The sequence below is a fragment of the Moschus berezovskii genome, chromosome 14 (genome assembly GCF_049115385.1).
Source record: "Moschus berezovskii isolate FMDL1 chromosome 14, NW_MosBer_1.0, whole genome shotgun sequence".
NCBI lineage: Eukaryota > Metazoa > Chordata > Mammalia > Artiodactyla > Moschidae > Moschus > Moschus berezovskii.
Window position 1 is genome coordinate 85,068,195 of NC_142473.1, and position 72,089 is coordinate 85,140,283.

Consider the following 72,089-nt stretch of genomic DNA (forward strand, 5'->3'; position numbering starts at 1 on the left):
TCTCCACGACCCCATGAACCACAGCACGCCAGGCCTCCCTGTCCATCACCAACTCCTGGAGTTCAGTCAAACTCATGTCCACAGAGTCGGTGATGCCATCCAGCCATCTCATTCTCTGTCGTCCCCTTCTCCTCCCGCCCCCAACCTTTCCCAGCATCAGAGTCTTTTCCAGTGAGTCAACTCGCCGCAAGAGGTGGCCAAAGTATTGCAGTTTCAGCTTTAGCATCAGTCCTTCCAATGAACACTCAGGACTGATCTCCCTTAGAAAGGACTGGTTGGATCTCCTTGTAGTCCAAGGGACTCTCAAGAATCTTCTCCAACACCACATTTCAGAAGTATCAATTCTTCGGGGATCAGCTTTCTTCACAATATATCAAAGAATCTTAAAGAATAAGTTCATTTGCATAATCTCTCCACTTTTACTGCCACTCCTTGTGTGCAATATATCATCACCTCTCCCTTGGAGTACTGCAAGAACTTCTTAACTGGCTTCTCTGCTTTTATTCTTCTTGAACTCGGGCATGAACTTGGATGAACATACATGTACACATGTACAATGAACATGAGTTTGAGCAAGCTTCAGATGTCGAAGGACAGGGAATCCTGACGTGCTGCAGTCCATGGGGTCACAAGAGTTGGACATGACTGAGAGACTGAACAACATCAAAGAAACAAAAGCAAAACTAAACACGTAGGAGACTTCCCTGGTGGTCTAGCAGTTAAGGGTTCGCCTGCCGCTGCAGGGGACGCAAATGCAACCTCTTGTCCAGGAAGACCCCACGTGCCATGGAATAACTAAGCCACAACTGCACCACAAGTGCTGAGCCCACACTCGAGGCCCAAAAGACAGCTGCTCAGCAGTGAGCCTAGAGTCCATACTGCACAGCAAGAGAAGCCCCTTCAACAGAGAGCACCCCTTGTTCATGGCAGCTAGATAAAGCCTGTGTTTCTCAGCAGTGAGCCTAGAGTCCATACTACACAGCAAGAGAAGCCCCTTCAACAGAGAGCACCCCTTGTTCATGGCAGCTAGAGAAAGCCCGTGCTCTGCAGCGAGCTTAGAGTCCATACTGCACAGCAAGAGAAGCCGCTTCAATAGAGAGCACTGCTTGTTCACTGCAGCTAGGGAAAACCCGTGCTCAGCAATGAGCCTAGAGTCCATACTGCACAGCAAGAGAAGCCCCTTCAACAGAGAGCACCCCTTGTTCACGGTAACTAGAGAAAGCCCGTGCTCAGCAGTGAACCTAGAGTCCATACTGCACAGCAAGAGAAGCCCCTTCAACAGAGAGCACCCTTTGTTCACTGCAACTAGAGAAAGCCCTTGCTCAGCAGTGAAGACCAAGCTCAGCGAAAAATAAATAAATAAACAAAAATAAACCCATGGGACCTACTTTAAAGCTTTCCACAGCAAAGGAAACCACTAACAGAACAAAAGAGACAACCTACTGAATGGAAGAAAATATTTGCAAATGATATGAGTAAAAAGGGATCCAAACAACATAAACGGCTCGTACAACTAAACCTCCAAAAAACAAACAACCCAGTTAAAATATGAGCAGAAGAAATGAATAGACATTTTTCCAAAGAAGATGTGCAGATGGCCAACAGATACATGAAAATATGCTCAACATTGTTAGTCATCAGGGAAACGCAAATGAAAATCACAATGAAGATTAAAGAAAAGGAAAGAAGAAAAGACAAAACCCCAAGCTATAAATAGAAACGAGAACAGAGTAACAGAAACACACAAAAGAAGTGAAAACAGAACCACAAACACAAGAGAACCACCAAACTGAAGACCAAAAGTAAATCAAACAATTTTAAAAAGCTAAAAATAAATAAATAAATAAAACAAAAGCAGAGTGCCAACTGAAGAATAAAGCAAAGAAAACAAAACAGACAAAAATTATCAGAAGTCATTAAAAGATAATTAAAATAATTAAAGATGAAATCTTCACACTTTTGAAAACAGGGATGGCCCTTGAGAATGTGGGCTTCCCTGGTGGCTCAAATGGCAAAGCATCTGCCATCAATGCGGCAGACCCAGGTTGGGTCCCTGGATTGGGAAGATCCCCTGGAGAAGGAGACGGCAACCCACTCCAGTATTCTTGCCTGGAAAATCCCATGGACAGAGGACCCTGGTAGGCTACAGTCCATGGGGTTGCAAAGAGTCGGACATGACTGAGCAACTTCACTTTCTTGAGAATATTATACTAAGTGAAAAAAATCAAGCAGAGAAAGACAGATACCATATGATTTCACTCCTTTGTGGATACAAAAATAAAATAAGTTACAAGCAAACATACAGAACAGTCCAGTGACTACCTGAGTAGAAGGTGTTGGGAGGATGGTAAAATGGGTAAAGAAGGTCAACGCCAACACAGTGTACTAACACATATACACAGAACTTAGAAAGATGGTAACGATAACCCTGTATACGAGACAGCAAAAGAGACACAGATGTATAGAACAGTCTTTTGGACTCTGTGGGAGAGGGCAAGGGTGGGATGATTTGGGAGAATGGCATTGAAACACGTATATTATCATATGTGAAATGAATAGCCAGTCCAGGTTAAATGCATGATACAGGATACTCGGGGCTGGTGCACTGGGATGAACCAGAGGGATGGGATGGGGAGGGAGGTGGGAGGGGTGTTCAGGATGGGGAACACATGTACACCCGGGGCAGATTCATGTTAATCTATGGCAAAACCAATACAATAATGTAAAGTAATTTGCCCCAACCAGTAATGCTGAAGAAGCTGAAGTTAATCGGTTCTATGAAGACCTACAAGACCTTTTAGAACTAACACCCAAAAAAGATGTCCTTTTCATTATAGGGGACTGGAATGCAAAAGTAGGAAGTCAAGAAACACCTGGAGTAACTGGCAAATTTGGCCTTGGAGCACGGAATGAAGCAGGGCAAAGGCTAATAGAGTTTTGTCAAGAGAATTCACTGGTCATAGCAAACACCCTCTTCCAACAACACAAGAGAAGACTCTACACATGGACATCACCAGATGGTCAACACCGAAATCAGATTGATTATATTCTTTGTAGCCAAAGATGGAGAAGCTGTATACAGTTAGCAAAAACAAGACCAGGAGCTGACTGTGGCTCAGATCATGAACTCCTTATGGCGAAGTTCAGACTGAAATTGAAGAAAGTAGGGAAAACCACTAGACCATTCAGATATGACCTCAATCAAATCCCTTATGATTATACAGTGGAAGTGAGAAATAGATTTAAGGGACTAGATCTGATAGATAGAGTGCCTGATGAACTCTGGATGGAGGTTCGTGACATTGTACAGGAGACAGGGAACAAGACCATCCCCATGGAAAAGAAATGCAAAAGAGCGAAATGGCTGTCTGAGGAGGCCTTACAAATAGCTGTGAAAAGAAGAGAAGCGAAAAGCAAAGGAGAAAAGGAAAGATATAAGCATCTGAATGCAGAGTTCCAAAGAATAGCAAGGAGAGATAAGAAAGACTTCCTCAGTGATCAATGCAAAGAAATAGAGGAAAACAACAGAATAGGAAAAACAAGAGACCTCTTCAAGAAAATTAGAGATTCCAAGGGAACATTTCATGCAAAGATGGGCTCGATAAAGGACAGAAATGGTATGGATCTAACAGAAGCAGAAGATATTAAGAAGAGGTGGCAAGAATACACAGAAGAACTGTACAAAAAAGATCTTCCCGACCAAGATAGTCACGATAACGTGATCACTGACCTAGAGCCAGACATCTTGGAATGTGAAGTCAAGTGGGCCTTAGAAAGCATCACTATTAACAAAGCTAGTGGAGGTGATGGAATTCCAGTTGAGCTATTACAAGTCTTGAAAGATGATGCTGTGAAAGTGCTGCACTCAATATGCCAGCAGATTTGGAAAACTCAGCAGTGGCCACAGGACTGGAAGAGGTCAGTCTTCATTCCAATCCCAAAGAAAGGCAATGCCAAAGAATGCTCAAACTACCGGACAATTGCCCTCATCTCACACGCTAGCAAAGTCATGCTCAAAATTCTCCAAGCCAGGCTTCAGCAATATGTAAACCGTGAACTCCCAGATGTTCAAGCTGGATTTAGAAAAGGCAGAGGCACCAGAGATCAAATTGCCAACATCCGCTGGATCATGGAGAAAGCAAGAGAGTTTCAGAAAACATCTATTTCTGCTTCATTGACTATGCCAAAGCCTTTGACTGTGTGGATCACAATAAACTGTGGAACATTCTGAAAGAGATGGGCATACCAGACCACCTGACCTGCCTCTTGAGAAACCTGTATGCAGGTCAGGAAGCAACAGTTAGAACTGGACATGGAACAACAGACTGGTTCCAAATAGGAAAAGGTGTACGTCAAGGTTGTATATTGTCACCTTGCTTATTTAACTTATATGCAGAGTACATCATGAGGAACGCTGGGCTGGAAGAAGCACAAGCTGGAGTCAAGATTGCTGGGAGAAATATCAATAACCTCAGATATGCAGATGACACTACCCTTATGGCAGAAAGTGAAGAGGAACTCAAAAGCCTCTTGATGAAAGTGAAAGAGGAGAGTGAAAAGGTTGGTTTGAAGCTCAACATTCAGAAAACAAAGATCATGGCATCTGGTCCCATCACTTCATGGGAGATAGATGGAAAAACAGTGGAAACAGTGTCAGACTTTGTTTTTTTGGGCTCCAAAATCACTGCAGATGCTGATTGCAGCCATGAAATTAAAAGACGCTTGCTCCTTGGAAGGAAAGTTATGACCAACCTTGATAGTATATTAAAAAGCAGAGACATTACTTTGCCGACCAAGGTCCGTCTAGTCAAGGCAATGGTTTTTCCCGTGGTCATGTATGGTTGTGAGAGTTGGACTGTGAAGAAGGCTGATCGCCGAAGAATCGATGCTTTTGAACTGTGGTGTTGGAGAAGACTCTTGAGAGTCCCTTATACTGCAAGGAGATCCAACCAGTCCATTCTAAAGGAGATCAATCCTGGATGTTCATTGGAGGGACTGATGCTAAAGCTGAAACTGCAATACTTTGGTCACCTCATGCGACGAGTTGACTCACTGGAAAAGACTCTGATGCTGGGAAAGGTTGGGGGCGGGAGGAGAAGGGGACGACGGAGAATGAGATGGCTGGATGGCATCACCGACTCTGTGGACATGAGTTTGAGTGTACTCCGGGAGTTGGTGATGGACAGGGAGGCCTGGCGTGCTGTGATTCATGGGGTCGCGGAGAGTCGGACACGACTGAGCGACTGAACTGAATTAGCCTCCAATTAAAATAAATAATTTTTTTAAAAAGATGAGAGAGAAAAGAAAAAAAAAAGGTCAACTATATGGTGACTGATGGAAAATAAAAGTTTTGGTGGTGAGCATGCTGTAGTGCTTCAGAAGTTGAAATATAATTTTCCACACCTGAAATTTATATAACCAAGGTAACATCAATAGGGTGTTACAAACATTTTAAAGTCAAAATGCTTTTTTCAGAAATTTAAAAGCCTTAGGGAGAAATAACAGCTGTCAAAAGAACAGTTTGCTGTATGACTCAAGGAACTCAAACACGGGTTCTATGACAATCTAGAAGGGTGGGATGGGGAGGGATATGCAAAGGATATGGTCGTAACTGTTTGATTCTTGTTGATGTATGACAGAAAGCCACACAATTCTGTAAAAAAACTATCCTTCAGTTAAAAAAATAAATTCAGTTCAGTTCAGTCGCTCAGTCGTGTCCAACTCTTTGCAACCCCATGAACTGCAGCACACCAGGTCTCCCTGTCCATCACCAACTCCCACAGCCCACACAAACCCATGTCCATTGAGTCAGTGATACCATCCAACCATCTCATCCTCTGTCATCCCTTTCTCCTCCTGCCCTCAATCTTTCCCAGCATCAGAGTCTTTTCAAATGAGACAGCTCTTCGCATCCAGTGGCCAAAGTATTGGAGTTTCAGCTTCAAAATCAGTCCTTGAAAAAGGACTGATCTCCTTTAGAATGGGCTGGTTGGATCTCCTTGCAGTCCAAGGGACTCTCAAGAGTCTTCTCCAACACCACAGTTCAAAAGCATAAATTCTTTGGCAATCAGCTTTCTTCACAGTCCAACTCTCATATCCATACATGACCACTGGAAAAATCATAGCCTTGACTAGACGGACCTTTATTGGCAAAGTAATACCTCTGCTTTTTAATACACTGTTCAAGTTGGTCATAACTTTCCTTCCAAGGAGTAAGTGTCTTTTAATTTCATGGCTGCAATCAGCATCTGCAGTGATTTTGGAGCCCAGAAAAATAAAGTCTGACACTCTTTCCACTGTTTCCCCATCTATTTGCCATGAAGTGATGGGACCAGAGGCCATGTTCTTAGTTTTCTGAATGTTGAGCTTTAAGCCAACTTTTTCACTCTCCTCTTTCACTTTCATCAAGAGGCTCTTTTGTTCTTCTTCACTTTCTGCCATAAGGGTGGTGTCATCTGCATATCTGAGGTTATTGATATTTCTCATGGCAATCTTAATTACAGCTTGTGCTTACTCCAGCCCAGTGTTTCTCATGATGTACTCTGCATATAAGTTAAATAAGCAAGGAGACAATATACACTCTTGACGTACTCCTTTTCCTATTTGGAACCAGTCTGTTGTTCCATGTCCAGTTATAACTGTTGCTTCATGACCTTCATACAGGTTTCTCAATTAATTAAAAAAAAAAGTAATCTGAGATAACCAGAATAAAAGGAAAATTTCCAATCTTAAGAACGACAAAGAAAGAACATTTCCCAATTCCAGGAGGCGTTCATATCCTCCTAGAGGTTTTGAAAGCCTCTGCTCGTGTGTTGAATTAAAACAATTCTTCAACAGGGGAGAGCTAATGAGCCTGACCCATCATGATACCAGTGCAGGCAGTCAGCAGAGAATGAGCCCAGCCCCTCCGCCCAGGGGTCAGGCCACACCATCCTCTGGGCTGTGATTGGCTCCAGATATTGACTAAGGGACATTTAATGATGAGTAAGAATGCTGCTAAACAATCAGCCAGCAGAGAGAGAGCAGAGAGAAAGGTAGACTAACGTTCTGGGGTGCGGGGAAAGGTAGTACAGTCTTCATCAGGACAAAAAAGGACTCAGGACAGAGAAGTGAGAGGCTAGGAAGGAGCTCACTATCAGGTTTGCCAAGAGTCAACTAGGCTAAAAAGTTTTCTGTGTAGGCATCTTACTTCATGGAATAAAAGGTCATTCTGTAGTTCAATCAGGTGAGAATTAGAAATTCCAGGTGCCAAGCCAGAAATTCTAAAAGCACAAAGACAATGACGTTTGAAGAAAAGCCTGAGGGCAATGGGAGCCTTGTAGACGAGAACCAGCTGTACCTAGGTGAGAAGCATCAGGCAAAGGAGAAACCAATAGCAAATGGGAAAGCCAAGCTCTCTGCAAGGCAGGAGGCAAATGCGAACTGCGACTTGCCCAGAAAAGGCCTCAACATGTACACCTGGCAGGAGGTCCAGAGACACAATCAGGAGACTGACCAGTGGCTGGTGATCAATCGCAAGGTCTACGATGTTACTGGCTGGGCGGACAGGCATCCCGGTGGGCGCCAGGTCCTCAACTACTACGCTGGGGAAGACGCCACGGTAAGGAACTCAAAGTCTGCCCTCTCTCTCTCTCTTCCAGCTTCTGGGTGGCTGGGACCTTGGCTGTCTTTCCAAAAGCATTTCAGGTACATGTTCAAGCTCCATGATCACTTATCTCCTCACAAACCAATTTTTCAAGATTCCTATCCAGCAAAAAGTTGAAAGCTAATTAAGCCTCAAGGTCTAGCTATTACTTACGCTAGATTTGGGGTGGGCTCAGATACTGACAGTAAATACTATGTCAGATATTTCAGGTTTTGGGTTTTGTTCTTGGCATTTCATTTTTTGCTTTATTTGTTTTGTTTTGAAGTGAAGTCATTGTGAGTAAAATCTGGAAGAAACGTCTTCACCCAAGTAGAAATTTCTCAGACTCCTACAGCTGGAGTGTGTGAAATAGACAGCAGTTCATCTGGCGAGCATCAACATGTTGAACAATGTTGAAAGCGTACAGTGACACAGGCTTTTAGATTCTGTAGAGTTCTTTTTTGTCGTGTAGTTCATTCAGTGTGATACAGGTAATACAACCCACTTTTACGGAAGAAGTAACTGAAATCAGAGTGGTCAAGTGACTGACCCAAGTTCACCCAGCCAGCAGATCTCAGATTCAAGACACTTATCTTTCTGAACTTTCAGTCTTAACCACTTTCCTTCACTGTTTTTCCTCATAATTCTCCTCCACCAAAATGACTGAAAAAAATAGACTTTCAATGGATGCCTAAAATACCACGCATCATGTGTGTTAAGTCACTTCAGCCACATTCAACTCTTTGTGACCCTATGAACCACATTCCACCAGGCACCTCGTTCCTTGGGATTATCCAGGCATGAATACTGGAGTGGATTGCCATGCTCTTTTCCAGGGCATCTTCCTGACCCACGTATTGAACCTGTATCTCTTACCTCTCCAGCAATGGCAGGAGTGTTCTTTACCATTATCACCACTTGGGAAGCCCAAAGACACCATAGACACATTCAAATGCATGACCTCACATAAACCTTACCATAAGGAAAGTGAATGGCATTCCCATATTAAAGATGAAAAAAACTGATGCTAAAACATGAAAATAATGTATCTCACAGTCCACAAATAACAGTGACAAATTTTTAAATCAGATACGTTTTATACCATAAAGCCCTTTATCAATTCAGATCAGTTCAGTCGCTCAGTCGTGTCCAACTCTTTGCAACCCCATGAATCACAGCACGCCAGGCCTCCCTGTCCATAACCAACTCCCGGAGTTCACTCAAACTCATGTCCATCAAATGCCATCCAGCCATCTCATTCTCTGTTGTCCCCTTCTCCTCCTGCCCCCAATCCCTCTTAGCATCAGAGTCTTTTCCAGTGAGTCAACTTGTCGCATGAGGTGGCCAAAGTATTGGAGTTTCAGCTTTAGCATCGGTCCTTCCAATGAACACGCAGGATTGAGCCCTTTATAGCTGATCTTAAAAATAAAACGTCCATTTAATATTGAAGAGGGAGTTTTCTCAATCCTTAAATGCTTTTAGGAATCCCTTCTAAAATATTCTATAAGAAAGTTTGTTTTAGCCCAACTAGGAACTTTTTCTCCCTATTATATACATGAAGAAATGGAGAATAAAAGGTGTTAAACTAATCAAGATCAAAAAATTAGCATATTATAGAGTAGAAATTTAAACAGATATTTTTTATGTTACCCTTATTGTTTTCAGGTTAGTATATAATTTTTCCGATGGTTTCAAAGCATAGGATTAAAAATATTGATTCATGAAGCTCTGCTCTGTGAGTATTACCTGACTGATAAAAACAGAATACACAAGCATATGGCAAGTGTGCAAAGTAAGAGAGATTTTGTTTTTTGACAATAGCAATATCTTCTTTCCCCAATTCTCATTTCCCCCAATTTCTCTGTCTAAGCAGGGTCTTCTACCATCTTCTCATCTTGATTCCGCAGTCAGAGGAATGCCTTTCTGAGCAGACCCTTCCACATCCCCATCACTCCGGTCTGATCTGATATTTTCAAAACAAAGCTCAACCTTTTCCTGGGAAAGTGTGCATGAGCTTGTAGCCCATGACGGGAGTCTCACACATGTCAGGAAGACCCTAGGAAGCCAGAGAGCTGAGGATAGAAGGGGCCAAATGACAGGCATTTGTTTAAGAATCAGAAGAAAGATTAACAAAAATAAAGGGAAAAAATACTTCTTGATGTATGATAGAAAACCACAAAATTCTGTAAAGCAATTCTACTTCAATTAAAAAATAAAGTAGCAAAAAAGAGGGGAAAAATACCACAGATCTCATCTCCACAACACAAGGAAAATATGGTCGATGATTTTCTAACACAAGTCACAAAATCAGCTCAGAGGATGTGTTAGCAAAAATATGTACCTTCGACCACCTTGAATATAATTGGTAGACGTAACTTGCAACAAGCAGCTCAGCTGATGAATTTGTAATTTGCTGGTGAGTTTTTATCTCCCAGAACTTAGAGAAAGACCATGATTCTGCATCCAATTCTAGTCAACAAGGAAGAATTGATTAATAAAATAGAAACAATCAGAACCTTATGGGAAAATACCCATGACACCTTAGGATTTGTGTCTTGAGGATGAACACCTTGAACATGGTCAGTCGAGTACCCTAGACTTTTAGAAGGCAGATCCAGAATGTTCAGAGAAAAGTCTCCAGGGGATGATGGCTAGAGAAGAATGGAAAGGTGCCAGGAGCATTCTGACAACCACGGTATTCCATGGCCACTCAGAGTACATGGAGCCTGAGGTGCAGTATACTGGTTATATAAGCCTGGGAAAGTCCCTGAAATGCTCTGGAACTCAACTTCATCATCTGCATAATGGGAACGACCTTACCCATCTAATTAGTAAATGAGACTAAAGCTTGTAAAGTGTTTAGCATAATGCCAGACACACTTTTCATTAAATCATAGCTATTATTATTCACATTACAACATCCATAGCCTCAGAGATGTGAGTCACATTTCCTGTTTAACACCTGCTTAGAAGTCCTGATTGTTTGCTGCCAATTCTTTGGGAGCAGAGGAGTACATGGTGGAGAAACGGCATGTTCTCTAGGGAAGGAGGGAAGAAAATGAAGTCAGAGAACCTGAAGTCAAATGCTCTCTCTCTACAGCCTAAAAAGTGTTTGCAGGCTGTGCCCTGAAAGGCAAATGTGCACCAACATATGATTGCTGTGCACAAGCTCTGGACCATAGCTGCACCTGCCCAGAGGGGGCATCTTTCCTTATTTACATAGAAACTCTTCCCCAAGCCTCCATCCTCCTCATGAAAAGTACATAATGATACCAAGGTAGCTTGTTCCATAGGGTCACTCATTCATGTGGTGAATCATTCTAAAACATTTTTAGGTGTCCAGGCTAATGATTAAGAGTACAAATCTGGGAATGAAAGAGATGTGGTTTGCATCTGGGCTCCTATCTTAGTGTGGTTGTCAAAGTCAAAAGACATAAAATAAAGGTTTTGTTTTTATACCTGGCACAGATTAAATACTAAAAAAATGACATTTATTATTACTTAGTTATTCTGAGATAGGTTGCCATTTTTTCCAAGGAATTTTACAGAGTTAGATAGTTCAGTCGCTCAGTCGTGTTCAACTCTTTGCTACCTCATGGACTGCAGCACAACAGGCTTCCCTGTTCATCACCAGCTCACAGAGTTTACTTAAACTCATATCCATTGAGTCAGTGATGCCATCTAACCATCTCATCCTCTCTCCTCCTCTTCTCCTCCCGCCTACAATCCTTCCCAGCATCAGGGTCTTATCAAGTGAGTCAGCTCTTTGCATCAAGTGGCAAGAGTATTGAAGTTTCAAATTCAACATCAGTCCTTCCAATAAATATTCAGGACTGATTTCCTTTAGGATGGACTGGTTGGATCTCCTTGCAGTCCAAGGGACTCTCAAGAGTCTTTTCCAACACCACAGTTCAAAAGCATCAATTCTTTGGCAAGTAGCTTTCTTTATAGTCCAACTCTCACATCCATACATGACTACTGGAAAAACCATAGCCTTGACTAGATGAACCTTCGTTGGCAAAGTAATGTCTCTGCTTTTTAATATGCTGTCTAGGTTGGTCATAACTTTTCTCCCAAGGGGTAAGTGTCTTTTAATTTCATGGCTGCAGTCAACATCTGCAGTGATTTTGGAGCCCACAAAAATAAAGTCTGCCACTGTTTTCAATGTTTCTCCATCTATTTGCCATGAAATGATGGGACCAGATGCCATGATCTTAGTTTTCTGAATGTTGAGCTTTAAGCCACCTTTTTCACTCTCTTCTTTCACTTTCCTCAAGAGGCTCTTTAGTTCTTCTCCACTTTCTGCCATAAGGGTGGTGTCATCTGCATATCTGAGGTTATTGATATTTCTCCCAGCAATCTTGATTCCAGCTTGTGCTTCCTCCAGCCCAGAGTTTCTCATGATGTACTCTGCATATAAGTTAAATAAGCAGGGTGACAATATACAGCCTTGATGTACTCCTTTTCCTATTTGGAACCAGGCTGTTGTTCCATGTCCAGTTCTAACTGTTGCTTCCTGACCTGCATACAGGTTTCTCAAGAGGCAGGACAGGTAGTCTGCTATTCCTAACTCTTTCAAAATTTTCCACAGTTTATTGTGATCCACATAGTCAAAGGCTTTGGCATAGTCAATAAAGAAGAAATAGATTTTTTTCTGGGACGCCCTTAATAATCCAGCAGATGTTGGCAATTTGGTCTCTGGTTGCTATGCCTTTTCTGAATCCAGCTTGAACATCTGAAAGTTTACAGTTCATGCAATACTGAAGCCTAGCTTGCAGAATTTTGAGCATTACTTTACTAGCATGTGAGATGAGTGCAGTTGTGCAGTAGTTTGAACATTCTTTGGCATTGCCTTTCTTTGGGATCAGAATGAAAACTGACCTTTTCCAGTCCTGTGGACACTGCTGAGTTTTCCAAGTTTGCTGGCAAAATGAGTGCAACACTTCCATAGCATCATCTTTTAGAATTTGAAATAGCTCAACTGAAATTCCATCACTTCCATTAGTTTTGTTCATAGTGATGCTTCCTAAGGCCCACTTGACTTCACATTCCAGGATGTCTGGCTCTAGGTGAGTAACAAGACCATCATTATTATCTGGGTCATGAAGATCTTTTTTGTACAGTTCTTCTATGTATCCTTGCCACCTCTTCTTAATATCTTTTGCTACTGTTTGTTCCATAGTATTTGTGTCCTTTATTGAGCCCAACCTTACATGAAATGTTCCCTTGGTCTCTAACTTTCTCAAAGAGATCTCTAGTCTTTCCCATTCTATTGTTTTCCTCTATTTCTTTGCATTGATCCCTGAGGAAGGCTATCTCATCTCTCCTAGCTTTTCTTTGGAACTCTACATTCAAATCGGTATATCTCTCCTTTTCTCCTTTGCTTTTCACTTCTGTTCTTTTCAAACCTATTTTTAAGGCCTCCTCAGACATCCATTTTGCTTTTTTGCATTTCTTTTTCTTGGGGATGGTCTTGCTCCCTTTCTCCTGTACAATGTCATGAACCTCCGTCCATAGTTCATCAGGCACTCTGTCTGTCAGATCTAGTCCCTTGAATCTATTTCTCATTTCCACTGTATGATCATAAGGGATTTGATTTAGGTCATACCAGAAAGGTCTAGGGGTTTTCCCCCACTTTCTTCAATTTAAGTCTGAATTTGGCAATAAGGAGTTCATGATCTGAGCCACAGTCAGCTCCAGATCTTTTTTTTTTTTTTTTTGCTGACTCTATACAGCTTCTCAAACTTTGGCTGCAAAGAATATAATATATCTGATTTCGGTGTTGACCATCTGGTGATGTCCATGTGTAGAGTCTTCTCTTGTGTTGCTGGAAGAGGGTATGTCTATTATACAAGACACAGGCACATGAATTCCTTTTATTGCCCATATTGTTTTTCTGACTTTTTTCAAATTGTATGATTTGAAATTAATGCACAATGCTAATAAATAAAGTCGAGGCTTAGATCTTCTCACCAAGAAAAGCTTACCTATGAAAAGTGATAAACAACCTATAAGTCCAACAAGAAGAATTATTTATATAGATTACAATATGTCCATATGAAGCATGCTGCATGCTGAGTTGTGCTAAGTTCCTTCAGTCATGTCTGACTCTGGGCAACCCTATGGACTATAGCCCACTAGGCTTCTCTGTCCTTGGTGATTGTCCAGGCAAGAATACTAGAGTGGGTTGTCCTGTCCTCCTGCAGGGGAATCTTCCCTACCCAGGGCTCGAACCTGCATCTCTTATGTCTCCTGCATTGGCAGGAGGGTTCTTTACCACTAGTGCCACCTGGGAAGCCCCAGGTTTTATATAAGTAAGTCAACAGTACTTCTGGGTTCCACAAAAGAAGTAAACACAATCTTGTGAGGTGTGCACAAGAGCAGCGAGTTCAGAACAAAGAAGTCAGGGTTATTACCCAATGTGCACAGTCAGCCACCTCCTTGTGTCTGAACATCACGCTCTCAGAGGGGCACTGAGAAACTCAAACTCTTCATCAGAGTAAAAATCCAATGTGACAGGAAAAAGATGACAAAAGCCTAGCGGAAATATAGCAAAATTTGTTTCAGCTGCTCAGAAGACTGCAAGGTGGAAGAAGATAGAGCTGCGTGCAAGTCCCAAAGAGTCAGTCCTGTGGAATCAGCAGAGGCAAGGCTGGGGCAGGGCAAGGGAGGATGTGTCCAGAGGTGGCACACAGAGCAGGTTCCATCACGAGTGAGCACCAGCAGAGTAGGTGTCCTGGCCTGGCCACATCCTTGGCTGAGCACAGTCCTGGTCAGTAAGGTGGCTTGAGGAGGAGGAGGAGGAAGAAGGGTGTGGGAGGCAAAAAGAGAGACAAGAGGAGGAGGAGGCGGAGAAAGGGTCTTGAGTTCTGAGCGAAGGACTCTGGGTTTCACCATCACTGTAGGTCTTCCTCTCCTCCCACTGCAGGAAATGGCACTTCTCTAGCCCAGCATCCTCCACTACACCCAGTCCTACAAGGAAACCAACCAGGATTCTAGCTGTTTGTAAAAGGAAAGTTGTCTTCAGTAATAACTGCATCTTTTGTGGGCTGTCAACATTTTTTTATGTTAAAATTAAAATTTAATTTGATTCTCATTTGAATGATAGTTCAGGCTGAAAAATAGGTACAAGAGTAAAGAGACAAGTGCAGTTAAAGTGCTAATGGGTGACAATGGCCATGAAGAGGGACTCTTTTTCAAACGTCAGCCTGGTGGTTAAGTAAAGGTTGAGGATCAAGAAGAGTTAGTCAAGGCAGAATGGATACAGGTATCCGTATGGCTGAGCCCCTTTGCTGTCTGCCTGAAGTTATCACAACATTGTTAATAGGCTAAAGTCCCATATTAAAAAAAAATTTTTTTAAAGTCAAAATGAAGGAAGGAGTCCAGGGAACATACTGGAGTCCTGAATAAGGCACTGACAACCAAAATGAGGAAGAGGGGGTGGATAACCAGAAGACATAATTTATAATAGGGGATAAGTGGCTGGGAAAGTAAGCGGGAGTAAGGCGTCTAAACTGTCTGATGGATGACTTATGTAGGTAGGTGGAGAGCAATTGCTCTTACGAGGTAATGAAGCCAGAAAGATGAACAGGTTTGGTGGGGACAGTGGAGACAGAGAGAGAGAGTCTGGCCTGGAGCTCAGTTAAGTATATCACAGGAAAAAATCTCAAATAATGAAAGTTCTCAAACAATAGAGTGAGTTATGGCAAAAAAAAATAATAATAATAACCCTCTGTTTATCCCTGTGGGTGGAGGGGAATCTTGGTGACTTCACATAAACATTCTCCACTCCACAGTGGCTCTTTTCCAGAACAAAGGCAAAGACTATATTCTCCCCATAAATCAGCCTACTCAAAACTCGTGATCTCCCAGAAATACGAGGGACCTTGATTTAGCATTTGCCTTGAATCAGGGGAGAAATGAGAAGGAACCAGAAGAGGAACTACCCAAAGATGTAGGAATGGGTGTCCACGGTCTGGTATTGAATGTTCTGGTTTTCTTTTCTTTTTTTTGGCTGTGCTGCAAGGTGTGTGGGACCTTATTTGCCCAACAGGGATGGAACACACACCCTCCATTGGAAGCATGGAGTCTTAACCACCAGACTGACAGGGAAGTCCCCTGGTGAGCTTTTTGAGATAAGCATATCAAAATCCATGATCTAGTTACATTGACTTTGTGACTATATACATATATTCACCATGGGTGGGATTTTTTTCTGAATTTGGGAAAATTTCAACCCACTTCCGATGAATCAAGTAATAATAATATAAAAAGTCATCATTTAATGGCATCTGATTCCAAAGCTTAAGCTCTTTGCTGCTGAGCTGAGTCTTCAGCCAGGTTTTGTAATGACTGAGTAAATGCGTGAAGGAATAAATGAGCTCATGGAGCATCGAGAGCAAACTGAGGCTTCAGAGACTAAGCGGTGTTCCAGCACAAACCACACACCTCACTGCTCCCGACACTGTGCTGTGGTGCAACTTTAATAGGCACACACTGTGGTTGATTGCAGAACAAGATTCGGCAAATGGAGTGTCTCCTGGATTTCAACGCACACATGCCCTCTAGGCCAACGGCCTTGATGCGGGCACAGCCTGTATACAGTAGTTAAGCTGTAAGGACATGATCCTTCCCAGGCCTTCTCACTTTACATACTTGTCTCTCCCACTAGGGATCATACTGCTCTTCCAATAAACGACATCTTCCCATCCCCCATTAAATAACAGCAAAAAATCAGCAGGATTTCCAAAGTCACTGTGCAAGCAGATAATCACATCTTTCCTCTGTGTTGATACTGTTTGGGAAATAATCAGTCTTAAGAGGAGCTAAGTAAATAAATAAATTTACTCTTACTCATAAGAGTAAATTTATGAATAGGTTAGGAAATAGAGATGATGGTTGAGAAGTGAATCAAAAGATAACAGACAAAAATGAGAGATGATAAAGGAGTTAAAAGGTCAGAAAATAGAGATGCTGAGGGTGGGGAAGAGACGGCAGTGCTTAAGACCCATATCCTTTGAACTCAGTACTTGTCAACTTTCTCCTTGTTAGAGAAATCATACACTGCTGTATTCATTCCCCCTTTCCCTTGTTCATCAGACCTCTCTTGATCACATGTCCCATTCCAGGCACAGCAGAAAACATCAGGAATAATTTAATCAACAGCTCACGGTCCCAGTCTTCAAAGCAGTCAAGAGCCACTGGAGAAGGCCTCTGTGAACACACAGGTTCACTGCAGCGTCATTTGCAAAGCGCTAGGGACAAAGTGTCACGGGAGCCCAGAAGAGATCATGAATAACTTTCCTGATTGTGTTAAGAAGGCATATTTCATCTGGATGTTGAAGAATGAGAAGGAACTTTTAAGTAGGAAAAAATGGAGGAAAGCAGTCCAGGCAAAGGGAGCAGTATGTATCACAAAGCTTCAGAACCATACAGGGTCATGGGACGTTTATCGATTAGGGAGAGTTCCACTGGACAGGATGCAGCATGAACGGTATGGTGCGAGGTAAACCTGGAGAAGTAGGTTGGAGCCACAGAGTGACGCACGTGATCAAAACCTAAGGCGGGGAAACACCTTTACTCACTGCCCAGCATGCATACACTGATCTTAACATCCTCCCCAAACAATCTCGTATCACCCTTCTTTCAGGAAAAGAACTGCACATGTTAAGGCTGGAATGGACCTTATGGCTTCCTGGCTTTAAACCACATAGCCTTGAGTTCAGATCCTGGCTCTCCCACTAACTGTGGTAATGTCCTGAGATTTGGAGTCTTTATATGTACAACAAAGATGATGGAACCTCACAGAACTAAGTTGATGATGATGAGTTGGCCCATAGAGCACCTTGTACGCAGGATACACTAAAAAAACAGGTGTCACTCCCTCTCCCCTTCATTTACCCCTGGACTTTCTTCAGGAGGAGCATACTCGCCAAATAATGTTAATTAAAAAAAACGAAAAACAATATTTGAAAGTCTTTTGAGAAGGAGATTTCACAACTTACTCTGAATCTAGACTCCAATAGGGAATTCCTTCAAACAATATTCTAAGACCACCTAAGCCACTTTTGTACTACCCATTAATACAATGAAAAGAGTTCCACACAGCAGGGCCGTTCTTACTATTCTGGAAAACTCTGTAGGTCGCAGGCTCTGTTGTCACAGTATTGACGTGTGAATCTTGCTGAAGATCAGAAGAAACAGTGAACCCAGAGGAATATTAGCGTCAGCACGCTGTTCCAGGGCTCTGGATGACTGCTCAGAGTAAGACGTAAATCCAGGGCCTCGGCCCTACTCTACACTCTGATCTTGCCTCAAAGTGTTTCTCATCTTGGGGGCGGGAGGAGAAGGGGACGACAGAGAATGAGATGGCTGGATGGCATCACCGACTCTGTGGACATGAGTTTGAGTGAACTCCGGGAGTTGGTGATGGACAGGGAGGCCTGGCGTGCTGTGATTCATGGGGTCGCAAAGAGTCGGACACGACTTAGCGACTGAACTAACAGCAGGCAGAACATGATTTTTCAGTATGGGCCACCCTGACATGTTTTAGTCACATTGTTAATCACCAAATGACTCTTATCCTGGTTAGGTAACCTAACTTTAGAGTCATTGAATGTGACAACAAAAACACATCTTTAAAAGCAGAATTTTCCAAGGGGGTCAGAGAAAGTGTACAAAGGCAGAATGAACAGTAGAGCCTGGACTGGTTCTAGCAGATGCAAATCCCTTCTTATGTCACTGAATCTAGAAAAGTGAGTCTAAAGAGAGATATTGTACCCTTCTGAATAATTTCATTCATTTTATATAAATCTATACATACAAGCCTATATGAAATGCTTTGTGTGTAGGCTTGCATGTAGTTCTAGACGTATCTAAAGTTGCTTTAGATTTTTCAGCTAGAGATTTCATTGTATTCACTGAAACGATTCAGAGCTCACTCTGAGTGGAGCACGGAAAGACAATCTCTGAGCTGCTGTACTTCACTGAAGAGAAGGAAGCAGCAGCTGTTATCCCAGTGTGTCTCAGTCTCTCAGTCATGTGCAACTCTGTGCAGCGCCATGGACTGTCGCCCGCCAGGCTCCTCTGTCCGTGGGATTCTGCAGGCAAGAATACTGGAGTGGGTTGCCTTTCCCTTCTCCAGGGGATCTTCCCAACCCAGGGATCAAACCGGGGTCTCCCACATTGCAGGCAGATTCTTTACCATCTGAGCCACCAGGGAAGCCCAGAGGTATAGGAAAGAGAACTAATATGTCTGAGAATTTACTGTAAGTCACTCAGATTCTAATCAATTCACTTAATTTTTGTAACTTTATAAATTGAGTAGCTATTACTGTCACTCCCATGTTAGGGAAGAGAAAACAGGAGCAAGGACTGGTCAAGAGACTTGTCCACAATTACACAGCAGGTATAGAACTCAGGTGTGGGAAGGCTGCTCAGGGATACAGTTTCTTAAGCAGCACTATGCAGCACCACCACTCCAGGGTATTGTGCGTGGACTCCACATTCAAATAAAAACCTTGGTTATTTTTCTTCATATTAATCATTCCTATTCTTAGCCATAATAGCAAGAAGTCCAGTATCTTACTCTTGGAGAAGCCTCCTTCCCCCCAAAGCAGTTTAAATCCCTGGAGAAAAATTTAAAAGTCTATCTCTTATTTGCAAACTTAAGCAGGACATGAGAACCAACACTGCTTCTCATAGCCACTTGGAGTTACTACTTAACATGGGAATGGATTTGGAAAAAATATAGTGGGTCAGCTCTATTTTGTGCCTGACTCAAACTCCTACAGAGAATGTCATGGTGTGTGTGTGTGTGTGTGTGTGTGTGTGTGTGTGTGTTTAGAAAGAGTGCTAAGGCTTCTTCAGTGATAAACTTAGCCAAAAAAGTGCCATTTTAGACAACTAAGGGTTTGAGGGCTTTGCTCCCATGCTCTCTTAGACATTTGTTATCATCAACAACTTTAACTTGTCTTTCCTTGGAAATAACTTAATTCAAGAGCATCTGTCCCCTGGTCCTTGACCAAGAATTAAAAGGGAAACTCTGATAGATGTGATTTGCATAGACAGTCTTGGTTGCTGCATGCCCCAAATAATGTGGGCAACTTCCACACCAAGCCTGAGGTTTGACTCTAAAGATTCACCATGACCCATAACCTCAAAGCCAACTACTACTTCTGGGCTCAATAAAATAAATAACGACCTCTTCCAATGCTTGGAGATCAACTTTCTACCCAGGACTTGCCTAGGAAGCCATGCACTCAGTGGGTGGATCTCCAGTGTGAGGCTTTCATAGAGGAATTCCAAGGGTAATTCTGATCAACGAACTTGAAGTGTCAGCCTAGAGTTAGAAGTAAATGCTGTATAACATAGTCTGTGCTGATTCCAAAGGTCAGGACAGAATGAGGTAAGAAAGGGGAGATACCCGTGTGTAAGCGTGTCATTTTTAAGCCTCTAACAGTTCTCTCTGATTCACAGGACGTATTCCGAGCCATTCATCCGGACCCTGACATTGTGCGGTTGTACCTTAAACCACTGCTTATTGGAGAGCTTGCTCCAGAAGAGCCCAATCAGGAGAGAAACAAAAACGTGAGTGAGGTCTCGGGACTCAGAGTATGTGGAGGGATGGGGACAAGGTATATTTCAGGGCCAACTTATCATTTTCTGTAGGAAACCAGCCATCCTGCCGGGGAGGGCCTGCAATAGCATAAATGCTGCTACTGCTGCTGCTAAGTCATTTCAGTCGTGTCCAACTCTGTGTGACCCCATAGACGGAAGCCCACCAGGCTCCCCCGTCCCTGGGATTCTCCAGGCAAGAACACTGGAGTGGGTTGCCATTTCCTTCTCCAATGTGTGAAAGTGGAAAGTGAAAGTGAAGTCGCTCAGTCGTGTCTGACCCTTAGCGACCCCAAGGACTGCAGCCCACCAGGCTCCTCCATCCATGGGATTTTCCAGGCCAGAGTACTAGAGTGGCTTGCCATTGCCTTCTCCGATAGCATAAATGAGAGGATTCCAAATATTTCAAAATAATGACATCCTCCTGTGAGCCTCAGAATTCTTAAGCCTCTGAGAAACAAAGGAATGGGATGCTTGGCCCTGATTCCATGTTTCTAACTACCTACTTCTTGCCACTCAACTTACACATAACTTTTCTTTTTCCATGACTGCTTATAATTGTTTGATGTTCCCTGTTAAACCAGTTTCCATGAGAGCAGAGAGTATGTGTCCTCAGTACCTACCAGCACAGGATTGGACCTGTAGTAGGAATTCCATAAATAGCTGTTGAATCAATGATGTGACTATATCCTAACTATAGTTCTTTTTACCATTGGAGAAATTACAGTTCCAGGAGAATAAAGTAACTTCTGAAAAGCAAAGAACGGGAACTCCAGTTCACCTCTTTCTGGCTCCAAACCTTTGGGTATTCCCCACAAAAAGCACCACTTTTCTTTCGCCAAGACTTTGGTTGACTGAAAAACTGTCTTCAGAGGGCAGGGCCTCTATAAGACTAGACTTCACTAGAATGGTTGCACATGAAGTTTAAAGGGATTTTAGCTAATATTAAGCACTGCATTTTTTTATTTTGCATTTCATGTTTTAAAACAGCTTACAATTGAAACTTTCTTTTGAAATACTTTGTACGAAGTGGTGATCCAGATACCACTGTGAGGCAGAAAGAATAAGAATTGTGTTTCCTCTTTAAGAAATGAAGAAACAAACTCACACAGGGATAGGAGGAACCTGAGGAAAGAGGACTGGTTACATGCAGACCCAAGATGAATGCTTATGCTGACTCCTTAGGCCCATGTGCATCCCTCAAGGCTGTGTGTCAGGAAATAACACACTGTACTGAGACGAGTGGGCCCTCAGGCAGACAGCCTGGACACATAGACCACTTCCTGTGACTAGGTGTAGGAGCCGAGATGCTGTTGTTCAGTCAGTAAGTCACGTCTGACTCTTTGAGACCCCGTGAACTGCACCACGCGTGGCCTCCATGTTCCTTCACTCTCTCCCAGAATTTGCTCGAACTCATGTCCTTTGAGTCCATGATGCCATCCAACCATCGCATCCTCTCTCCCTCTACTCTTCCTGCCCTCAACCTTTCCAGGCACCAGGGTCTTTTCCAATGAGTTGGTTCTTCCTGTCAGGGGGCCAATGTATTGGAGCTCCAGCTTAACCATCAGTCATTTCAATGAATATTCAGGGTTGATTCCCTGTAGGACTGATAGGTTTGATCTCCAGGCTGTCCAAGGGACTCTCAAGAGTTTTCTCCAATACCACAGTTCAAAAACAACAATTCTTTGATGCTCAGCCTTCTTTCAAGTCCAACTCTCACATCCATACATGACTACTGGAAAACCCATAGCTTTCACTATATGGACCTTTGTTGGCAAAGAAAGTGTCTGCTTTTTTTTTTTTTAATTTTTTTTATTGGAGGCTAATTATTTTACAATATTATATTTGTTGGTTTTGCCATACATTGACATGAATCAGCCCGGGGTGTACATGAGTTCTCCTTCCTGAACCCCCCTCCCACCTCCCTCCTCCCCTTATTCTTCCTCTGGGTCATCCCCGTGCACCAGCCCCGAGCATCCTGTAACATGCGTCGAACCTGGACTGGTGATTCACTTCACATATGATAATATACATGTTTCAGTGCCATTCTCCCAAATCATCCCTCCCTCGCCCTCTCCCACAGAGTCCCAAAGACTGTTCTATACATCTGTGTCTCTTTTGCTGTCTCGTATACAGGGTTATCATTAGCATCTCTCTAAATTCCATATATATGCGTTAGTATATTGTATTGGTGTTTTTCTTTCTGGCTTACTTCACTCTTTTTAACAGGCTCCAGTTTCATCCACCTCATTAGAACTGATTCAAATGCATTCTTTTTAATGGCTGAGTGAGCTGTCTCCATGCCGGAGAAGGCAATGGCAAGCCACTCCAGTACTCTTGCCTAGAAAATCGCATGGACAGAGGAGCCTGGTGGGCTGCAGTCCATGGGGTCGCTACTAGTCGGACACGACTGAGCAACTTCACTTTCATTTTTCACTTTCATACATTGGAGAAGGAAATGGCAACCCACTCCAGTGTTCTTGCCTGGAGAATCCCAGGGACGGTGGAGCCTGGTTGACTGCCGTCTATGAGGTCGCACAGAATCGGACACGACTGAAGCGACTTAGCAGTAGCAGCAGCAGCAAGCTGTCTAGGTTTGTCACTGCTTTTCTTCCAAGGAGCAAGCATCTTTTAATTTCATGGCTGCAGTCACCAGCTGCAGTGATTTTTGGAGCCCAAGAAAATAAAGTCTGTCACTGTTTCTATTTTTTCCCCATCTATTTGCATGAAGTGATTGGACTGAATGCCATGATCTTCATATTTTGAATGCTGGGTTTGAAGCCAGATTTTTTGCCTTCCTCTTTCACCTTCATCAACAGACTCTTTAGTTTCTATTCACTGTCTGCCATTAGAGTGGTATGATCTTCTTATCTGAAGTTGTTGATATTCCTCCCAGCAATCTTGATTCCAGGTTCTGCTTCATCCAGCACAGCATTTCACAAGATGTACTCTGCATATAAATTAAATAAGCAGGGTGACAATATACAGCCTTGATGTACTCCTTTCCCAATTTTGGACCAGTCCGTTGTTCCAAGTCTGGTTCGAACTGTTGCTTCTTGACATAATACAGGTTTCTCAGGAGGCACGTAAGATGGTCTAGTACTCCCATCTCGCCAAGAGTTTTCCATGGCTTATTTTGATCCACAAAGGGTCAGAAGAAACAGTAAACCGAGAGGAATATTAGAGTAATCAGTGAAGCTTTTTTTTTTTAATTCTCCTGCTTTTTCTATGATCCAACAGATATTGGTAATTTGAGTTTTGGTTCCTCTTCCTTTTTTAAATCCAACTTGTACATCTGGAAGTTCTCAGTTCATGTACTTTTGAAGCCTAGGTTTGAAGGATTTTGAGCATTACCTTGCTAGCATGTGAAATGAGAGCAGTTATGTGGTACTTTGAATGTTCTTTGGCATTGCCTTTCTTTGGGATTGGAATGAAAATTGATTTTTCAAGTCCTGTGTCCACTGCTGAGTTTTCCAAATTTGCTGGCATATCGACTGTAGCACTATAATAGCATTATCTTTTGGGATTTGAAATAGTTCAGCTGGAATTCCACCACATCCATTAGCATTAAATCACCTCCATTAGCATAGTTCATATCAATGCTTTCTAAGGCCCACTTGACTTCACACTCCAAAATGTCTGGCTCTAGGTGAATGGCCATACCATCATGGTTATCTGGGTCATTAGAGCTTTTCTGTATAATTCTATTTATTCTTGCCACATCTTCTTTTCTGTTAGGTCTTTACCATTTCTGTCCTTTATTGTCCCATTTTTGCATGAAATGTTCCCTTGCCTCTCCAATTGTGTTGAAGAGATCTCTAGTTTTTTCCATTCTATCATTTTCCTCTACTTCTTGCTTTGTTCTCCTAAGATTGCTTTCTGATCTCTCCTTGCTATTCTTTGGAACTCTGCATTCAGTTGTGTATATCTTTCCTTTTCTCCTTTTCCTTTCACTTCTCTTCTTTTCTCAGCTATTTGTAAGGCCTCCTCAGACACCATTTTGCCTTTTTGCATTTCTTTTCCTTGGGGATGATTTTAATCACCTCCAGTACAATGTTATGAACCTCTGTCCATAGTTCTTCAAGCACTCTGTCTATCAGATCTTATCCCCTGAATCTATTTGTCACTTCCACTGTATAACTGCAAGTTGGTACCTGATGGCCCAGTGGTTTTCCCTACTTTCTTCAGTTTAACTCTGAATTTGGCAATAAGGAGTTCATGATCTGAGCAATAATCAGCTCCCGGTCTTGTTTTTGCTGATGTATAGTTTCTCTATCTTTGGTTGCAAAGAATATAATTAATCTGATTTCAGTATTGATGATCTGGTGATGTCCATGTGTAGAGTTGTTTCTTGTGTTGTTGGAAGAGGGTGTTTGGTTTGACCAGTGCATTCTCTTGGCAAAAATTTGTTAGCCTTTGCCCGGCTTCATTTTGTACTCCAAGGCCAAGCTTGCCTATTACTCCAGGTATCTCTTGACTTCCTACTTTTGCATTCCAATTCCCTATGATGAAAGGAACATCTATTTTTGGTGTTAGTTCTAGGAGGTCTGGTAGGTCTTCAGAGATCCATTCAACTTCAGCTTCTTCAGCATTAGTGGTCGGGGCATAGATTTGGATTACTGTGATACTGAATTGTTTGCCTTGGAAACAAACAGAGATCATACTCTCATTTTTGAGACTGCAACCAAGTACTGCATTTTAGACTCTTTTGTTGACTATGAGAGCTACTCCATTTCTTCTAAGGGATTCTTGCCCACAGTAGTAGATACAATGGTCATATGAATTAAATTCATCCATTCCTGTACACTGTAGTTCACTGATTCCTAAAGTGTTGATGCTCACTCTTGCCATCTCCTGCTTGACCACGTCCAATTTACCTTGATTCATGGACCTAGCTTTCAGTCTTTCCCAGCATTAGGGTTTTTGCATCGAGTCAGCACTTCCTATTATGTGGCCAAAGGATTGGAACTTCAGCTTCAACATCAGCCCTTCCAATGGATATTCAGGACTGATTTACTTTAGGATGGACTGGTTGGATCTCCTTGCAGTCCAAGGGACTCTCAAGAGTCTTCTCCAACACCACAGTTCAAAAGCATCAATTCTTCAGTGCTCAGACTTCTTTATAGTCCAATTCTCACATCCATACATGACTACAGGAAAAACCATAACTTTGACTAGACAGACATTTGTTGGCAAAGTAATGTCTCTGCTTTTTAATATGTTGTCTAGGTTTGTCACTGCTTTCCTTCCAAGGAGCAAGCAAGGTTTAGTTTCATGGCTGCAGTTACAATCTGCAGTGATTTTGGAGCCCATGAAAATAAAATCTGTCACTGTTTTTATTGTTTATCCATCTGTTTGTCATGAAATCATGGAACCAGTTGCCATTACCTTCATTTTTGAATGCTGCATTTTATTTTTTTTTTTTTCAAAAATCAGTAAAACTTTATTCGCTTCCATTCTTTCGCCATTAACAGAAAACCGGAGAAAGCAAAATGTTATGTGTTTACAAAGATAAATGGCCTCTTTACCCAGAGAAGATCAAAACCTCAAACGACAACGGGGAAGATAAAAGCACCCTCCCCACATCCCCTGAGCTGACCCCTGTCATCTTAGACAAAGCCTTCAGTCCACTGGCCAGGGACCTTGTATACGGCCAATTCAAGATGAGGGCCAAGAAATCAGACCAATCCGTTCCCGTGATAAAAAGTCGAAGCTACACCAAGGGTCAAGTGCCTGTATTTTTACAGGACACAGGAACCAGGCGGCTACTTATAAAAAAAACAAGATTCATTTCAGGCACAACTTTTTTATTATTTTTTCTTTTGTTTTGAAATCAGTAAAAGAAACTGGGTCCTATAAGCTGCAGTGATCTAAGCAGCAGCAAGTTTGTGCATTCGTCTTTTTGTTTTTGTTTAAATATGTTTAAATTATCACACTGCTGGCACACCTCATTTGCATGAAATTCTGCACCATATATACTAATTGTAGTAAAGATACCCCCCCATGCCAGGAAAAAAAAAAAAAACTACTCTGGAAGATAATTTTCACTGAAATCTAACCAAACTTCGTTAAGTGGACTGTGACAAGATTATAAATGATATGAAAAATAACATTTTAACATTTGGCCATCAACTTAAGGAAATGGTTTGCCTATACAAATTTTGGTAATTTTTAATATATTCTACCCTCATATGGTCCTCAGAATTAAAGCATAATAAACAGAAAAGGAACGCAACTGGTAATTGCAAAATCCACTTCGCCTGTGTAAGAGAAAAATATAGACTGTTAACTTGTTGGCCCTATGAAATTCTGCACTTGATATTTAGTATATACTCTACCTTCATTATTTCTGGCAAGATTTCTGCCTTAGCACTCAGTTGAATGCTGCATTTTAAACCAGCTTTTTCACTCTCCTTTTCACCTTCATCAAGAGGCTCTTTAGGTCCTCTTCGCTTTCTGACATAAGAGTGGTGTCATCTGCTTATGTGAGGTTATTGATATTTCTCCTGGCAATCTTGATTCCAGCTTCTGCTTCATCCAGCCCGATATTTCTCATTATATACTCTGCATAGAAGTTAAATAAGCAGGGTGACAACATACAGCCTTGATGAACTCCTTTCCCAATTTGGAACCACTCTGTTGTTCCATGTCCAGTTCTAACTGTAGCTTCTTGACCTGCATACAGGTTGCTCAGGAGGCAGGTAAGGCGGTCTGGTATTCCCACCTATTGAAGAATTTTCCACAGTTTGTTGTGATCCACATGGTCAAAGGCTTTAGCATAGTCAGTGAAGCAGAAGTAAATGTCTTTTGGAATTCCCTTGCTTTCTCTATGATCCAACAGATGTTAGCAATTTGATTGCTGGTTCCTCTGCCTCTTCTAAATCCAGCTTGAACATCAGGAAGTTCTCAATTCACATACTGTTGAAGCCTAGCTTGGAGAATTTTAAGCATTACTTTGTTAGCGTGTGGAATGACTGCAATTGTGCAGAAGTTTGAACATCTTTGGCATGATCTTTCTTTGGGATTGGGATAAAAATTGATTTTTCAAGTCCTGTGGCCACTGCTGAGTTTCCCAAGTTTGCTGGCATATTGAATGCAGTACTTTCACAGCATCATCTTTTAGGATTTGAAATAGCTCAGCTGGAGTTCTATCACCTCTGCTACCTTTGTTGGTAGTGATGCTTTCTGAGGCCCACTTGACTTCACACTCCAGCATGTCTGGCTCTAGGTGAGTGATCACAACACCACTGTGGTTATCTGGGTCATTAAGATCTTTTTTGTACAGTTCTGTGTATTCTTGCCACCTCTTCCTGATATCTTCTGTTTCCTGTTAGGTCCATATGGTTTCTGTCCTTTATTGTGCCCATATTTTGAAATTTTCCCTTGGTATCTCTAACTTTCTTGAAGAGATCTCCAGTCTTTCCCATTCTATTGTTTTCCCCTATTTCTTTGCATTGATCACTGAGGAAGACTTTCTTATGTCTCCTTGCTATCCTTTGGAACTCTGCATTCATATAGGTATATCTTTCTTTTTCTCCTTTGCCTTTCACTTCTCTCCTTTTCTCAGCTATTTTTAAGGCCTCCTCAGACATGACTTTGCCATTTTGCAGTTATTGTCCTTGGGGATGATTTTGAACACCACCTGCAGTACAATGTTATGAACCTCTGTCCATAGTTCTTCAGGTACTCTGTCTATCAGATCTTATCCCTTGAATCTATTTCTCACTTCCACTGTATAACTGCAAGGGATTTACTTTAGGTCATAGCTGAATGGCCTAGTGGTTTCCCCTACTTTCTTCAATTTAAGTCTGAATTTGACAATAAGGAGTTCATGATCTGAGCCATAATCAGATCCTGGTCTTGTTTTTGCTGATGTATAGAGCTTCTCTATCTTTGGCTGCAAAGAATACAATCAATCTGATTTCGGTATTGACCATCTGGTGATGTCCATGTGTAGAGTCATCTATTATGTTGTTGGAAGAGGGTGTTTGTTATGACCAGTGTGTTCTCTTGGCAAAATTCTGTTAGCCTCTGCTGAGCTTCATTTTGTACTCCAAGGCCAAGCTTGCCTGTTACTCCACATACCTTTTGACTTCTTACTTTTGCATTCTAATCCCCTAGGATGAAAGAAAGTTAAGCACTGAAGAATTGATGCTTTTGAACTGTGGAGATGGAGAAGACTCTTTTTTTTATATTGTTTTTAAATGTATTCATTTTAATTGGAGACTAATTACTTTATTGCATTGGTTTTGCCATAAATTGACATGAATCTGCCCCAGGTGTACATGTGTTCCCTCCCCATCTTGAACTCGCCTCTCACCTCCCTCCCTATCCTATGCCTCTGGTTCATCCCAGTACACCAGCCCCGAGCATCTTGAGAGTCACTTGGACTTCAAGGAGATCCAACCAGTCCATCCTAAAGGAGATCAGTCCTGAATATTCATTGAAAGGACTGATGTTGAAGCTGAAACTGCAATACTTTGGCCACCTGATGTAAAGAACTGACTCATTTAATAAAGCTCCTGATGCTAGGATAGATTGAAGGTTGGAGGAAAAGGGGATGACAGAGAATGAGATGGTGGAATGGCATCACTGACTAAATGGACATGAATTTGAGTAAGCTCCAGGAGTTGGTGATGGTTAGGGAAGCCTAGCGTGCAGCAGTCCCTTGGGTCTCAAAGAGTCGGACACGACTGAGCAACTGAACTGAACTGATGATGGAAAGGACATCTTTTTTGGTGTTAGTTCTAGAAGGTCTTGTAGGTCTTCAGAGAACCATCCAACTTCAGCTTCTTCAGCATTCTTGGTCAGGGCACAGACTTGGATTACTCTGATATTGAATGGTTTCCGTTGGAAATGAACAGAGATCATCTTTCAGTTTTGATTTTGCACTGAAGTACTATATTTGAGACTCTTTTGTTGACCAGCACATTTATGTGATCTATTAAAGTTATCTGTGGCCACCAGAATTCTGATGTTCATGGCGTCTTTAGAGATGAGCCCATCCAGACTTTCCCAGGCACTGCATCATTTACAAGTTCTATCAGTGAATTTTGAAATGAATTTTCTTGCTTCTAGGATTATGTCCATAGCTCTTTTTTTATTATTATTTCAAATTTCTCTTCTCTTTTACGTCTGAACAATCCAGTTTTCCTTCTTATACCCGGGTCACTTTCTCAACAGTCTGAGTTTCAAACCCTTTATAGTCATTAAGCTAAAGAGCTATTTCTTCCCAGGCCTTTCACTGACTCTCGAGTCTGATGTGCAAGTCAGTAAATCAGTGCTAGCACTTGACCTGCATACGTAAGCACAGCACATGCACACAGAGTCAGGACTCCTCCAACCAATGAACACACACACTAAAACCACGGAGACCCTGTCTCATTCCTGTAGAGCTTCTGAGCACCTCACAGGAATTCATCCTTTGAGCCAATCTAAGTGAACTCTGTCATTCATAAAGGAGTCTTTTGCACACACTAAACAGCTGATAACATAGAAAGTATCACAGATGCATATAGATAGCAAAGTTCTCCAAAGTATAATCAGAGATCAATCAACACATTGATTTAAAAAGGCAGCTATTATTAATGGAAACACACTTCCGCATAAAACAGACAAACAACAAGGACCTGCTGTTTGGCAGGGATCTCTATTCGGTGTCTCGTGATGGTCCACAATGGAGCAGAATCTGGAGAAACAATGTATATTATATGCATATGTATAGATATTTATTATGTGCTGTACACCTGAAACCAATACAACATTGCTCATCAACTATACTCCAATAAAACTTTTTGTTTTGAAAAGTAGAAAATTAATTTTGAGGGTTTTCCCTGGCAGCCCAGTCGTGAAGACTTCTCCTTTCAATGCAGGGGGTGTAGTTTGATCCCTGGTCAGGGAACCAAGATCTCATATGCTTCAGAGAAAAAAAATAAAAATAAAACATTAAATAAAAGCAATATTGCCACAAATTCAATGAAGACGTCAAAAGAAATGATCTGCATCAAAAAAAATTTTTTTTAATTAATCAGTTTTAAAAAGAGACTTGTTAGAGTCATGTGTCTGTTCACTGAACATCCCCCATCCCCCAAAAAGAAGTAAATTAAAAGTCCCATAACAATTTGAGGACAGTTTACAAATCACACCTCATCTGTCTCTTCTTCAGAAAAAGAAAAAAACTATCATAAATAGTTTTAAGCATTTTGTTTCTTGTTTATTCTTTTAGGCTTTGTTTTTTGTTGTTTAAATTATGCCTAATTATATGTATTAAATAAATAAAAGTCAATTCTTAAAATTAAGTAATCATACATTGATAAAATAGATTAATAATTATGCTCATCTGTGCTCCCTCTCCACTGAAGGCACCAATTCCTTTCTTGCATGTTTATCTCACAGTCCCAGTTGGTGGAAGATTTCCAAGAACTGCGGAGGACATTAGAGACCATGAATATGTTCAATGCCAACCTGGGGTTCTTCTTCCTTCACTTCGCCCAGGTCTTGATTTTGGAGGCCCTGGCTTGGGTAATAGTGTGGCATTTTGGCAGTGGCTGGCTTATCACAATATTCATTTCTTTTCTTCTCGTGGTTGCTCAGGTAAGTAAGTATCCTAAGCCCAGGCAGTGGCTCTATGGGAAGCCTCAGAATTTTTTCTTCTCTCTTTAAACTGGCATCAGCGGCTGACTGGCACTTCCTGGCAAGCTAGTCATAAGTGTCTGACACCAGCAAGTTATCAAAACCCACTGGGCCCCAGTTCTCTTCTCTGTACCTTGGGGTAACCGTTTTTTATGGAAGTGCTCTGAGGAGAACTAAACGAGTTACTCCGCAGTGTGCCCAGCACAGAGACTGGCATGTGGTAAGTGTCCCTGACAGTCGCTGCTCTTTGCCGATAGAATCCACACAGTGTCACTAACTGAAGTTCTGTTCTAGCCGGGAAACCTTCTCCTTTGTCCTTCATTCGTTAACCAACCGACATTTTTCATGGTCGGTCAATGATTTTATTATGACTACAGGCACCTACGTGAGCTTATTTTTTTTCTTTTTAGTCGCTCAGTTGTTTCCAATTATTTTAGACACCATGGACTGTAACCTGCTAGGCTCCTCTGTTCATGGGTTACTTCAGGCAAGAATACTGGAGTAGGTTGCCATTCCCTTTACCAGGGAATCTGGTAAAGATTGACCCAGGGGTCAAATCTGAGTCTCCTACATAGAAGGCAGATTCTTTACTGTCTTAGCCACCATGAAGAAAGGAAGCCCCACGTTAATTTATACCTATATGTGTGTATATATATATATATCACTATTTATACATGCTGTTTCATAATGAAAGTTTCTACTAAAAATAAGTTATCTGTATTGTTTTTTAAAAAATTAACTGAGACCCTAGCCAAAAGCCTCATTTCACCAATACTTATCAATACACCAGTCTACGAAGAGAGTCTATTTATTGTTACATGATAATAGGATCATGTATAGGATAATAGAAATGGCAATCAGCACCTGGCATGCTGCAGGGCGATTGATAAATCTTTGAATGAAGCACAGATCTCTGAAGATGGCTTTCTATGACCACAACACTATTATGGAAACAAAGGGGAATGCACCTGACCCTGCACTTGGGAAACAGATATCCAAAGGAGGAGATGGTTATTTAAATATCTAGACATGATACAAGGCAGAAGCAAAAGAAACAAGCATGTGCTGTTGGAGCAGAAAGAGGCATCTAATTCTAATTGAGGCAACTGAGGATGATTTCATGGAGAGTTAACATCAATGTTAATTACAAAATTTTATATGCTAATTCTTTTCTTGAAAAGTCAACTTGCTTTATTCTTTGAAAAGCAACTTTTGGAATCAAGAAAGGAAACAAATATTTGACTGCTTAGCATCATCAGGAATTTTACATGTATTTTGGCTGCAAAACAGCTGAATGAGCAAAGTATAATATTATAATACTTGCTTCTCAGATAAAGAACTGAGTTCCGAGCTACCAACTAGCTTTCCAAGAGTTGTGTAACTTGTAAAGTGGTGAAGGACAGTTTAGAGCCCTAGTCAGCCTGACTCCAAAGGCATCCTCCTTCCATTCCACACTGGAAGGTTCTGACAGTGCAGAGAAGAGCATTCTAGGCTGAGAGAACCACCTGTGCAAAGGCACAGAGATGGGAAGGAACTCAGCAAGTGTGATAGATACACACAGAGGTCTCCCACTGTTCTCATGGGTTCTCAAACCTACCAGCAGGCTCACTTCCTACTTTCTTCTTACCTTGTCAACTTCTCTGACAGCAACCCTGTCTCTTCTAGGTGCAGGGTGCAATTCTGCAGCATGACCTGGGACACCTTTCCATATTTAAGAAGTCCAAGTGGAACCGCCTGATGCAAAAAGTTGTGATGGGTCATTTCGAGGTACAGAATGTTCCAGGAGTATGATGGAATTCTGATAGTCATTTCACTAAGCAATGGTTTCTACATACACTTAACAGCAAAAAATGTTACTACACACCCAAGAAATGTAAATATACTAACAACGTAGTGACTATATATATATTATATATATATATGTATGTTATCATATGTGTAATGAATCAGCAGTCCAGGTTTGATGCATGATACAGGATGCTTGGGGCTGGTGCACTGGGATGAACCAGAGGGATGGGATGGGGAAGGAGGTGGGTTCAAGATGGGGAACACATATACACCTGGGGCAGATTTATGTCAATGTATCTCACATGCTAGTAAAGTCATGCTCAAAATTCTCCAAGCCAGACTTCAGCAGTATGTGAACCGTGAACTTCCAGATGTACAAGCAGGTTTTAGAAAAGGCAGAGGCACCAGAGATCAAATTGCCAACATCCGCTGAATCATGGAGAAAGCAAGAGAGTTCCAGAAAAACATCTATTTCTGCTTCATTGACTATGCCAAAGCTTTTGACTGTGTGGATCACAATAAACTGTGGAAAATTCTGAAACAGATGGGAATACCAGACCACCTGGCCTGCCTCTTGAGAAACCTGTATGCAGGTCAGGAAGCAACAGTTAGAACTGGACATGGAACAACAGATTGGTTTCAAATAGGAAAAGGAGTACGTCAAGGTTGTATATTGTCACCCTGCTTGTTTACCTTCAATGCAGAGTACATTATGAGGAACGCTGGGCTGGAAGAAGCACAAGCTGGAATCAAGATTGCCGGGAGAAATATCAATAACCTCAGATATGCAGATGACACCACCCTGATGGCAGAGAGTGAGGAGGAACTAAGAAGCCTCTTGATGAAAGTGAAAGAGGAGAGTGAAAAGGTTGGCTTGAAGTTCAACATTCAGAAAACAAAGATCATGGTATCTGGTCCCATCACTTCATGGGAAATAGATGGAAAAACAGTGGAAACAGTGTCAGACTTTATTTTTTGAGGCTCCAAAATCACTGCGGATGCTGATTGCAGCCATGAAATTAGAAGACGCTTACTCCTTGGAAGGAAAGTTATGACCAGCCTAGATAGCATATTAAAAAGCAGAGACATTACTTTGCCAACCAAGGTCCATCTAGTCAAGGCTATGGTTTTTCCAGTGGTCATGTATGGATGTGAGAGTTGGGCTGTGAAGAAAGCTGATTGCCAAAGAATTGATGCTTTTGACTGTGGTGTTGGAGAAGACTCTTGAGAGTCCCTTGGGCTGCAAGGAGATCCAACCAGTCCATTCTAAAGGAGTTCAATCCTGGGTGTTCATTTGAGGGACTGATGCTAAAGCTGAAACTCCAATACTTTGGCCACCTCACGGGAAGGGTTGACTCACTGGAAAAGAGTCTGATGCTGGGAGGAATTGGGGGCAGGAGGAGAAGGCACGACAGAGAATGAGATGCCTGGATGGCATCACCGACTCGATGGACATGAGTTTGAGTGAACTCCGGGAGTTGGTGATGGACAGGGAGGCCTGGCGTTCTGTGATTCATGGGGTCGCAAAGAGTCGGACACAACTGAGCGACTGAAATGAACTGAACTGAACTGAACTGATGGCAAAACCAATACAATAATGTAAAGTAAAGAATAAAAAGTAAAAAAAAAAAAAAAAGAGAGGAAAGTAAAGCCAAGGTAATCGTGTAGTATAACAAATTGCTATGTAATATGAAAGAAAGAGAGATATAGTCTAACTGAAGATGTTAATGTAGAATTCCCATAAAATGAGCTTTCAGTTTTTTCACATATTTCTTCCTGTAATTGTGTGGTTATATAAATATTTGTTAGAATGGACTAAAATATATATATATATATATATATATATATATATATATATATATATCAATATATATACACGCACATAACATTATAACATATATGCTAAAACTAGAATTTTAAATGTTTAGGAGAAAAGGTTTAGTTTTATTAAGAAGTTCTGTTTTGTTTTGTTTTTCCTTAGCCAATAAAATATTTGGCCCAATCCCTGGTACACCATTAAAGAACCACCTCTCAGGAGATATACCCTAAAGACATGAGTAGGGATATTCTTAGAAGGGGTCTGGACCTGTACTTCTGGGAGGCTAGGGGAATCCAGCAAACTATTTAATGCTGGGAGGACTATGTATAAATAAAAGATGCAGATTAGATAAAAGTTTAACAAAAGAGAGAAACCACGGAAAGTTAGATGGCCCTGTTTAAGAGTTGACAGTTGCAAAATCCAGACTACTGGAAAAAGCAGGGGTAGTTGGTCATACACCCTCACATATGCTCCAGGAAGACAGGCACACTATCTTATGCACCCATGAAATGCAGCACCTAACAGAGTGCCTAACACACAGTAGGCCTTCCATAAGCACTTGTTGACTTCATGAAGGAATGAATGGGTGGATGGAATGGTGGATGGATAGATGGACAGAAGAATGATACCAGATAACAGTACAAGCATTGATGAGAGAAGGTTTTGGCCCTGGCTCTGACAATGCTCACAGTGCAGCCCTGAACAAGTCAGATTCCATCTCTGGCTCTCAGTGCTCTCATCTCTGAAACTAGGACTTCATCGGGACCTCAGCCTCTCTATGATGTTCTAGGATTTGGTGAGAAACCAATGACAGAATGATCTCTGTTCGTTTCCAAGGCAAACCATTCATTATCACAGTAATCCAAACCTAGCTAACTCAGCTAGCCTTTGCCCTGCTTCACTTTGTACTCCATTTCAGTATTCTTGCCTTGATAACCTCATGAACAGTATGAAATGGCAAAAAGATATGACACTGAAAGATGAACTCCCAGGTCAGTAGGTACCCAATATGCTACTGGAGAAGATTGGAGAAATATCTCCAGAAAGAATGAAGAGATGGGGCCAAAGTGAAAACAACGCTGAGCTATGGATGTGACGGATGGTGGAAGTAAAGTCCGATGCTGTAAAGAGTGATATCGCATGGGAACCTGGAATGTTAGGTCCATGAATCAAAGCGAATTGGAAGTGGTCAAACAGAAGATGGCAAGAGTGAACATCAACATTGTAGGAATCAGTGAACTAAAATGGACCCGACTGAGAGAATTTAATGGAAATGACCATTATATTTACTACTGTGGGCAAAAATCCCTTAGAAGAAATGGAGTAGCCCTCATAATCAACAAAAGAGTCCAAAATGCAGTACTTGGATGCAGTCTCAAAAATGAAAGAATGATCTCTGTTCATTTCCAAGGCAAACCATTCAATATCACAGTAATTGAAGTCTATGCCCCAAACATTAATGCTGAAGAAGCTGAAGTTGAACGGTTCTATGAAGACCTACCAGACCTTCTAGAACTAACACCAATAAAAGATGTCCTTTTCATTATAGGGGACTGGAATGCAAAAGGAGGAAATCAAGAGACACCTGGAATAACAGGCAAGTTTGACCTTGGAGTGAATGAAGCAGGGCAAAGGCCAACAGAATTTTGCCAAGAGAACACACTGGTCACAGCAAACACCCTCTTCCAACTTTATTACTCCTGTATATATTCCAAATATTTTCATTTTAACATAAAAGAAATATAAAAATTATTAATATACTTTACATTTCTTTTTTCATTCGGAGGCTTTGAATCTAGTATGCATTATATCCTTACACAGCCCGCCTCAATTTGACTGGTCACATTTTAAGTGCTCAGAGGCCACACACAGATAATGGCTACTATATTGAGCACTGCAGATCTAAAATACGTATTAATCAATTTTTGATGAATTTGTGGGGGAGAAATGATGTTCTATTCCTCCTATTCCTCCGCCATCTTGTTCCCTCCCTCAATTTTTGAAAGATGTCAAATATGCAGTAAAAGCTGTGACTATTGCTTAGTCTTCTATAAATGATTAATGTAATGTGGGAAGGGAAGATAAATGGAATATCTCAATATGCCAGCATTCTACATACAGCATCTCATGTCTCCTCAAACAACCCATGCAGGTAAATGTCATTATATTATACTATATTTACTGAAGAGGAAATGGAACATCAAAGGGTAGATAATTTTCCCAAACCACAGAGAAGCATTTATACATCCAGTGGATTCAACTAAGTTGATATGCTTCCAAATCCTTTTCTTTGTTAAAACCTTCAGATTTTCACTGAAAGAGAAAAAAAACCCAAACAACTTAAATCAGCTCAGCATCAACTAAAACACTTTTATTCTCTTTCATATTTAATGAGATCATTGAAACTTGAACATGTGATGATCAGAGGCAAGCCCCCATAGGAGATGACTTCAGATCCATGACTCTTTAAAATATTCATTGAAGTAGGAACCCTGGGGCCATTCACCACCACCCCCAGAACTAATTGGTTTTAGAGCTGAAGTTTCTTTATTTATAAAATAAGTACACTCTTAGCTCTACCTATCTCATGTTTCTTTTTAAAAGGACAAAAAAAAAAGAAAAGAAAGATGGAAAACCATTTCATTTCAACCATTTTTATTCTTCTTCATTATCAGGAGTTGTTTTAGCCTGGAATTTGTGTTCCTGGATAAGATAATTATTTGCTGGTAGGGTTTTAGAGCCTCTATTCAATGAATCATTTTGTGACCCAGGAACGGGGTGGCATGTTCCAGGAATCCATATCCTAATTAAACTTTGGAGATGTAGGCAGAAAACTCTGATTGCTACTATTTAGGTGCTGCTGCTGCTGCTGCTAAGTTGCTTCAGTCATGTCCAACTCTGTGCGACCCCATAGATGGCAGCTAATGTCCAACTCATTGCGACCCCATGAACACATCACACCAGGCTTCCCTGTCCATCACCAGTTCATAAAGTTTGCTCAGGCTCATGTCCATTGAATCGGTGACACCATCCAACCATCTCATCCTCTGTCATCCCCTTTTCCTCCTGCCCTCAATCTTTCCCAGCATCAGGGTCTTCTCCAGTGAGTTGGCTCTTCACATCAGGTGGTCAGTATTGGAGCGTCAGCTTCAGCATCAGTCCTTCCAGTGAACATTCAGGGTTGATTTTCTTTAGTTTTGGAAAACACTGATAATGAAAGATATTTCAGGAGAGAAATCTTGCAGCTAATGAATGTTCTCTTCTCCTCAGGGCCTGTCTGCAAAGTGGTGGAATAACCGGCACTTCCATCACCACATCAAAACGAACATCTACCCCAAAGACCCAGATATTGATGTAGGCCCACTTTTTGTTATTGGAGAATTACAACCTGTCAAGGTATGTTTAGAAATCCTAAGCACTAGAGAAATCTTTCAGGAAGTGGCTCTTAGAAAAGTCTACACCCTTGTCTTGAAGAGATCAGGTTGGAAATTCTGGCTTCAAGCATGTTTTCAGAGCATCTCTTCTTTTAACTCCAGGATACAAATTTTAAATAAGTGAATCTGGTGTTGTAAGAAAAGAAGAAAGTGTGGAATGAATGACTCCATGATCTTAAAAGTCATGCAGGCTAAATCACTTATAGAAGGCATGGCAGAACATTCAACAAATGCTAAATCACGAAACATCTACATATCTAGTTCTGTCAACTAATTCTTGCTGTTTGAAGAAACTAAGCTGTTATTTTTTGGTTTAGGTTCATTTTGGTTCATTTATACATGAAACTCAGCTCAAACGCCTCATAATACACAGGACCTCACCTCTAATTCAGACTTCTTAAGGAACAGAAAAAGGAAGGCAAACTCCAGAATGTCTCAGCTGATGACTTTCTTAAATCTCAGCTTAAAAACCAGCATGTAAGGATTATTACCAAGATATTTAGAGTCTGCTTTCAACACAGAAGGTATAAGGATAACAACAAAAAGGTATCTTTCCTCGAAAGGAAATGATGGATCCTGAGAATTAAGTGCTTAGGAAGAGGCTCTATCTCCTTCTGGAGGAATTCAGGAGCTTTCTAAAAACAAAGGAGTGTAGCTTGGTCAGTAGCTGTGTGGACTTTGTGGTAACTAGAATTGTGCAACTTTCTCAAAATAGGTTTTCCCAGTTTTGGAAGACAACCTTATTCCAGTTAGGAGAGAAAGTCTCCTGCCTAGATTTAAAGAAAAAAAGAAAGAAAGTCTTCAGTCAGTTGTTCTTCACAATGACTCCACAAACAAGTCAGGGCTCTCTGAAGTTTGCAAACTCCTAAACTGAAGTTGACTGCTCAGTCGTGTCTGACTCTTTGCGATGCTATGGACTATAGTTCACCAGGCTTCTCCACCCATGGCATTTTCCAGGCAAGAATACTGGAGTGGGTTGTCATTTCCTTCTCCAGGGATCCGACCTGGGTCTCCCACATCGCAGGCAGACTCTTTACAGGCTGAGCCACCAGGGAATCCCTGTGAACTCCTCAGCTGATCACTAAATTTATGACATTTTGACTTCTTTCCTCATTCCCTCACAGCAATGGAGATTTGCCTCACTGGAGTTCATGAGGCAGCCTGATCCCCTCCAGAAGTCCCTTCTGTAGAACTGTATCCAGTTCACATGCTGCCTCTTCACAGAGGATGGAGACATCATCACTTCTCCATCATTCTAGAGACATATCTTTCGAGCCTTAGGTTTCTGTTTACTATAATTCCAAAGCCAATGCACAACACATTACTTAAAATCATTTAATCTCTAAATTCAGTTGTTTTGCGAGAAAACTAACTCTAACTCTGATAAGCCCTAAATGTTTCTGTTCTTCCCATTTTACTGTCAGTCTTTCTACCACTTTCTTCAAACATTCATTCCTTTAACAACTATAAATTAAATCTTCTAGGGCCACCATGACATTTATTTTTATTTATGATAGTAAGAGAAAGAAGGGTCATGTATAATATCCAAATAACAGAACATGTAGAAGGGAAGGTATCAAAAGAATGGGAAAAGCAAAAATTAAACATGACTGAACTATGGTAAAATTATACAGGAGATTTGAATTATCATTCATTCACTAATTCCTTCAACAAAACATGAAGTGCCTCTCAGGAAATAGAGATAAACCATTACTTCTATGCCTCCTCTCAAGATATCTGCTGCCTTTGTGCATTTGGGCACTGACTAAATTAACTAAGAAAACCCCCAGGAAATGACTCAAATTGGCAGAGGTAAGATTATGTGTTATCATGCCTTAAAACGAGTAAACCACAGCATGAGGTCCACGATGGAATTAAAGGAGGAAAGATGAAGTAGATCCTAGGGGTCATGACTATGTGTTTTATAACACAACCATTCAACAAATATCTGCTAAATGGATGAATGGATATAAGCAGACTGAGTTTCAAGCAGAATTCTAAGCACATAGGTTGAAGAAGACCTTGAAAACTTATCAGAAATATTTCTCCTCCATCACCATTCCATTCCACACCAGGGCAAAAATTTCAAAATGGCTCCCATGGGGATAATAATAAACGATCACAATCCCTGAATTCAAATGGGATAAGCCATCCCTGCAAGAACTGCCCACGTTTAAGTAAAGAAAAAGGCACCACAGTACTCCCCCCCCCCCCGCCCCGCCTTCAGTTCTGGTTCTTCAGTGCCTTCAGTCTGACAGTAAATGAACTCTGACGAGATGGCTCCTTCTATAGAGATTCTACACAAACACATAACTCTGAGTGTAGTAATAGAGTCTATAGTGCTCTTACTTTGGTTTTATTCTCTCTTCATTCAGTATGGCAAGAAAAAAATCAAATATCTCGACTACGAGAAGCAGCACCTGTACTTCTGCACGGGTGAGTCACCAGGGAGCCACAATCCTTACCATCCCATTTCCTTGAAGCAAACAGTTGTCAAGCCAGAAGGCATGACTGAAATCCTCCCACAGAGAGATGATCCCATGTCTTGTTGTGCCTCAAAAAAGCAGCATGTTTTATTTCAGACTTACTTGGGTGAAATCTGAAGAGGAAAATACAAGAGCAATTAGGCATTCTTAATGGGCCTCTCATCACTCTGGCTACTGTACAGGGAAGGAGATGCTCCAAGAAGGATGGGAGGCAGGATGCCAATCAAGGGGTCTGGTATCTGGGACTCTCGTCCTCGGTAAACTACAATACTTGTCAAGAAGAAAAGGACACTGGTATACGGATAGGGAGGAAAAGCAGGAAAAGAATGCTCAAGCACTGACAGTCGGTGCCAGAAAAAGCAGAGTCTCACGAATAAAAGTCACCTGTAGAGCGTCTGCGTGGAAGAAAGTTGACTGTTCCCACAGCTTACATACAGCTGTAGAAGGTATTTTAGTGGACAGATACACACACACACACACACGCACATATAATAAGACAGGTCTGGATATGTTCTAGGCTTGAGAGAAAATAGGGTAGCTGAATAATGCTAATATCAATAAAAATATTAGAAGCAAAAATGTTTTGCTCTTAACCAAGTCAAACTTCATGATTGCTCACAAAGAAAAGTTTAGGACCCCAAAATATGCTCACCTGAAACATGCTTACTCATTTGGAAAAGAAACCCAAATTAGGGAAGATTCCAAACATTTCCTGTATATCAGTGGTTCTCACCTAAGAGCATCGTTGCCCCCAGTGGGATGTTTGACAGCATATAGATACTTTTTTGATGATTGCAACAAAGGGGGAGGAATGGTACTGACATCCACGGGTCAGAAGCCAGGGATGTTCTGAAATGTCTTATTGTACATAAAACAGCCCTGAACAATAAAGAATTATCTGACCCTAAAATGCCAACAATGATAAGATTGAGAAACTGTTGCAGCTGATCTGGCTTGCCCAAACATTGGCCACCAGTGGTCATCTGTCTCATGCCTGACTGGGATGGCCTGTGAGTCCATATTCTGAGACACGAGGCTCAACCATCACTGCAGCCTCTTCCTGTGATAGAATTCTGAGGACTTATCCTAATGCAGTTATTCTCCTTCAAGACCAAAAAGGGTGTGGAGGACATTGGTGCCCCAGTTTGAAAGGGAACTCTCCCAGCCCAGACAGATGTGTATTCACATAAGAAAAAACTGTTGGAGTCTCTTGTCTGAACTCTCCTCCCATGTGCAGTAAAGCAATACAGCCTCAGTTTAGGAGGAATGGATGAACATTGCAGCTCCACTGCAGAATGCCCAGCTTACAGACCACATCGTCCTCAGGAGCTGTTTCATTTTGTCATTTTCTTTCAAATGTCTTCAACTTAGTAAGACAGGTACAAATGAGTCATACTCAACCTGTCAGAGAGAGATGAGGCTTGACATTTCATAAAGGTGGTGAGACAGCTTTCATGCAGATTCCTGTAGTAGGGAAAGGTACTTCAGTATAAGCTGAGCTCAACTCTCCAGAAATGAAAGGTGGGAGACTTTTAAAACACTGGGACATGCTAAAGGAAATTAAGGAAAGAGGATAAAGGGAGGGGAAGCTGGTCATGTGGTTAAGCCATGTGTGTCTTCTCACTGGTGCTTATCAAAGTCAAACTCCTACCCTCCCAGACGCTGCAGGACAGAGCCCGATCCTCAAAGATTGTACTTCAAAGGGATGACTCCCAAGTCCTTGAGAAAGACATTTCTGGGTCAGGGAAGATCCATCTCAGAGGGACAGAGTAAGAATTTTATAATTGTAAGTTTTCTAACAAATGATTGAAGAAAAGGAGGTCAGAAGCCTACTGAACAAGCAGTAAATTCTTTGGATGGTCTTGAACTCTGTCAAGAATTTTAAGGGGGCTGGAGTCATCTCAGGAGCAAGGCCTTGAACTGTTCTTAGAAACTATTTCTAGCATTTGTGTGAGTCTCTTAGTGTGTAGGGTGGACAAAATCATTTGTGCTGACAGTTCACAGACTTTGAAAGTTTACAGGTCATGTTTGAAGCCTAGTCAGGATGGGGACTCAGAGCATCTGACTCAAGTTTGATCAAGAAAGAGTTGTCAAAATCTGAAGGGTCTCCATATGACTCCTACGTGTTCCAGGCAACTTCACTGGTGCTGGGGGAGATGCAGGTAAATAATTATCTGGCCAGACTCAGTATGCCTGCTCTATATCTGCCAACTCGACATCTTATGACAGGGCCCACCGCAAAGAATCGTGAAGGATTGAAGGATTTCAGGGACCTTGAGAAAACTTGAAAGCTCACAGCAGAAGCCCTTCCAGGATGCCTTCATCAGGAATGACTCAGATCTTCAAAGTTTCCCTAGTTTCCTTAAGGGAGCTTGAACCAAAGTCCTGTTTCCGCCTCAGAGACTCTAAAAGCCCAGCAGCATCCAGGGTGTGGTTGTGGATCTCCACCGTGCACCCTTCTCAGGGGCAATGTTCCAGGGTAGCAAGGAGATCAACTCCCACTGGCTTCCACAGGAATCAGATCTGCTCATTTATTCACCATCTTCTTGGTTTTTTCCCTCCAGTCTGGGCCCCCCTTTTTGTGCCGATATATTTCAACCTGGATTCCATTCGAGCAATGTACTGCAGTAGGGACTGGGAGGTGAGTAACTCGATTCCTTCTCTAGAGCTAGATCAGGCTCATAGAAAAGGGGAAATGTAAATGTTTGGTCCTTTCCTGATGTAGCTTTCTTGAGAACCAGGATATAAGATTTAGCCAGTTTTATTTCCACTAGCTTAACTTTCAAACACTTCCTTCTGCAGGACATTGCCTGGGTCAGCAGCTTTTATATCCGCTATTTCATCACATTCGGTCCTTTCTATGGAATCTTCGGAACCATGGTGCTCATATACTTAGTCAAGTAAGGAGACAATAATATTCTCCTACTCTTACTGCCTGGATGGTCCTCTTATCTTTCTTACCCGATCTATTTATGATTAGCAATGACTTGCAGATTATGACATCAGGCTGCATTCTTGTAGCTGAGACATTTCCAAGAAAATGTGGGATAAAATAGCTGCAATAGTTGAATGAGTTTCTTGGAAACTGAATTTGCCTGATCCTGCTTTTTTTCCCACGTGATTAAATCCCAATTGCAGTACAGCAGCCCAGCAGCATCTGAGGAGGATTATCCCTGGACCCACCTCAGTTACCAAAATCCAAAGATATTCAAGCTCCATAGTCACCATCCATATATGTGGTTCCACTACTGTGAATTCAGACAACCACTAATCTTTCAGTACTGTACGTGTTTACTTAAAAATGTCCACATTTAAGTGGACCTGCATGTTTCTCAAAGGTCAACTGTATTCTGTCTGATCACCAAGTCCTTCAAACTGTAATCCAGCTGGACATCATAATTCTTACCAAAGATAACAGGAGGCCAATTTTTTAAAAATTTATTTTACGACAAGAGATTTTCCCCAGATCAAAAGGACTTTAAACTGAATAACCCTCTTTAACTTCGCAATTTATTCCTTCCTCATTTATTTGCATTACTATTCATAACAATAACGGTAGCTACTATGCATCAGGCAATTTGCTAAAGGCTTTACATTGTGGGCTTCCCTTGTGGCTCAGACAGTAAAGCACCTGCCTGCATTGTGGGAGACCCGGGTTCAATCCCTGGGTTGGGAAGATCCCCTGGAGAAGGAAATGGTAACCCATTCCCGTATTCTTGCCTGGAAAATTCCATGGATGGAGGGGCTGACAGGCTACTGTCCATGAGGTTGCAAAGAGTCGGACACAACTGAGTGACTTCACTCACTTTACATGCAATATCTTATTTGATATAATAAAAAATGCACAACCAGGCAATGTAGATCATATCAATTTCACTTTTCTGGTAAGGGAACTAAAGCTCAGAGAAATGAAATCACTTACTCAAGAGCAAATAAGGGCCAGTGGCAGTGCCAAATCAGAACTTGTACCCAGTTCTATCTGATGACAACAGCCAAGCTGTTAATCACATTGCATATATCCTTAAGTTGTTGTTGCTTTAGTTGCTAAATCATGTCTGACTCTTTTGCGACCCCATGGACTGTAGCCTGCCGGGCTTCTGCTCTGGAGATTTCATAAGCAAGAATACTGGAGTCGGTTGCCATTTCTTTGTCCAGGGGATCTTCCCGACCCAGGAATCAAACCCAGATCTCCTGCATTGGCAGATGGAATCTTTACCACTGAGCCACCAGGGAAACCTGACCTTCAGTTATCTAGGTATCTTCTGAGCCTTCCACCAATGCCTACAGAAAATACTGGGGACACTGCTCTGACAGGTAGTGTGACTGAATACCTAGTGTGTCATCTTTAGATATAAAAGGTCTGCAAAGATGAAAAACAAACAACCACCACATTATTGGAACCTTTGAGTCACTGCCATTTCCTCTAATGCTCAGCCAGATCTGCCAGTGGTTATGCAAGCCCAGTGACTGGAACTGAAACTCCCCAAGGAGTGATCATATCTTCCTTTTATTCTCTTAAAGGCTTCTTGAAAGTCCCTGGGTTGCATATATTACCCAGATGAGCCACATACCAATGAAAATGAGCAAAGAGGAGAACCAGGATTGGTTCAGCACTCAGGTAATAATGCTGTTCTTGGGAAAGCATCCATCAAAGCATCCTGATCACCATCTGCTTACCTCAGATAACATTTATTGGAGGCTTGCCAGGGGCCAGGCACTGTCAACTGCTTCGCATGTAGCTACATGAGATGTAGCTACAAGTACCTACGTGCTCGGAGTATTCCCACTTTACAAATGATAAAATTGAGGTATGAAGAAGGTACATAACTTGTGTAAGATCACACAGCTAATAAGTGGAAGAAGCAGGTTTTATTTATTTATTTAGCCATACTGTGTGGCATGCAGGATCTTAGTTCTCCTACCAGGGATCAAACTTGTGTTAAGCACACAGTCTTAACCAGTGAACCAGTGGGAGTTCCCTGGAAGTAGGTTTTATTTATTTTATTTTATTTGGCTTTCACTTTCACTTTATTTTTTTTTTCTTTTTTATTGGAGCTAATTATTTTACAATATTATATTTGTTGGTTTTGCCATACATTGACATGAATCTGCCCCGGGTGTACGTACGTTCCCCTTCCTGAACCCCCCTCCCACCTCCCTCCTCCCCTTATCCTCCCTCTGGGTCATCCCCGTGCACCAGCCCCGAGCATCCTGTATCATGCGTTGAACCTGGACTGGTGATTCGTTTCACATATGATAATATACATGTTTCAGTGCCATTCTCCCAAATCATCCCACCCTCACCCTCTCCCACAGAGTCCCAAAGACTGTTCTATACACCTATGTCTCTAAATGGCAACCCACTCCAGTGTTCTTGCCTGGAGAATCCCAGGGACGGTGAGCCTGGTCGGCTGCCATCTATGGGGTCGCACAGAGTCGGACACGACTGAAGCGACTTAGCAGCAGCAGCAGCATACAGGGTTATCATTTCCATCTTTCTAAATTCCATATATATGCATTAGTATACTGTATTGGTGTTTTTCTTTCTGGCTTACTTCACTCTGTATAATAACCTCGGCAGCTCGATTTCAGAACCTTTGCTCTTAACTAAGGCTTAATAAACTACAGCCCAAGGACCAACCTAGCCCAGTCCGTGTTTTTGCAATCTTATTGGAACACAGCCACACTCATACATTACATATTCTCTATGATAGCTTTCATTCTAAAACAGCAGAACTGCATAGCTGTGATGCAGAATTGAAACATTTACGTGCGACACTTTACAGGTAAGGCTTACTAAACCTGCCTCAACATGGTACAGTCTTTCATCGAATCTCACACACTTGAATAACAGAAGGAAGAACCCTGGAATCCCACTAATTTCATTGTACAGATAGGGGGGCCCAGAGAGGAGACTCAGCAGTCTCGCCAAGCATGCTGTTAACAATTAAAAGACTCGTGACCCACGCAGAATACCACTGCCCCCAGGCCTGACACTGGCTGTGCCGTGATTGACTGGAGCATCCAGTCATCATACTTCTTCCTGCTCCGTGCCCACTGCCAAATTCAGTGGACATTCCACGCAGTAGCGGTCCTCAAACGCTTTGGTCAAGCACCACGCTTAAAACTTATTGAGGACATCAAAGAGCTTCGTTGCTGGAGGTTATATCCACTGATACTTACTGTATTTGAAATTGACTTGAGAGTGTTAAAATATCTATTAATTTTAAAATAACAAGATAAAACCAATAAAGGTTAACATCAGAATAATGACACCATCCCATGTTTAATAGCCTCTGGAAAAACCCATGCTCTAAGCATGCATGAATGAGAATGAAAAAGGCAAATACTGTCTCAGAAGTATTATGGGAATCATTTTGACCTTGAAGATCCCCTGAAAGTGCACAAGGAACCCCAAGGTGCTCTAAAGTACACTTCGAGGAAACCTGACATAGAGCAACTGCAAAAATAACATTCAAAATGGCAACAACCCTAAAAAAAATTAAATCTTAGAAAGGCATTGAATAAAATCACATTCATAAGCATTCTGAGTAGTATGGAGAATCCTATGAACTTCTTGTCCGTCTGTCTTTTTACAAAATAAAATACGTTACATTAAAAAGGAAGCTACTTGTATCTCTATGCAAAAAACCATTGATTAAAGCCCTTGCATGCTTTATTCCCCATTTAGAAGTCCTTTAAGTCTATTCTGTGGTAATGATATTCAAACTCCTATAATTTCTACCAGAGTCCTACAATCCTGCTTCCATCTGCAAAGTCCTTACTCATGACACCTTAGTCTTCTGACTTTGAGGGCTAGTAGGGACCCAGTCCTCTCAGATCCTATTTACATCTTCATATCTATTGTCTTATCTATACTTCTTACCAAAATGTCTATTTCCTTCATACCTGTAAGGTCCCTGAGACCTGGGACTAATTTTTATCTCTCATAGTTTGTTACACAAAATGGTACTCAATCAGCACTTGTTGACTGATGGATAAGTAAGAGGAACAGTCTCTTGTGTGACACGGGCTGATTTCCATCTAATGCGTGCTCTGTCTTTGCAGGTCCTGGCCACCTGTAATGTTGAACAGTCCCTGTTCAATGACTGGTTCACTGGGCACCTGAACTTCCAGATTGAGCACCAGTGAGTGAGACCAATGTCTCCTGACCAAGGCCGAAGGTGGCCAATAATGACCTCTCCATATGTCCAGAGCGGAGCACGAGACCCGCAATCTTGGGGGAAATGAACCAGGCCTCTCTAAAGGATGCTATTTTTCAGTCAACAACAATGATAGAGAAGGGAAGGAAGAAATGAAGGGAGTGTCCCAATTGCGAGTAAATGGAGAGGAATCTTGGAAAAGTATCAGTGACGCAGTTCCAGATTCCTATGGGCTCAGGAATTGGTGGTTTCCTTGCATTTGCTTTGTTGGCAAAACCCAACAAAAATCAGGACACGAGTAACCAACCTGTGTTCAAACTTAACTATGCTATAATTCAAATATTTACTTATCTGTGTCTTTAGAGACAAGTTTAAAAAATAACTAATGAAGTGGAGTCCCTGCTGCAACTTCTACATTGTATCTGGAAATACTTACCAATGGGTCAGTTACAGAGAGGAAAACGGGTAGTTCACGCCTGGATGCAAGTTAAAACACTGCGAGTCAATTTCTCCAGAGTATCAGGGGAAAGGCTTTCCACATTCTCTTTGTCTAAGCCATGTGAGTCTATGATAGTCAAAGAAGGAGCAAGACCTTTATTTGTTCAAGGAATTTTTTTCATTCTATTTCTCACATTAGGGCTTGAAAATTTCAGCAAAACAACAGCAACAAAAAGATTATTACGCATAGTTTTATTAAAGGAGAGGTTTACATCCAAGACGGTCATCTGGCTTACTAATGAAAACTTGGGATTAAATATCCATCTCTCCTCACTTCTTATTCCTTCCCTAGGACTTTTAGCTGTTTACCGTGACTTAATATACATTCATATATTCTTGCTAAGGAAGTTAAAAAGACAAACAAAGACAGAGATTAGCATTGGCAGGGTGGGAAGTTCAATATCTCCAGTTCTCTGGGTAGTTCTAAATGGTAGAAAGTTCTAAACGCTATACCTTCATTTGAGCTGACCAAAAATAAACAGTTGATGGAGCTAAAATGTATTCTGTTAGTTCTTCCTAAACATCTGTCACCCACAAGGCTTGTAATGGGTTAAGGGATAAGATGAGTCTGCCAGCAAGTTTTGTAACTTCCCAGAACAAAAGTATTGTGCAAGCTCAAGGTTGGGTCTGCATGGCTGATACCGTTTTATTTTGTAAAAGGGGAAAGGGAACTTTGGGTTTCTCCTTAGGTCTGAGAAGTTGTATATCTCCTCTCTGTGTTTCCCTAGTCTATTTCCCACAATGCCATGCCATAATTATCACAAGGTGGCACCTCTGGTGAAGTCACTGTGTGCCAAGCATGGACTGCAGTATGTGAATAAGCCCATCTTGAAGGCATTTGGAGACATTCTCAGGTAATAACAGTCCCTCAACCCACAGCTCTCATTTCCCTTCACCGCTGGTCCCCAGACTCTTCACTGCTTTATGAATCATTCAGCCAATAGCTATTTATTAAGGAACATCCATGTGCCGAGCATGGACATGAGGCTCTATAAGGAGCAACGCTAACACAGAAATGGTAACAGTCATTCCTACCATTTACCTGCTGCCTTCTGGGTACTTCTTAGTGAAAACGCTGTCATGCCCTACTAAGTTTCAAGCTTCTTATAAACCAGGGTTCTGTATTATTTGGCTTTGTATCACCCACAGAGCCTTGACACGCTTTAGAACTTAACCGGTGGGAGGAACTCTCAAATCACCTGGTCAAGGGTTGCAAACTAAGATGCTTGCAGGGTCTGGTGGGACAGGCAGGAGTGACTCTTCCTATGAGAACTGAGAATCCACACTCATCCTGAAGCAGTCACAGTTCCCTAGAGGATCCTTTGCTCATCAAATTAACAGCCAAAACCTTGGTTGTATAATTTATCTTAAAATTAGGAAAAAGAAAAGCAGGTGTAGCTTTTTAATACAAATAAATAAACCAGGAAGGCTAGACCTGGTCAGATCTGATCCCTGAACAGTGACCCCTCTTCACCTTCTGCCACTGCCCTCCACCTTTCCTGCCCTCCCAATATCTGATTTCCCTTCAGCAGCTACATAACTCCCTGCCCCTTGCCATGACCATCCTTGGTCACCTTTTCTCCTACCTAGAATAATTTGCCAACTTGCCAGCCCCCTCCTGTCACCTTCTCAAGTTCGATTCACTCTCCAAAGCTCACCTGAAAGGTCTTTCTTCATCTCAGTCCTCCCTGGCTCCCAAGACTAAACCTGTCACATGCTCCCACAGCACGTGTTTCTCTTCATTTCTGATCTTTATTACAATCATGATTTAATAGCATATTGGGTAATAAATTATGTAATATGTGTCTCCCAACATAGACCAGAGCTCCAGGTAGAAAGACTCTCACCACTCCTACTCACAGCTGTATCACAGAGCCTAGAAAAGTCTTTAACTTTATAAAGTAGGAGAGGAAGGTGGATATAGGATAGGTTGGTATATGTATATGGTTTGTCTTGCAGAGATTCAGAAGAGATTTTTCTTTTAATATGGAGAAAAGAATAAGTGATGCTTTGGCGTACGGAAGAAAAATAATTGAAAGAAAAACTCAGTCTCTTCCATATAGAAATGCTGATGGACTATAGACTGCTCCTCTGTCCATGGGATTTCTTAGGCAAGAATGTTGCAATGGGTTGACATTTCCTTCTCCAGGGGATCGTCTCAACCCAGGGATAGAAACTGTGCGTCTTGCATCTCCTGAATTGGCAGGTGAATTCTTACCAATGAGCCACCTGGGAAGCCAGAAAATGTGGACTCACCTTCTAATACATAAGTCAGTGTACTTGATTTCCCCCACTGGGAAGATAGAAAGACATTTTTTAGATATATCTGAAAAAGGCAATGTTGACCTGAATTAAGCAAAAGAGCAAATGTTCCATGAAGTAGCTCCTTTGACCTAAGTCTCACCTTCTCACAATATTGTCTGCTCCTCTCACAGGGCCCTGAAGAAGTCCGCAGCCCTCTGGATGGATGCTTACTATAGGCATCCAGAAACATGATGTGGATGTGTGGGAGTCTGTGTTAAAGAGAAAGCCACAGGCCCCAAAGTGTCACTTGTGCTAAAGCTCATGATACCAAACCTCTCTAATGCCTGACTTACTCACAGTTTCAACCTTCCCCAAAGTGTAATTTTAATCAACTGTCTGGAATTTTCTGATCAATTATCTGTAATTTTTTTGATCAGCTATCTACGAGGTAATCTATTGTGTTTTGTCCCTTCTCCATCCCTGCCTCCAGTCCATAGGAAGAGGAGAATAAATCCCTTGGCATCCCCTCCCCATCACCAAAAAAGGTGTCTGCCCTAAATATACTTTGCTGAGAGCTTCCTTGCCCCTCCCTTCTTCCCATAAAAGCTTTCCATTTGCCCAGCCCCTCAGAGCCCCATTTGATTAACTGTGTTCATAAGTCACTGAATAAAGCCAATTAAATCATCAAATTTACTCAGTTGAAATTTTGTTTTCTAACAGCTTGTTTAATAATCTTCCCAGAGAAGACCCAAGGCCGGCTGCTTTCATGACTCCCCAGATCACTGAGCACTGGGTTGGAATTCAGATGATCCATCCTGCAGATCATTTCCACCCTCTGCTCTTTGGCCACAGGAATAAAGATGGCTTGATTGGCCAGACTTCTATCTCTGTAACCAAGCAGGAGCCTACAGGGCCTCCTGGGAACAGCACCCCGCAAAAGGCAATCATGCACATCCTCTGCTTTAGCTCCTCTCTAAGGTACGAGAAAATAGTACTTGATGCAAATTTCATGAATTGTTTTGCATATAGGAACCCATCCCCGCCCCACCACCAAAAGGAAGAACTACTTTTTGACCTAGAACACACAGCCCAAGGCCACCAGGAGTCTAAGAACTGAAGATGGGAACCCCTGTGCCTCACCACCAGCCAGTCGGAGAGCTGTACACAAGCTGATCCCAAACCCCAGGACCTCCCCTGCACATGCCCTTACAAACTGCTTTGCCAAAACCCTTCTGGGAAATCTAGACTTTTCATGGCATGAGCCACCTCCTCTCCTTGCACAGCCCTGCAATAGACCTTTCTCTGCTCCAAACTCCATCTGAGTTTCTTTTGCCTCACTAGGCATCAGGTCAGGAACTTGTATTGACATTCCTGTACACTAAGCGGTTCATGAGTGTTATGTTACAGCCCTACCTGCAGCTCTTCAGTGGACTCCCATGGCTCTAGGAGTGAAGATGGAGCCTGGTGATTGCCAACAGACTACACATATCGGTCCCCGCCACAGACCCCGCCCCACCTTAGACTACGTGCCACTTCTTCAGCCCAGTGGCCTCCTTCCAGGCTCACACACTCTTCTGCTAACGGGTCATGGCTTCTGAAGCCGGTGTCTGAACTGCTTTGTCGCCATCCCCGCCCTGACTCCTCACCTGGTTAGTTGCCACTTCCCTGCAGTCCTGGAACCACAGAACCACCCCAGTATGGTCTGTTTCTAACAAGTCATTGAGACTTTTTCAAAGACAAGAGAACCACATGCAAGCCAGGCAGCCAAGGTGAGTGCAGACGAGAGAACTGTTGACCTCAAGTAACACCCAGAACCAAAGGACCCACCACAACCCCCAGGAAACCAAAGGATCAGGGCATGGCTGGAACTTGAATGCCAGAATCCTTTTAGAAGTGAAGGGCCCATGGTCCTTGAAGATTCCATGTTGAAGCCTGAACCATATTTTACCATAGATGACCATGTTCCAAAGCTCACTAATGGCAACCTGCCCCACCAGCGTTTCTGCAGACCAACCCAGCCAGAATTAATTCATAAAGTTTGACCAAACCCCAGATCAGAGACACAGATTTGAACCCTGCATCCCATCTCCTTGCCGGTGAGCCTCAAAATAAAACTTCTCAAAAGCTGGCACCAAAATGGCAACCCACTCCCATACTCTTGCTTGGAAAATCCCATGGACAGAGAAGCCTGGTGGGCTACAGTCCATGGGATCACAAAGAGTTGGACAATCTGAGCAACTGAGTATACACAGTATTGGCTTTTACGCACATCAAGCAGTGAGCCTTTGTTGGTAACAATTTCAGGGAAGCTTCCCTGTTAAGTTATGTTCTCCAGTGAAATACTCTGTAGCTCTGTAGTAATCACTAGAGGAATAATGTGACATCCATTTGTGTAATTACTTTAATAATTGTCTTCTACGGTAGCCTGCAGCATCCATGGGAGTAGGGACTGCCTCACATGATAGAGATGCTCAGTAAAGATGTGAAGAAGGAAGGAACGCAGTGGGCGAGGATAGGAAGGAGGGGAAAATGAAGTGTCAACTTCAAACTGGCACTTGCCTGCTACCTCTACAAGGAATAAGTCATGAGCCATTGCAGCCGCTCACCTTCAAGCCCCCTGAAATAAGTTCAGGGAGGAGACAGGGAAGGAGGCACTGTGTTCTGGGAAAATTGGCAGAAGTTTACTCAGAGAGTTAGATATTTCCAGGAGAAGAGGTTATGAGCCCAAATCTTGCATCTCCTCACATCTGAGAAAAACACTAAGATCATTAATGGTGACACATGCTCCCTGTGACTAGCAGCAAGCTTCTGCCAAAATGTGTGCTTGACTGCACATACCCTTCTTCACGCAAACCATGTACATACCGAATCCCGGCTGCACTGTGGCGCCGCTCCTCAGAGCTACCTGGAACCCTGTCTCCGGGGCAAGAGTCCACGCTTTGCCCCCAGCAACACTCAGCTCACAGCTCTCATGGTGCGCCTTTTTTCCAGTCTACAGGACGGCAGGAAAGAGGGAAGGCTGGGCGGAGGAGAGAAGGAGGGAGGGCGGGAAGAAATGAAGGAAGGAGAGGGAGGGAGGGGGAGGGAGGAGGGAGAAGCAGCTGTGTGTAAATAGTACTCCTTCTCACTAGACGTAAGGGCTCTTTCTCCAGGGGATTTTCCCCACCAGAGATTGAACTGGTACCTCCTGCATTAGCAGGTGGGTTCTTCACCAATGAGCCACTGGGGAAGCCCAGATAGTAACATGGATTTTATCAAGTATATGAAGAGTACGTCTATATTTTAACTCAGGATTATTAAAATTCTTACCAATACTTATGAGCATCTACCAAGCAGTAAGTAGTTGCACCCTTCGTGTGTGGAATGGGTATTATTCCATTTAGCCCTCACAAAAGCGCCACAGGACAAGTCCTATAATTAATCTCATTTTATAGATAAAAACATGTTGCTTTGGGAGGCCAAGCAACTTGCCTGATGGCCCAGGTAGGAAAGGGTGAGGAGAGTTTCAGACCCAGGGACGTCTGATTCCATAGTCAATACACATTAACATTCATGCCAAGAAACCAAAACTAAAGGGGAATTAAGTGGTATTACAAGTCGTGAGCAGTGGACACATTTGGACTCTAATAGCTTCTCGGGAGCTGGTGGAATAAGCACAAGGGTAGTTATCTTTCCACCTCAGCAAGAACAGGCACGTGGGGAGGGAAAGACTGGAGGCACATGGGACAAACATACAAACAGTCCCCACTGACTGAACTACTTCCACTCTAAAAGAGTATTATCCAGCTCAGGTTCTTCACTGGGGGAGAATCAAGCAGAGATTTAACTTTTCAAGGGAGAGACACTGCATTAAACATGAAAGAATGGAATGGAGAAATGGATCGGCGCTTTGGTGGTGACATGGCATCAATTCAACCCGCGAAAAGTTCACCTTACCTGTGGCTACCTTCACATGGCTTTTCCCTGATATCCTATTTCTTCGAAAGCTTCACTCTTTTCCAAATGTGAAAAAATTCTCACAGTGAGAAATTGTATTTTCAGTTGGGCTTTAAGTGAGGATGACTGACTGGATTAGAAGGCGGGAACCTCGGTCTTAAATTCAGCTCCTCAATGCCCTACCGTGAAATTGGCCATGTCTCTCATACATTGCCTTGATCTGTAAAACAGGTGGAGTACATAATATTACCTGGCCTATTTGCATCACAGCTTTGTTGGGACAACCAAATAAAGTAAGCAAATAAAAATACTTTCATAAGCCAGGAACACCCATTCAGATGATGGTTGTTGTTATTAATGCAACGAGGGTTCCTTCCATCCTGGCCCCATCAACAGCAAGAGCAGCCACAAAGTCAAATAGACTCATGGGACAGAAAGACACTGAACCATGTTAATGATGGTGAGGGCACATTTCCTTAGATGAGAGGGCTGTGAGTCACAGGTGAGAAAACGATTTCTCCGGTTACAACAGATAACACCTGGGAGTTACCTTCCACTTCTGACATTACCCCTGGAGCCAGCAGCCAGCTCTCAGGCTGGAAGAATAGTCGAGAGCCATGGGCTCTAGTTTTCCAAACTTCCAGTCAACCATGTAAGTGCACAGGTCTCTTCTGGAAATCATACCAAATAGAAGCATATCATTTGTTGCTTAATCAGTATATTGTAAAGGATTTACTAGACGATTTCCCTGCTAATCATCTACCCTAAATATACAGAAGGTACTATATTAAACATAAATTATTTTAATGTACTTTATTAATGTCAATAAAGATAAAGCATAAATTCTGTTGAGAGGAGGAACACTCAGGTACCCTTTCTTTCTGAACTGTATTTACGAAAATGTGCAGTGTTGAAAGGATTTTACAATGAACATCAGTCTAACCATAATCAAAATTGTGAAGTTACATTTTTAGTTCACTTGTTTTATTTTATATCTATCCATCTCCCTCTCTATCCATTACCCTATCTTTTTATGTGCTTCAAAGTAAATTTCCAGAGGCTATTTTTAAAACTAAACCTCAGATTATGCAAACAACAAAGTGCATTTCTCATATGTGAAATGAATCGCCAGTCCAGGTTCAATGCATGATACAGGATGCTCGGGGCTGGTGTACTGGGATGAACCAGAGGGATGGGATGGGGAGGGAGGGGGGAAGGGGGTTCAAGTTGGGGAACAATGTACACCCAGGGCAGATTCATGTCAATGTATGGCAAAACCAATACAATATTGTAAAGTAATTAGCCTCCAATTAAAATAAATTTAAATTTAAAAAAAAAAGAATTCTGAATAATGATAGTGAAAATGATCCAAAATTTTGAAAACAAATTGGAGTTACAGATAAATAACCTGGAGACAAAGACGGAGAAGACGCAAGAAAAATTTAATAAGGATCTAGAAATAAAAAAGAGTCAGTATAGAATGAATAATGCAATAGATGAGATCAAAAACACTGTAGAACCAACAGTAGAATAATGGCAGCAGAAGATAGAATAAGTGAGTTAGAAGATAGAATGGTAGAAATAAATGAAACAGAGAGGAAAAAAGAAAAATGAATTAAAAGAAATGAGGACAATATCAGAGACCTCTGGGACAATGTTAAATGCCCCAACATCCAAGCCATAGGAGTCCCAGAAGACGAAGACAAAAAGAAAGACCATGAGAAAATACTAGAGGAGATAATAGTTGAAAAATTCCCTAAAGTGGGGAAGGAAATGATCACTCAAGTCCAAGAATCCCAGAGAGTCCCAAACAGGATAAACCCAAGGCAAAATACACCAAGACACATATTAATCAAATTAGTGAAGATCAAACACAAAGAATAAATATTAAAAGCAGCAAGGGAAAAGCAACAAATAACACACAAGGGGATCCCCATAAGGATAACAGCTGATCTTTCAATAGAAACTCTTCAGGCCAGGAGGGAATGGCAGGGCATACTTAAAGTGTGGAAAGAAAATAACCTACAGCCCAGATTACTGTACCCAGCAAGGATCTCATCCAAATATGAAGGAGAAATCAAAAGCTTTACAGACAAGCAAAAGCTGAGAGAATTCAGCATCACCAAACCAGCTCTCCAACAAATGCTAAAGGACCTTCTCTAGACAGGAAACACAGAAAGGCTGTATAAACTCAAACCCAAAACAATAAAGTAAATGGCAACGGGATCATACTTATCAATAATTACCTTAAATGTAAATGGGTTGAATGCCCCAACCAAAAGACAAAGACTGCCTGGATGGATACAAAAACAAGACCCCTATATATGTTATCTACAAGAGACCCACCTCGAAACGAGGGACACATATAGATTGAAAGAGAAGGGCTGGAAAAAGGTTATCAACGCAAATAGAGACCAAAAGAAAGCAGGAGTAGCAATATTCATATCAGATAAAATACACTTTAAGACTGTGAAAAGAAACAAAGAAGGACACTACATAATGATCAAAGGATCAATCCAAGAAGAAGATATAACAATTATAAATATATATGCACCCAACATAGGAGCACTGCAATATGTAAGACAAATGCTAGCAAGTATGAAAGGGGAAATTAACAATAACACAATAATAGTAGGAGACTTTAATACTCCACTCACACCGATGGATAGATCAACTAAACAGAAAATTAACAAGGAAACACAAATGTTAAATGATATAATAGACCAGTTAGACCTAATAGATATCTATAGGACATTTCACCCCAAAACAATGAATTTCACCTTCTTCTCAAGCGCACATGGAACCTTCTCCAGGATAGATCACATCCTGGGCCATAAATCTAGCCTTCGGAAATTCAAAAAAATTGAAATCATTCCAAGCATCTTTTCTGACCACAATGCAGTAAAACTAGATGTCAATTCCAGGAGAAAAACTATTAGAAATTCCAACATATGGAGGCTGAACAACACGCTGCTGAATAACCAACAAATCATAGAAGAAATCAAAAAAGAAATAAAAATATGCATAGAAACGAATGAAAATGATAAAACAACAATGCAAAACCAATGGGATTCAGTAAAAGCAGTGCTAAGGGGAAGGTTCATAGCAATACAAGCTTACCTTAAGAAACAAGAAAAAAATCAAATACATAACCTACCTCTACACCATAAGCAAATAGAAAAAGAAGAAGAATCCCAAGGGTACTAGAAAGAAAAAAATCATAAAATTTAGGGTAGAAATAAATGAAAAAGAAACAAAGGAGACCATAGCAAAAATCAACAAAACTAAAAGCTGGTTATTTGAGAAGATAAACAAAATAGACAAACCATTAGCCAGACTCATCAAGAAAAAAAGGGAGAAGAATCAAATGAACAAAATTAGAAATGAAAATGGAGAAATAACAACAGACAGCATAGAAATACAAAAGATCATAAGAGACTAGTGTCAACAACTATACGCAAATAAATGGACAACTTGGAAGAAGTGGACAAATTCTTAGAAAAGTATAACTTTCCAAGACTGAACCAGGAAGAAATAGAAGCTCTTACTGACCAATCACAAGCATGAAAAAGAAAGTGTAATCAGAAATTTTCCAACAAACAAAAGCCCAGGACCAGACGGCTTCACAGCTGAATTCTACCAAAAATTTAGAGAAGAGCTAACACCTATCCTACTCACACTCTTCCAGAAAATTGCAGAGGAACGTAAACTTCTAAACTCATTCTATGAGGCCACCATCACCCTAATACCTGACAAAGATGACAAACTCTGAAAACTTTTTAACACTCCATCAGTTTTTACTGAGGACTGTTTTTATAAAACTTAGTTCTAACTTAGAATTTTGGTTAAAAGGAAGAGAATATACTTACATTAATTGCCCCTACTGTGTGCCAAAAGGAAGTATTAAGAAAGGTAAGTAGGCATCTTCATAATTATAAGGTTGCTGAGGTGTAGTGTTCGGAGATCTACAGGGTTAAAGTGTTGCAGAGAGTTACTCAATGCAGTGTGTAGCCTGAATCCATCCAGGATGGCTGCACCCAATTTTGACATCATTTTATTGTTATAGAGGCATTAGAAAATGAACCAAAGAACCACAGTGTATCTTATACTTTGGTAAACCATGTTTTATGGATAACTTTACAGTTTTCCCAAAATACTGATAAATTTCAATATTTTGAATGCATCAGTGTTAATTTTGAGTTGCCAGAGGTAACCTAGCCAACTCCCATTATGTTTTGGTACTAAGGGATATACCTTTCAATAAAGTTACTGAAATCCAAAAAAAAAAAAAAAAACCTGACAAAGATGCCACAAAAAAAGAGAACGACAGGCCAATATCACTGATGAACATAGAAGCAAAAATCCTTAATAAATTCTAGCAATCAGAATTCAACAACACAGTAAAAATATCATACATCATGACAAAGTGGACTTTATCCCAGGGATGCAAGGATTCTTCAACATCCGCAAATCAATCAATGTAATACACCACATTAACAAAATGAAAAATAAAAACCATAGGATTATCTCAATAGATGTAGAGAAAGCCTTTGACAAAATTCAGCATCCATTTATGATAAAAACCCTCCAGAAGGCGGGAATAGAAGGAACATTCCTCTACATAATAAAAGCTATATATGACAAACCCACAGCAAACATTATCCTCAATGGTGAAAAATTGAAAGCGTTTCCCCTAAAGTCAAGAACAAGACAAGGGTGCCCACTCTCACCACTACTCTTCAACATAGTTCTGGAAGTTTTGGCTACAGCAATCAGAGCAGAAAAAGACATAAAAGGAATACAAATTGGAAAAGAAGAAGTAAAACTTTCACTGTTTGCCGATGACATGATCCTCTACACAGAAAACCCTAAACACTCTACCAGAAAACTACTAGAGCTAATCAATGAATACAGTAAAGTTGCAGGATATAAAATCAACACACAGAAATCCCTTGCAATCCTATACAATAATAATGAGAAAATAGAAAGAGAAATTAAGGAAACAATTCCATTCACCATTGCAATGAAAAGAATTAAATACTTAGGAATATATCTACCTAAGGAAACAAAAGACCTACATATAGAAAACTATAAAACACTGGTGAAAGAAATCAGAAAGGACACTAATAGATGGAGAAATATACCGTGTTCATGGATTGGAAGAATAAATATTGTGAAAATGAGTATATTACCTAAAGTAATTTATAAGTACAATGCAATCCCTATCAAGCTACCAACGGTATTTTTCACAGAGCTAGAACAAATAATTTCACAATTTGTATGGAAATACAAAAAACCTCGAATAGCCAAAGTAATCTTGAGAAAGAAGAATGGAACTGGGGGAATCAACCTGCCGGACTTCAGGCTCTACTAGAAAGCCACAGTCATCAAGACAGTATGGTACTGGCATAAAGACAGAAATATAGATCAATGGAACAAAATAGAAAGCCCAGAGATAAATCCATGTACCTATGGAAACCTTATCTTTGACAAGGGAGGCAAGAATATTCAACGGAGAAAAGACAATCTCTTTAACAAGTGGTGCCGGGAAAACTGGTCAACCACTTGTCAAAGAATGAAACTAGAACTCTCCCTAACACCATACACAAAAATAAACTCAAAATGGATTAAAGATCTATATGTAAGACCAGAAACTATAAAACTCCTAGAGGAGAATATAAGCAAAAACACTCTCCGACATAAATCACAGCAGCATCCTCCATGACCCACCTCCCAGAATATTGGAAATAAAAGCAAAAATAAACAAATGGGACTTAATTAAAATTAAAAGCTTCTGCACAGCAAAGGAAACTATAAGCAAGGTGAAAAGACAGCCTTCAGAAAGGGAGAAAATAATAGCAAATGAAGCAACTGAAAAAGAGTTAAGCTCAAAAATATACAAGCAATCCCTGAAGCTCAATTCCAGAAAAATAAACGACCCAATCAAAAAATGGGCCAAAGAACTAAACAGACGTTTCTCCAAAGAAGACATACAGATGGCTAACAAACACTTGAAAAGATGCTCAACATCACTCATAATTTGAGAAATGCAAATCAAAACCACAAGGAGGTACCATTTCACGCCAGTCAGAATTGCTGCTTTCCAAACATCTACAAGCAATAAATGCTGGAGAGGGTGTGGAGAAAAGGGAACCCTCTTACACTGTGGTGGGAATGCAAACTAGTACAGCCACTGTGGAGAACAGTGTGGAGATTCCTCAAAAACTGCAAATAGAACTGCCATAAGACCCAGCAATTGCACTCCTGGGCATACACACCAAGGAAACCAGAACTGAAAAAGACACATGTACTCCAGTGTTCATCGCAGCACTGTTTATAATAGCCAGGACATGGAAGCAACCTAGATGTCCATCTGCAGACGAATGGATAAGAAAGCTGTGGTACATACTCACAATGGAGTATTACTCAGCCATTAAAAAGAATACATTTGAATCAGTTCTAATGAGGTGGATGAAACTGGAGCATATTATACAGAGTGAAGTCAGCCAGAAAGAAAAACACCAATACAGTATACTAACGCATATATATGGAATTATATATATATGGAATTTATATATGAAAGGTGATAACGATAACCCCATTTACAAGACAGCAAAAGAGACACAGATGTATAGAACAGTCTTTTGGACTCTGTGGGAGAGGGCGAGGGTGGGATGATCTGGGAGAATGGCATTGAAACACGTATATTATCATATGTGAAACGAATCGCTAGTCCAGGTTCAATGCATGATACAGGATGCTCGAGGCTGGTGTACTGGGATGAACCAGAGGGTTGGGATAGGGAGGGAGTTGGAAGGGGGGTTCAAGATGGGGAACACATGTACACCCAGGGCAGATTCATGTCAGTGTATGGCAAAACCAGTATAATAATGTAAAGTGATTAGCCTTCAATTAAAATAAATAATTTTTTTAAATAAATTAAAAAAAAAAGAATAGAGTTTTTCAAACTGCAATTTAAGTTCTATTAATGGGAGTAAAATCACTGTGGATGGAGACTGCAGCCATCAAATTAAAAGAGGCTGCTCCTTGGAAGAAAAGCTATGACAAACCTAGATAGCTTATTAAAAAACAGAAGCATCACTTTGCCTACAAATGTCCATATAGTCAAAGCTATGGTTTTTCCAGTAGTCATGTACAGATGTGAGAGTTGGACCATAAAGAGGGCTAAGCACTGAAGAACTGATGCTTTTGAACTGCGATGCTGGAAAAGACTTTTGACAGTCCCTTAAACTGCAAGGAGATCAAACCAGTCAGTCCTAAAGGAAATCAACACCAAATATTCTTTGGAAGGATTGATACTGAAACTGAAGCTCCAATACTTTGGCCACCTTATGTGATGAACTGACTTATTAGAAAAAACCCTGATGCTGGGGAAATTGAGGGTAGGGGGATAAGGAGGCGACAGAGGATGAGATGGTTGGATGGCACCACCAACTCAATGGACATGAGTTTGAGTAAACTCCAGGAGTTGGTGATGGACAGGGAGGCCTGGCATACTGCAGTCCATGGGGTCACAAAGAGTTGGACACGACTGAGTGACTGAACTGAACTGAACTGTTAAACTTCATTCTTTCTTTATTCTATTCTATTCCTTTAAACAATTCTATTCTGTCCTGCCAAACTGATTTTATTAATATTCCCATTGTTGCTATTCTGTCACTAAGTCGTGTCCAACTCTTTTGAACCCCATGGACTGCAGCATGTCAAGCTTCCTGTCCTTCACTATCTCCTGGAATTGGCTCAAACTCAGGTCAATATATGGTCAAATCTATCAGGTTTTTTCTACAGTTATTTTAAGCTTGAAAAATGCACCACTATCCCCGTGTATTATGTTATGCCTATGTTTACCCATCATGATTTTCAAACCAAACCCCAAGAAAAATATCCGTTAAATATATGTACCACATCTTTACCCATTTATCTATTTATGAACAATGAGGCTGCTTCCATATCTAGGCTATGTAAATAACACTTCTATGAACCTTAGGGTACATATGTCTTTTCAAATAAGTGTTTTTGTTTTCTTAGGATAGATACCGAGGAGTGGAATTGTCAGATTGTATGGTAGTCCCATTTTTAATCCTTTGAGAAAACTACATACTGTTTTACATAGTGGTTGCTTTAAATTACATCACCACCCACAGGCACAAAGGGTTCCCTTTTCTTCACATCTTCACAAACACTTGTTATATCTTGTCTTTTTTAACTTACCATTCTAACAGATGTGAGGTGATACCTCACTGTGGTTTTCAGTCAGTTCAGTTCAGTTCAGTCGCTCAGTCGTGTCCGACTCTTAATGACCCCATGAACCACAGCACGCCAGGCCTCCCTGTCCATCACCAACTCCCGGAGTTCACTCAAACTCATGGCCATCGAGCCGGTGATGCCATCCAGCCATCTCATTCTCTGTCGTCCCCTTCTCCTCCTTCCCCCAATCCCTCCCAGCATCAGTCTTTGCCAGTGAGTCAACTCTTCTCATGAGATGCCCAAAGTATTGGAGTTTCAGCTTTAGCATAAGTCCTTCCAATGAACACCCAGGACTGATCTCCTCTAGAATGGACTGGTTGGATCTCCTTGCAGTCCAAGGGACTCTCAAGAGTCTTCTCCAGCACCACAGTTCAAAAGCATCAATTCTTCGGCGATCAGCTTTCTTCACAGTCCAACTCTCACATCCATACATGACCACAGGAAAAACCACAGGCTTGACTAGACGGACATTTGTTGGCAAAGTAATGTCTCTGCTCTTTAATATGCTATCTAGGCTGGTCATAACTTTCCTTCCAAGGAGCAAGCGTCTTTTAATTTCATGGCTGCAATCAGCATCCGCAGTGATTTTGGAGCCCAAAAAATAAAGTCTGACACGATTTCCACTGTTTCCACATCTATTTCCCATGAAGTGATGGGACCAGATGCCATGATCTTAGTTTTCTGAATGTTGAGCTTCAAGCCAACCTTTTCACTCTCCTCTTTCACTTTCATCAAGAGGCTTTTTAGTTCCTCTTCACTTTCTGCCATAAGGGTGGTGTCATCTGCATATCTGAGGTTCTTGATACCTCTCCCAGCAATCTTGATTCCAGCCTGTGCTTCTTCCAGCCCAGCGTTCCTCATGATGTACTCTGCATATAAGTTAAATAAGCAGGGTGACAATATACAACCTTGACGTACTCCTTTTCCTATTTGGAACCAGTCTGTTGTTCCATGTCCAGTTCTAACTGTTCTTCCTGACCTGAATACAGGTTTCTCAAGAGGCAGGTCAGGTGGTCTGGGATTCCCATCTCTTTCAGAATGTTCCACAGTTTATTGTGATCCACACAGTCAAAGGCCTTGGCATAGTCAATGAAGCAGAAATAGATGTTTTTCTGGAACTCTCTTGCTTTCTCCATAATCCAGCGGATGTTGGCAATTTGATCTCTGGTGCCTCTGCCTTTTCTAAAACCTGCTTGAACATCTGGAAGTTCACGATTCACATATTGCTGAAGCCTGGCTTGGAGAATTGTGAGCATGACTTTGCTAGCGTGTGAGATGAGTGCAATTGTGTGGTAGTTTGAGCATTCTTTGGCATTGCCTTTCTTTGGGATTGGAATGAAGACTGACCTTTTCCAGTCCTGTGGCCATTGCTGAGTTTTCCAAATTTGCTGGCATATTGAGTGCAGCACTTTCACAGCATCATCTTCCAGGATTTGAATTAGCTCAATTGGAATTCCATCACCTCCACTAGCTTTGTTCGTCGTGATGCTCTCTAAGGCCCACTTGACTTCACATTCCAAGATGTCTGGTTCCAGGTGAGTGATCACGCCATCGTGATTATCTTCGTCGTGAAGATCTTTTTTGTACAGTTCTTCTGTGTATTCTTGCCACCTCTTCTTAATATCTTCTGCTTCTGTTAGGTCCATACCATTTCTGTCCTTTATTGAGCCCATCTTTGCATGAAATGTTCCCTTGATATCTCTAATTTTCTTGAAAAGATCTCTTGTTTTTCCTATTCTGTTGTTTTCCTCTATTTCTTTGCATTGATCGCTGAGGAAGGCTTTCTTATCTCTCCTTGCTATTCTTTGGAACTCTGCATTCAGATGCTTATATCTTTCCTTTTCTCCTTTGCTTTTCACTTCTCTTCTTTTCACATCTATTTGTAAGGTCTCCTCAGACAGCCATTTTGCTTTGTTGCATTTCTTTTCCATGGGGATGGTCTTGGTCCCTGTCTCCTGTACAATGTCACGAACCTTCATCCTGAGTTCATCAGGCACTCTAACTATCAGATCTAGACCTTTAAATCTATTTCTTACTTCCACTGTGTAATCATAAGAGATTTGATTTAGATCATATCTGAACGGTCTAGTGGTTTTCCCTACTTTCTTCAATTTCAGTCTGAATTTGGCAATAAGGAGTTCCTGATCTGAGCCACAGTCAGCTCCTGGTCTTGTTTTTGCTAACTGTATACAGCTTCTCCATCTTTGGCTGCAAAGAATATAATCAATCTGATATCGGTATTGACCATCTGGTGATGTCCATGTGTAGAGTCTTCTCTTGTGTTGTTTGAAGAGGGTGTTTGCTATGACCAGTGCGTTCTCTTGGCAAAACTCTATTAGCCTTTGCATTGCTTCATTTCGTGCTCCAAGGCCAAATTTGCCTGTTACTCCAGGTGTTTCTTGACTTCCTACTTTTGCATTACAGTCCCCTATAATTAAAAGGACATCTTTTTTGGGTGTTAGTTCTAAAAGGGCTTGTAGGTCTTCATAGAACTGTTCAACTTCGGCTTCTTCAGCATTACTGGTTGGGGCATAGACTTGGATTACTGTAATATTGAATGGTTTGCCTTGGAAACAAACAGAAATCATTGTCGTTTTTAAGATTGCATCCAAGTACTGCATTTCAGACTCTTTTGTTGACCATGATGGCTACTCCATTTCTTCTAAGGGATTCCTGCCCACAGTAGTAGATATAATGGTCATCTGAGTTAAATTCACCCATTCCAGTCCATTTTAGTTCACTGATTCCTAGCATGTCTATGTTCACTCTTGTCATCTCCTGTTGGACCACTTCCAATTTGCCTTGATTCATGGACCTAACATTCCAGGTTCCTATGCAATATTGCCCTTTACAGCATCGGACCTTGCTTCTAGCATCAGTCAAATCCACAACTGTGTATTTGTTTTGCTTTGGCTCCATCCCTTCATTGTTTCTGGAGTTATTTCTCCACTGAGCTCCAGTAGCATACTGGGCACCTACCGACCTGGGGAATTCCTCATTCACTATCCTATCATTTTGCCTTTTGATACTGTTCATGGGGTTCTCAAGGCAAGTGTACTGAAGTGGTTTGCCATTCCCTTCTCCAGTGGACCACATTCTGTCAGACCTCTCCACCATGACCAGTCCGTCTTGGGTGGCCCCACATGGCATGGCTTAGCTTCATTGAGTTAGACAGGACTATGGTCCATATGATCAGATCAACTAGATTTTTGTGATCATGATTTCAGTGTGTCAGCCCTCTAATGCCCCCTCCCAATACCTACCCTCTTATTTGGGTTTCACTTACCTTGGTCGTGGAGTACCTCTTCACAGCTGCTCCAGCAATGTGCAGCTGCTGTACCTTACCTTGGACGAGGGGTATCTCCTCAAGGCTGCCCCTCCTGACCTTGAATGTGGAGTAGCTCCTCTCGGCCCTCTTGTGCCCAAGCAGCCACTGCCTCTTGGACGTGGGACAGCTCCTCTCGGCCACCGCCCTAACCTTGGGCGTGGGATAGCTCCTCTTGGCCACGATTCTGCACTGTGGTTTTACTCAACTATAAAAAAAAAAAATGAAAATTTGCCATTTGTAACAACATGGATGAACCTGGAAGGTTTAACGCTTAGTGAGAGAAGTTAGACAGTAAAAGACAAATGCTGTACATTTTCACACACACACACATATAATTTTACCCCATTCCATCGGAAGTTCTTTCAAGCATGAAATTCATTAGAGATAATCCCAAGGGCCTCTGTTACTATAAACAGGCTCTGTGGACCATTCCATTTGTCAGGGTTGAACATAGATAGATCTTTAGTTCCTGAGATACACATAGCTCCTTGTGTCAAGGTCATTCCCAAAACTGGTGTGTACAGCCAGGGATTTCATTCCGCTTATGAGGCTGAACATAAAACCCCACATCATTTATGGTACCAGTTCCTATCGATGGGAAATGTGAGTGCAAAATCTTGTGCAAACACTGGCATTTTAAAAGTCCAATTCCAAGAAGTCAGCAGAAAAAGAAAATAGATATACAGAGTTTTTATTAAAAATAGTAGCTGATATTAAATAATAAGCTTTTTCTGGAAATGATTGGACTATGAGGTGGCTGAAAGGAACCGAATTAAATGGGCTGTGGATTTGAACTATAACTTTGGCTTGTTATACAGAAAAGATCAAGGCTTAAGGAATCCACAGTGACAAGATGAATGAATAATTGGATGGATGAATGGATAAAGGGGTACCACTGCGTCCCCAAATACTTGCTGCTGCCGCCGCTGCTGCTAAGTCACTTCAGTCATGTCCGACTCTGTGCAACCACATAGACGGCAGTCCACTGGGCTCCCCCGTCCCTGGGATTCTCCAGGCAAGAACACTGGAGTGGGTTGCCATTTCCTTCTCCAGTGCATGAAAGTGAAAAGTGAAAGTGAAGTCACTCAGTCGTGTCTGACTCTGAGCGACCCCATGGACCACAGCCTACCTGGCTCCTCCGTCCACGGAATTTTCCAGGCAAGAGTACTGGAGTGGGGTGCCATTGCCTTCTCACAAATACTTGCTAGAAGCCTGGAACCTTAGGAATCCACACAGTCTGTCATTTTAGCGTTCTCCTCCAATTTCCTTTCCAGATAAGAATTTATGCCCCAGAAAACCTCCTCTTCACCACGGCCCTGTGGATGGCGTCTTCGACCTCCTCAAGCTATAGGTAAGCGCGTTCAGCACAGGGATGCCTGCAGTGTAAACCACGGATACCACTTTGTCAAGACCCAGGGAGACGCGGGCACTAGGCCAAACATAGATTAAGAGAAGAGGGCCATACAGGATAGACAGGGCTGTCCGGTGCGCAGAGCAGGTAGACGAGGCTTCGCGTCTCCCGTCAGCAGAGCGGATCTTCAGGATCTGGGGATGAGGATGTCAGTGGAGGAGCCCAGGACAGTCAGGCCACTGAAGATGCCCACAGCTCCAGCCACGACAAAAACCATCCATTTGTTGAGACTGGTGTCAGCAAGCAAGGGGGAGCAGAGGGGGCAAGTCACAGAAGAAGCGATGGATGGCATCGGGGCTGCAGAAAGGAAGGCGAAAAGCATAATGTGTGCGTCATGGGTTTCATCAACCCAGTGACACAGGGCCCCACCGCCAGCTAGACTCAGAGTCTCTGGGACATGGTGACAGAATACAACAGGAGGTTACAGATGGCGACACAGTGGCCATAGGCCACGGACGCCAGAGAAAACACTCTGCTGCCACGAAGAACCCAAAGCACCCTTGTTACCAAGCACAGCCCCAGAAAGAGATGGCTTTCCTCCTCACAAAGAAGTCGGAGAGCATCTTGGGGCTCATGACCGAAGAGAAGCACATGTCCACAAAAGCAAAGTGACTAAGGAAAAAGTACATGGCCGCGCGAAGGTGGGAATCCATCTGTATCAGAATAATCACGCTCAAGTTTCCTGTTAGGTTGATGAGGTAGAAACTCAGAAAGAGCAGGAAAAGGCAGGCCTGCAATTGAGGGCTGAAATTCAAACCTCTAAAAATGAACTCTGTGAGCCTCGTGTCACTCTCATTAGCCAGGGACAGACTGGGTTCTGCTGGAGAAGAGCAGAGAAATTTGGTAAACATGTCTTCAGAAAGGGGACACAGAAACAAATAAACTAGTCCCTAGGAGAGCATGTGATGTTTAGTTGCATGCTGTGGCCAAGGAAACAGAAGTGAAATAGAGACCAGGGCAAACGATCAGATTTGAAGCTATAATAGTACAAGGCTCCATAGGAATCCATCAATATATGGGTGAGAAAACCACAGCTTAGAAACTCAAATTCCCATAACTGATAGCAGAGAGAATTCCAGAATAACTTTCCAGTAATTCCAACTTCAGTGAACTTTCCCTGAGTTCACCAAATGGGTACACACGCGGTGAAGGGATGTAGGGGAGTGAAATAAAACAAGCAGAGAACGAACCGCTGCTCAGTGTCAGGCCAGGTGCCACGCACTTTGGGATTACAGCTTAAGCCTAAGTGCGTGTTCTGCAGGTGCTCTGACCCTAGGAAAGCTACTTTTCTTCACCTGTGAAATAGGAGTAATGATAGTAATACCTACCTTGTAAATTGCTGTGAGGATTAAATGAGTGAATGCTTGCAGACACTTAACAGAGTCTTATTCATCTCCTAATAAGTGCACACTAGTCATTGGCATGTGTGCCTTACATATTGTCTTTAACAAGCCTGCAAGCCAAACGTCTTATTTCCTTTTACATAGGAGGAAAATGAAAGCTTAACCCGTGCTCCCTGCACTAGTGGCCGGCAGAAGTGGGCACTCACCTGTCAAAACAGACTGAGCTTTCTTTTTCACACTGTAAGAGTGTGCCTGCGTCTTCATAAACCCTTTCATTGTAAAGAGGTTAAACACCGTACATTGCAATAGCAGCACAGAATAATGCATTTTGGCTTCCTATCTTTTGAGGTTACAGCCAATGGTCACTAGTGGGAAGCCATAGGATAATAGAATGCTGAGTTTAAGCATCACCTCTATGGAAACAGTACATGGAATGAACCATGAAAACAGCCTAAATTAGCCCGGCTCTGATGCTTTTGAACTGTGGTGCTGGAGAAGACTCTTGAGAGTCCCTTATACTGCAAGGAGATCCAACCAGTCCATTCTAAAGGAGATCAATCCTGGGTGTTCATTGGAGGGACTGATGCTAAAGCTGAAACTGCAATACTTTGGCCACCTCATGCGACGAGTTGACTCACTGGGAAAGACTCTGATGCTGGGAAAGGTTGGGGGCGGGAGGAGAAGGGGACGACAGAGAATGAGATGGCTGGATGGCATCACCGACTCTGTGGACATGAGTTTGAGTGAACTCCGGGAGTTGGTGATGGACAGGGAGGCCTGGCGTGCTGTGATTCATGGGATCGCAGAGAGTCGGACACGACTGAGAGACTGAACTGAACTGATATCCTCTATGTATTCTCTTTTCATGCACTATAAGAATGGCCTTGGTTAAATCAGCTGATCTCTTTGAACCTGAATTGCTCCATTCATTCAACGAGGCTGAAAGCCCTGTAGCTTGATCTCTCAGAACTCTTACTCACTTAGAATGAGAGGGTTGATGTGTAAGTGCTCAGAAAACCACTCATACTTTACATTTTTATTAGCCCAGGAATATTGGAGTTCAGCATCACACTTATGCTAAGCACTTTTCCTTCACTTTTTTGTTTTGAAATTTATTATTCAACTTTAGCAAGGCTGTACCTCCGAGGCCCAATAGTACAGCTTGCATGATATTCTTCACTTCAGGGAAATTAAAGAGAAAGATAGGATGGGCCGTCAAACCATCCACCCATCACACGCACCGCTTGCTTAAACCTTCCCCAGGATCACCCAGGTACTTCATCTCAGTCTCGCATTTGCCCTTTGCCGAAATCTCACCAACTGCTCTCTTCACTCTTGGTGTCCAAACCTGCTCTAGCCTTCTTTATTTACGAGTTCCGTTTTGGCTGAGCGGCTTGTTCCCTGGGCGCGGCGAGCGGAGGCTCCTCTCTCGTTGCGGTGCTCGGGCTTCTCATTGTGGCCCTTCTCCTGTTGTGAAGCACAGGCTCTAGGGTGCTCGGGCCTCAATAGTTGCAGCCCATGGGCTAGGCAGTTGCAGTGTGTGGACTCCAGCACGAGCTCACCCACTAAGCTGATCCACAGCATGTCCGATCTTCCCAGGTCAGAGGTCAAATCCACGTCTCCTGCATTGGCAGGCAGATTCTTTACCATTGAGCAACCAAAGAAGCCCCGGTCCAAGCATTCTGCATGACATTTTAATTTCTCAGTTTTTCGATGTGGCTTGATGCCTAGAATAGACTACGGTGCTCCAACAGGTGAGACCACACAAGATGAGGAACACAAGTCACTCTGCGGTTCAGGGCACTTAGGATAACAACAGTACAGCCCACAATAACCTTCTTTTAGTAAGGCGAAAGGAAGTCACCCGGATGGCTCAGACTGGAATGTGTATTGAATTCAGGGCTTTTCTTTTCCCCTTTTCCTGCTGCTAAGGTATCTCTGATCCATTTTATACTCATAATATTTTGGTCCAATTGCAGAACCTAAACTTTTCTCTACCTGGGTTATCTCTTCTTAGACCTTGCTCAACCATCCATCAAAGACAAGGATCATGCCATTATGGCCATGAATCAAATATAAAATTTATTTTCAATTTACTTCATTTATGTTCTCCTGAACTTGCTAAAAATCAAGTAGGAAAAGGAACAGATAACAATTTAGAAGCTCCTAACTTACGTTTCAACAGGGTCCTTCTTCTTTAAAGATGGCAAGAAGAACTAAAGTAAAAACGAATCAATTTTCTTAGCTTTCAACTCTTCCCTTACCTTCACACATAAATGGGTCCAATTTTTAAATAGTCATTTGATTTTACTTTTTACTTTCTTCCGAAAGGAAAGTGTGGAAACTCCACTGTGATACATACAGAGTTTTAGTCAACTAGTTGGAAATCCCCTGAATTAGTTGCATTATTTTCTCTTTGCTCTTATTGAAAATGTCCTGTCCCAAAAGTATACTGTATTTTGGGAAAGAACAGTTAAGGGAAAATGCAATTAAAATTCTGCTTCATAACCTCAGTCAGTCCAATGAGATCTATTTTCTGATAATTTTATATTTTTTTCTAACTGGATATAGGCTCTCCATTTTCTCTAGTTCCAAGCTACACAAGGAAACACTATGGAATCCTTTGCAAATTAAAGTAGTAGAGGGGACTTCTCTGGTATCCAGTGGTATCTGGTACCCAGACTTTGCCTTCCAGTGCAGAAGGTGCAGGTTCAATCCCTGGTCGGGGAGCTAAGATCCCTTGTGCTTTGTGGACATAAAACAAAAATAACATAAAACAGAAGCACTATTGTAACAAACTCAATAAAGACTTTAAAAATGATCCACATTTCCCCCCCAAAAAAAAAATTTTAAAAAATACTGAAGGAAATGTGAACACACTTTTATTTTTTTTTTTCTTGCATGGAAAATTCTTTTTTTTTTTAATTTATTTTATTGGAGGCAAATTTAATATATTGGTTGGTTTTGCCATACATTGACATGAATCCGCCCCGGGTGTACATGTGTTCCCTTTCTTGAACCCCCGTCCCACCTCCCTCTTCCCCATATCCTCCCTCCAGGTCATCCCCGTGCACCAGGCCCAAGCATCCTGTATCATGCGTCGAACCTGTACTGGTCACTTATGATAATATACATGCTACAATGCCGTTCTCCCCAATCATCCCACCTTCACCCTCTCCCACAGAGTCCCAAAGACTGTTCTATATACCTATGTCTCTTTTGCACTCTTGAGAGTCCCTTGGACTGCAAGGAGATCCAACCAGTCCATTCTAGAGGAGATCAATCCTGGGTGTTCATTGGAAGGACTTATGCTAAAGCTGACACTCCAATACTTTGGCCACCTCATGCGACGAGTTGACTCACTGGAAAAGACTCTGATACTGGGAGGGATTGGGGGTAGGAGGAGACGGGGACAACAGAGAATGAGGTGGCTGGATGGTATCACCGACTCGATGGACATGAGTTTGAGTGAACTCCGGGAGTTGGTGATGGACAGGGAG

General features: G+C 41.8%; 1 protein-coding gene and 1 pseudogene across 1 annotated transcript; one reads left to right on the forward strand and one right to left on the reverse strand.

Annotated features, from left to right (window-relative positions):
* The first annotated feature begins 7,026 nt into the window (after positions 1 to 7,026).
* Positions 7,027 to 50,992, forward strand: LOC129554845 (fatty acid desaturase 2-like protein FADS2B). The gene is made up of 12 exons (XM_055424129.2): positions 7,027 to 7,600; positions 20,102 to 20,212; positions 30,635 to 30,832; positions 32,537 to 32,638; positions 37,749 to 37,874; positions 40,288 to 40,348; positions 42,963 to 43,039; positions 43,201 to 43,298; positions 44,920 to 45,016; positions 47,467 to 47,546; positions 48,788 to 48,913; positions 50,495 to 50,992. The coding sequence occupies exons 1-12, from the start codon at positions 7,280 to 7,282 to the stop codon at positions 50,553 to 50,555; spliced, it is 1,458 nt and encodes a 485-aa protein (XP_055280104.2). The 5' UTR covers positions 7,027 to 7,279; the 3' UTR covers positions 50,556 to 50,992.
* Positions 50,993 to 67,117: 16,125 nt separating this feature from the next.
* On the reverse strand, positions 67,118 to 68,097 carry LOC148775774 (olfactory receptor 5G9-like; annotated as a pseudogene).
* Positions 68,098 to 72,089: the final 3,992 nt, after the last annotated feature.

What these genes read in the sequence shown, in the direction of transcription:
- LOC129554845 (XM_055424129.2), top strand. Translation starts at nt 7,280, where the DNA reads ATGACGTTTGAAGAAAAGCCTGAGGGCAATGGGAGCCTTGTAGACGAG. An exon ending in ATCAGGAGAGAAACAAAAAC is followed by an intron (nt 20,213 to 30,634) that starts GTGAGTGAGGTC and finishes TTTATCTCACAG; the next exon opens with TCCCAGTTGGTGGAAGATTT. An exon ending in GCACCTGTACTTCTGCACGG is followed by an intron (nt 40,349 to 42,962) that starts GTGAGTCACCAG and finishes TTTTCCCTCCAG; the next exon opens with TCTGGGCCCCCCTTTTTGTG.